The sequence below is a fragment of the Juglans microcarpa x Juglans regia genome, chromosome 1D (assembly GCF_004785595.1).
Source record: "Juglans microcarpa x Juglans regia isolate MS1-56 chromosome 1D, Jm3101_v1.0, whole genome shotgun sequence".
In the NCBI taxonomy this organism is placed as follows: Eukaryota; Viridiplantae; Streptophyta; class Magnoliopsida; order Fagales; family Juglandaceae; genus Juglans; species Juglans microcarpa x Juglans regia.
This window is the reverse complement of record NC_054594.1, coordinates 22,578,869-22,639,816: the sequence shown is the minus strand read 5'-3', so window position 1 is coordinate 22,639,816 and position 60,948 is coordinate 22,578,869. Positions and strand designations below refer to the sequence as shown.

The 60,948-nt window shown below is 35.8% G+C and overlaps 4 protein-coding genes across 7 annotated transcripts; 3 read left to right on the top strand and 1 right to left on the bottom strand.

Annotated features, from left to right (window-relative positions):
- Window positions 1-215: 215 nt before the first annotated feature.
- On the top strand, window positions 216-12,342 carry LOC121250874 (protein transport protein SEC23-like). Its single transcript, XM_041150111.1, has 12 exons — window positions 216-1,309; window positions 1,403-1,576; window positions 2,420-2,581; window positions 3,459-3,601; window positions 4,808-4,883; window positions 5,011-5,183; window positions 5,315-5,396; window positions 7,524-7,601; window positions 8,328-8,489; window positions 8,641-8,904; window positions 9,570-9,674; window positions 11,740-12,342. The coding sequence occupies exons 1-12, from the start codon at window positions 557-559 to the stop codon at window positions 11,884-11,886; spliced, it is 2,319 nt and encodes a 772-aa protein (XP_041006045.1). The 5' UTR covers window positions 216-556; the 3' UTR covers window positions 11,887-12,342.
- Window positions 12,343-13,969: 1,627 nt separating this feature from the next.
- Window positions 13,970-21,659, top strand: LOC121242883 (protein PUTATIVE RECOMBINATION INITIATION DEFECT 1). 3 transcript variants are annotated; one of them, XM_041140886.1, is made up of 9 exons: window positions 13,970-14,500; window positions 15,796-15,905; window positions 16,022-16,197; window positions 17,480-17,791; window positions 18,157-19,120; window positions 19,215-19,929; window positions 20,009-20,289; window positions 20,360-21,029; window positions 21,267-21,659. In XM_041140886.1, the coding sequence occupies exons 1-9, from the start codon at window positions 14,042-14,044 to the stop codon at window positions 21,501-21,503; spliced, it is 3,924 nt and encodes a 1,307-aa protein (XP_040996820.1). In that variant the 5' UTR covers window positions 13,970-14,041; the 3' UTR covers window positions 21,504-21,659. The 3 variants fall into 3 exon arrangements, with proteins under 3 accessions (XP_040996820.1, XP_040996827.1, XP_040996835.1); XM_041140893.1 differs by having other exon boundaries at window positions 14,370-14,500; window positions 15,791-15,905; XM_041140901.1 differs by lacking the exons at window positions 15,796-15,905; window positions 16,022-16,197 and having other exon boundaries at window positions 14,370-14,500.
- Window positions 21,660-30,461: 8,802 nt separating this feature from the next.
- Window positions 30,462-37,378, top strand: LOC121239516. Its single transcript, XM_041136777.1, has 6 exons — window positions 30,462-30,636; window positions 30,729-30,779; window positions 35,584-35,667; window positions 35,834-35,878; window positions 36,342-36,439; window positions 36,735-37,378. The coding sequence occupies exons 3-6, from the start codon at window positions 35,614-35,616 to the stop codon at window positions 36,811-36,813; spliced, it is 276 nt and encodes a 91-aa protein (XP_040992711.1). The 5' UTR covers window positions 30,462-30,636; window positions 30,729-30,779; window positions 35,584-35,613; the 3' UTR covers window positions 36,814-37,378.
- Window positions 37,379-39,119: 1,741 nt separating this feature from the next.
- LOC121242494 lies at window positions 39,120-46,609 on the bottom strand. 2 transcript variants are annotated; one of them, XM_041140340.1, is made up of 13 exons: window positions 46,362-46,609; window positions 46,043-46,229; window positions 45,756-45,828; window positions 45,025-45,172; window positions 44,828-44,937; window positions 43,985-44,125; window positions 43,770-43,911; window positions 43,556-43,699; window positions 42,744-42,904; window positions 42,573-42,647; window positions 42,271-42,409; window positions 40,405-40,668; window positions 39,120-39,539 (listed from the first exon to the last, which is right to left on the bottom strand). In XM_041140340.1, exons 1-13 carry the CDS (start codon window positions 46,599-46,601, stop codon window positions 39,381-39,383), a joined length of 1,983 nt encoding a protein of 660 aa, XP_040996274.1. In that variant the 5' UTR covers window positions 46,602-46,609; the 3' UTR covers window positions 39,120-39,380. The 2 variants fall into 2 exon arrangements, with proteins under 2 accessions (XP_040996274.1, XP_040996282.1); XM_041140348.1 differs by having other exon boundaries at window positions 39,378-39,539; window positions 40,405-40,496.
- Between the last annotated feature and the right edge of the window lie 14,339 nt (window positions 46,610-60,948).

Below are 60,948 nucleotides of genomic sequence, written 5' to 3'. Positions count from 1 at the left end.
CTCTTCCCTCTACAGACATGGTGTCCGAGGGATTAGGCTCTAAGCTCACCAAGGAACCAGAGAGAAAATAACCTCACCCTATGAGGGAAGGACGTCACCCATATTCTAATTTTATACAATTAATCCTAATTTTCTTTTAATTATATTAGAGCTTAAATAAATAAAATCAGTTAACCCTCCAAGAATTTTTAAATATATAGGAAAAATAAGAGCCCCCACCCACCTACGACATTGGCTCTGTTGGCGTTACAGTACAAGAAGAAAGGTAGTAGCTGCTCATCTCTACACGAATGGAAAATCCCATATGCCATCGTCACAACCTCAATTTAGCATTTCCCCGCACAGACTCATAGAATCACAATTTCTCGTTCAAACCCGAGAATTCCCTCTACGCCCCCCTCTCGATCGGTCGACTCTCCGTCGTGATCCCTTTATCTCTCATCTCTCGAGGGGTTGCCTCTCTCCCTAGAGAACACAAAAATCTCGAATCAATCTCGAATCCTATTTCCAATTTCCTCTAGATTCCGCAGAGTTCGAATCCTTTAGAGAAAGAGAGATGTCGGAGATGGCCAACACAGATCCGGAGGGTCTCGATGGAGTGCGGATGAGTTGGAACGTCTGGCCTCGCACCAAGGTGGAGGCAAGCAAGTGCGTGATCCCACTCGCGGCCTCCTTCTCCCCGATCCGCCCGCACCCCGACATCATCACGCTCCCTTACGCGCCCCTCAGATGCAAGACCTGCTCCTCCGTCCTCAATCCCTTTTCGCGCGTGGATTTTGCCGCCAAGATCTGGATCTGCCCCTTCTGCTACCAGCGGAATCACTTCCCTCCTCATTACTCCATGATCTCTGAGACCAACCTCCCTGGCGAGCTCTATGCCCAGTACACCACCGTCCAATACTCCCTCTTTCAAAACCCCAACCCTAACCCTAATCTCACTCCTACCCTCCCGCCCGTGTTTTTGTTCATGCTTGATACGTGCATGATCGAGGAGGAGATGGGGTTCGTGAAATCGGCGCTAAAGCGCGCCATCGGGTTGTTGCCGGAGAACGCTCTGGTTGGGTTCGTTTCGTTTGGGACCCAGGTTCAGGTCCATGAATTGGGGTTCTCTGACATGTCCAAAGTTTACGTGTTTAGGGGGAACAAGGAGATTTCCAAGGAGCAGGTTTTGGAGCAATTGGGGCTCGGCATTTCGGCCAGGCGAACTGGTGGACCGGGGTACCAGAAGGGCTTGCCGAATGGGTTTCCTAATTCAGGTGTCACGAGGTTTTTATTACCCGCTGGGGATTGCGAGTACACTCTTAACGCGGTGGGTTTTTGGACCGTTTGGTGCGATTTGGTTATGTAGGGATGGTCTTTGATTTTGTTTTTTGAGTTCACCTGAGTTTTTTGTGCGTTTCAGCTGTTGGATGAACTGCAAACGGATCAATGGCCTGTTCCGCCTGGGAGTCGGGCATCGCGGTGCACAGGAGTGGCTTTAAGTGTTGCCACGGGATTGCTTGGAGCTTGTTCCACCGGCACTGGTGCTAGAATTATAGCTCTGGTTGGTGGTCCTTGCACGGAAGGGCCCGGCACGGTAAAGAGGAAAAAAAAAAAGAAGCTATTTTGGACTCCTGTTTATTTTGCTATCACTGCTTGTAACTTGTGTTTGATGTTATCTTAGACTTGAATTGATCTACAGTTTTTTGGCTCTTATAGTTTTTCGTCCTTACCTTATTCTGTCAAAGTTAGGTTGTTCATATATTTTTGTGTAGCACTAGGAATGCATCATATTATGAAACCAAGTCTTTGGTAGCTAGTGGTAACTGGTAAGGACCTGTACATTATTTTGCATATGGCTGAATTCAGCTGATATTATTAGGGTTTTATCTAGGTGATGCCTCACACCATGAGAATGGGACCAAATAGTTCAGGCAAAATAAATATGCGACTTTCTTGCTTGATTGCTAAGTCGTCAGATGAAGTGTTGTTTGTTGGGTCTCGCATTATAATTAATTGTGTTCTTATTTCCAGTCCCATTTTCAATTGTGTTGGTCGCATGTTGACTTTATTTTCTAAATCATATATTGACATATATTTTTCCAGATTTTCAGTGACCATTGATCTATTTATTGAAACCTAATACCATGCCAAACCTAGACCCATGCATTTATGTTTGGGTTTGTAATTTTCTGTTGCCTTTGTGTTTTTTCTCCACATGTCACCACAATCCACGCATCACCACAATCTGCACGAAATCACAATTCAAGTTCACTACCTCTGTGAATGGTGCATAGTCACCTATGCAGCATGATTAATATTAGGGAAAAAAGTTGGGGGTAAGAAGCTCCTTATTTCTCTTAAACTGATAAATTTCTAAGGCGTTATCTTCTGTTTAGTTCACAATGGTAAAGATATTGATTTGAATAAAGTCTTGCAGATTGTATCAAAAGATCTCTCAGATCCAGTACGATCACATAAAGATCTAGACAAGGATGCAGCACCTTATTTTAAGAAAGCAGTTAAATTCTATGAAAATCTCGCAAATCAGCTGGTCAGCCAGGGTCATGTTTTAGACCTTTTTGCTTCTGCACTTGATCAGGTCTGTGTCATTTGGATATTTGATTTCTGTTACAACTTATGAGAAGTTTTTATGTGTGCTTTCAAACAAATCAGTGATTGTTTATTTAGTTTTTGTCTTTTACAGTTTCTTTTTATTTTTTTCATTTAGTCAAGTAATCTAAAAAACCCTCCCTTTTTAAGTTCTTGTTATAAGGTCAAAATTTTGGTCCTTGCTCCTTTTCATTAGGGTAACGCTGTATTAATAGCTTGCATGTGGAATTATTGGTATTGTATGCAGAGTTAATTTTACAATCAAACTCACACAGGAAAGAGAGAAAGGGGGGGGGGGGGGGTTGGGGTTGGGGTTCCTGTTTAAACATTGTAATAGGCCTGTTCTGGCTTCAAAGAAGTCATTTTATGCTTCTAGGAAAAAAATATTTATTATTAATTTGAAATAATTGACGTCTTATGAAAACCTAATTCTAGTACTAATAAAAAAATGAAAGTCTAATGCTAGAGATTTTTATAGTTCATTTTTCAGGTGCAAAGACAAAAACCTAATGTTTGAAGTAAAACCTAATGCATTGTATGAGAATTCCATGTGTTCGTGTTGCCTTTGATTCTTTTGTTGGGTGTTATTGGGGTTTGTATGGCATATTTATGGCCTCTATCAAGAATGCTTATGGTGACAACCAACTAGTACATTAGAGTCATGAATATTTACTTGATAAATGACAATTTCTTTCTTTCGTTTTTTGCTTGATTGGCACCGAGAAGAAAGTCCCGACTAATTCCAGGAGTGCACAGGCCCTTGGCAAATTGACAATTTCTTTCTTTGATACATAAATCACAAATCACAATTTCCATGCACTGTAGATTGTACTTATGCTTTGACTCTTGGCATTTTAAATATATAGGTTGGGGTTGCAGAAATGAAAGTTGCAGTTGAAAAAACTGGCGGCCTTGTTGTTCTAGCTGAAAGTTTTGGTCATTCTGTGTTTAAAGATTCTTTCAAGCGTGTCTTTGAAGAAGGGGAGCAGTCTCTCGGCCTTTGTTTTAAGTGAGTTCATCATTGTGGAACACTTGAGGTTTCCTCTTCTTCTACAATGTCTTGTGGCCTAATTATTTTCTTAAATTTGTGCTTTGAATATCCTTTTATTTAAAAGTGAAATTGTTCCCGCATTTTTGAATTTCTGTTTTCTTGTAAATTGTTTCTTTCTCTAGTACCACTCGAGCCTAGTTACAAATACATTCCATACTGTTGATGTTGCAGCACCAGGAACATGGTCCTTCGAATTTTTTTTTATCAGTAAATAAGAGTTTTATTAAAAATACGCATAGCCAAGTACATGGGACATACAAGAGCAACACCTATGCATGAATGTCTAAAGATACAATATGGTTCTTTGATTTTGACTTCACTGGCTGTAGATGTAGTTGTTTTCTTGCATAGGCCTCTTGTACTTGGGCTTTGCCTTTTTCATTTTTAAAGTAAAATCTTTAATTACTTATTGGAAAAAAATGGAGCCATTTTCTGGCTTGGAACTAGTGGCTTTTTTTTTTTTTTTCTAATAGGAAACTGTTAAGATAACTAAACGAGGAAAAACTCAATTGGAAGAATGAAGCATCTCTTAAGGGAAAACTTAAAAAAGGAGTTGCAGAACATGAGAGAAGGTACTTCTATGCAACAGAGAAAGGAATGCAAAGAAAGCATTTGTGCCAAAGCTTGTAATTGTGCATTTAAAATAAAAAAAGAAGCTTCTCATCATTTGTTGCCTCATGGAGAAATGGCTATTAACTGCTAGAAAAGGAGCAAACTCTTTCGTTTTCTTATTTGAGGATACAAGTATCCTCTTTCTTTAAGAGCAGGAAGGTGTATGATCTATTAAGGAAAATGGTGCATTTTTTCTTGAATGCATGTGTATATCTTTAGTGCCTCCAGACAAGGGCTTCACACTGGGGATGAGTGGGAGAAGAAATAAATACTTTTGAGGCACATTTCTCTAGAAAGAAGGAGAATAATAAAGGAGGAGAATAATAAGAGGGAAGAAGGAGGAATGGAAGGGAAGATGAAGCGGGTTGGGGTGGGGGGGAAGAGGATTTTGCAAGTTCTAGCATTTGTGCTTTGCTCAATTGGTTCACTGTTGCAGACCCTTTTAAAATGTTTATTCTTTTACTTTGGCCTTATGCTGCTGTTTGCACCATTCATGGTCTATATTTTTGCTGTAATTAATTGTCAAGCTCATTTGTGATTACTTTGTTTCAGTGGTACACTTGAGATCAATTGTTCAAAGGACATCAAAATCCAGGGGATAGTTGGACCTTGCACATCATTGGAAAAGGTTGGACCATTTAGTACTAAAAGCCAGATTTTATTCAGAGGCCTCATATATGGGGTTTGTTTAAGATCCATTGAAATAAGACTGAACCAAACTTTTAAATGGTGGTCTTGGCACCGGTATCTTGCAGAAAGGACCTGCTGTTGCTGATACGGTCATTGGGGAAGGGGGTACAACAGCATGGAAAATGTGTGGTCTTGATAAAAGTACTTGCTTAACAGTGTTTTTTGATCTTTCCTCAAGTGATCGGTCAAATGCTCCGGGAGCTGTAAATCCAATGTTGTACTTGCAGTTTCTCACAAGGTACGTCTGTGGATTGCATCAATGTGGGACTACCATGTGTATGTTCATGTGTTTTCATGCACTTACAGGCCTTTTTTTTTCCCTTCATATGGAATATAATCGAATTTTGATGGTCTTATATGTAATTGCAGTTATCAAAACCCTGAAGGTCAATTAATGCTTCGAGTGACAACTATTAGTAGAGCATGGATAGATAGTGCAGTTAGCTCAGAGGTTTGCAACTTCAATTTCCGTGTCTTCTTTTTTATTATGTGAAGGTCATATGTCTGCTACTGTTCAAAAGATGACCTAACCCTTCATCCCCTTTTTACACTTGCATGTTTTATTTGTTTATTTTAAGTCCTTATTCTTCTAAAACTATAAATTTACGTGGGATTCAATGGGTTCAGTTTACTGGCTAAGATAACCACCAATGTCAATTTATGTGAGATTCACTGTGTCAAAATTGAATGCTGGGTATGTCTTTCAGTTAAATGATTGCTGGCACGCCTCCCCCCTTGTTCTGGTTGTTGTATTATAGTTTATTTAATTGTGGCTGGAGGATGCATTTTTTGATATCTCATGTGGACTCTGATAAAACAAACTAATTTTTGGGAACTCTTGAGGTCAATTCCACTGTTATTTGTCATTGTATTTGATATGGCTTGGGAAAATATTTGGTAAGGAAGATTGGTTGACGGTGGAGTTCCTTCTGGATATCTATTAGGCATGTGTATACAGATAAGCATGGTGTAAAGCTTGTAACAAAGTGTGTCTGTTGTTGCATAACTTTTTTTTTTTTTTTTTTCTTTTTGTCTCAAGTAGAGCATAACTTAAGCACTTATAAAAAAAAAAAAAAAAAAAAAAAGTAGAGCGTAACTTAAAAGAAAGTCTTGTAGTTGGAATGAAACTATGAACAAGCTTTATACCTGTTATGGCATTTTTGTTTTTGTCTTAATAGGGTGAGTTAAGGTTTTATTTGTGGCTGTGTTTGCCACTTTGGACACACCTCCTGTGCATGGGTGTGCACACACACTAGCACGTACACATGCATTTTGTACACGTGTGGACATGTATGTGCAATGTTATAATTACTTTTAACCGTTGTTTTAAATAAAATGGGAGGGAATGTGCATTGCCCTAGCCAGGATGAATGTTTCTAAAGCATGCGCATATTAGATGTGTTTGACATGTGTGTTCCATGGTGCCGCCATTTTGGTTGGAATTTTGAAGCCTTTAGTTTTCAATATCAATGTGGAAGCTTGAGCATAATGGATGCTTCTAAACACGGCTATGTCTTATTAGATTTCGGGTTGCACATTAAGTTTAGATTCATGGCTGTCATGTGCTTGGTATGAGCTAGTGACATATTGGGATTTTTTAGAAGAATAAGAAATTAATATGAAGTGAAAAGTATGTTAGGGGCTACTGTAAACATTTTATAGACTTGTATAATGGAGTAGGGTTCAATATCTCATCGTTTGTTTACAGATGATACTTCAATATTTTGTGAGGCAATTGAAGATCACCTCCGTTATTTGAGCTGCTTATAAGCCTTCTCTGGTTTAAAAGTGAATTTGGCTAAGTTGGAATTGCTTACAGTTAGTAGGGTTAAAAACATACTTAATGATGCAATTCAAGTATCTCAAATTATGTATAGAAAAGTTTGAAATATGAATTTATTGACCACCTTCAATAAGAATGTAATATGAATCTAAAATAGTTTCGATAGGCCTGCAATTCATGTATTTGACCTCAAATGTTCTCATTTATTTTATAAGTAAAATTTTCTCATTTTTTTTTTTTTTTTGCCTCGAATATTCTCGTCTATGAAAAAGATAAATACTCTCAAGTTATAAAGTCATGACAATGGTGGTGTTTTGTGCAGAGTCACAGTTTTTTTTTTTTTATAAGTAACAGTCACAAATTTAATACAAAATACTCATGGCTCTCTTATTTTTTTCCATTCAACTGAATAAAGTAAAGAACTCTTTTGTTTATCTTTCAACTTTTGTATTCTTCTTACAAAGCGCAAAGATGAAAAAGTCAATATATGATTAGATTTATCATATTTTGAGAAAAGAAAAAAAGGACTCTTTTATCTAACAACCCAAAAAAGAAACATAATTTTGGATAAGTTGGAATCGACTCAAATTGGTTAGAATCCGTTTGATGGGCTCTGATTGAATTGGTTCTGTGAACTATTAAAAAAATGCACTGAAATCACTATGTTTTCAAGAAAAAAAAGGACTCTCTTTCGAGCCATGTTCGAGGTTATTTATCCATTATTACTGTATAATTAAAGAATATGTTTGAAATCCATGAAGTGGATGTTAATGTTGACGATTATTGCCTTTATAGGAACTGGTACAAGGATTCGATCAGGAGACTGCTGCTGTTGTAATGGCAAGGTTGACTTCCTTGAAAATGGAGACGGAGGTATTTTACAGGATTTGTCATCAGCTGTTGATTTTTCATGTGTTCTTTTTGTAACAACCAAAGGAAAAGCTAAAGCTACATTTGAATATATACTTCCAAATAACTAGTCAATGTACTAATTGGAACCCATTAGAATCATTATAAACCACAAAGACTCCTCCCAAGCAATGAGATCCCCCCATTCACTGATCTCTTACAAAACTTGGGGTACAATGGATTAAATACGAGAGGGTTGTGAATGAGATCTCATATTGCATGGTAGAGAAAAGTTATTGCAGTATATAATGATTTCATGTGGTTTGTAACATTGACTAGTTATAAATATAGAAGTGGTTTGGGCTTTCCTTCGGTTGTTACACTTATTAGTCAAGTATATTTTGCTATCTGTTGTATGCCTAATTTTTTGCTGGTGTTTATTTCAAGGTTCGTATATTTCATTTGACACACAGTTCTATTCTTGTTGGAATAGATGATAGTGGGGAGTTTAATGAGAAAAGAGAGAACAACAGATATTTGAAACTTGATTTTTCATTGTAGAATAATGCTGCATCCAAGCATTTAGTTCATAGGAGTTATAATGATCTAATTCCATTTTAATCAATTCATTTTCTTATTAGCTTTTACAAGATGTTGGGCCTGAAGTTTTTGGGTAAAAAAACTCATTAGGATTTCTAAATTCTTGTCTCTTAAAGTATCGCTCCTGATGATGGATTTTGTTTTAATCAGGAAGGGTTTGAGGCTACACGGTGGTTGGATCGGTCTCTTATTCGTCTTTGTTCTAAATTCGGTGACTACCGGAAGGATGATCCAGCATCTTTTACATTAAATCCTTCCTTTTCATTGTTCCCCCAGTTTATGTTTAATCTGCGACGATCACAATTTGTACAGGTTCTATCTCTCTCTCTCTCTCTTGATACACATGCATGCGCGCGCGCGCACACACACATGTATATTGTTCTGAGTGATCTCCCTGATATGGTAATTGATGTGTACATTTGCATCTAACATACTTTTTGGGGTTTTGGTGGGGATGTGGCAGGTTTTTAACAACAGTCCAGATGAGACTGCCTATTTCCGCATGTTGTTAAACCGGGAAAATATCACAAATGCTGCTGTTATGATTCAACCGTCTTTGATATCATATTCATTCAATTCGCTGCCTGCTCCAGCATTGTTGGATGTGGCTTCCATCGCAGCTGATCGTATTCTCTTGCTGGATTCCTATTTCAGTGTTGTAATTTTCCATGGAATGCAAATAGCTCAGTGGCGTAATGCAGGATACCATAACCAGCCAGAACATCGGGTATCTATGCATAATTTGTCTAGGAACTGTTGCAATTTTAGAAGTTGGCTTGGAATTTATTGTCATAAGTATATGTTCTGCAGATATTTGTGTTACCGAGCTTCTTAAAATGTTCTGAGCATTTCTTTTGGATTGTTTGATCAAATCCATTATGGAAGTCTTTACCAGTTGTAAGCTTAATTTCCTTCTTTGCGAGGGTGGGATTAGCATGGGTGATGCCTAGAAAGTTTACTTCCTAGCAAATTGGAGGGGCCTACATGGCAATCCACAAATTGCAGCAATATGGAAGGTTGCCTGATTTGCCTTTTGTGGTGCCTTTGGAGGGAAAGGATCAATAGACAATAGATGAGCTTTGAGTCTTTTTCTTTAATACTTTATTTCAATGGTCAATTGCAATAGATTTTAATGGACTAATTGTCCATAATATTCTTGTATTGGTTGTCGATAATGCTTAGGCTGTCTCTTATATATATATATATATATATGTATGTATGTATGTATGTATATCCTGTGTACGTGGGCTATGCCTATTGTTCTCCTTAATAAAATCATTATTACTTATAAAAAAGTTGTAAGCTTAATTTCAGCAATTACTTACCTGCATTTGTGAAATAAGCTGTCTCCATCTAACTGAATATTTGTATATATGTGCGTTTATCTTTCAGGCATTTGCACTGCTATTGCAAGCTCCTAATGATGATGTCCAGATGATCATTCGGGAACGTTTCCCTGTCCCTAGATTGGTGGTATGTGATCAGCATGGCTCCCAGGTTAGTACATTTATTCAAATCTCAGTTTTTTGAAGTTCCCCTGTTACTTTGTAATTCTTATCCAGAATGAATTCCATCTAACAATCGCTGATGCTCAACATTCCTAAATCGTCTCTAGTCAATGAATGTTACTAGAAGCTAGATTTGCAATTGTTTACATGATTGAAAACTGATTCTGTAGTCTGTAGAAGCTAGATATGCAATTTTTTTTTTTACTTATCAAAAACATTTATTCTCTTCATAACATCAATATGTGTAATAGAATGAATTTAGCTAGAGGATGTTTTCATAGGGGATATAAAATGCTGCAACTGCCTTTGTACCTTTGGTATTAAAAAGGGCCACGGCAAGGTTTCATGTCTCGACCCCAATATAACAAATGTAGCTAGAGGAGCTTCTCACAGGGAGATGAAATGCTGGAATTGTCCTTTTACTTGGCCATGAAAAAGGGCCAAGGCAAGGCTTCATGTCTTGCACTTGCATAGTGACAAATCTTTGAATGTAATGGTGAATTATGTTGCATTTGGTTTGATCAAATTACAATTTAAATGGAAATGATAGCTAACCATTGACTTCTGCCACTCTCTTCCTGAAAAGCAGGTGATTTCATTGCAGTTAATTCTGCTCCACAGTAGATTTAGGAACTCATTATTACATGTAACATATGTTGGGTCCCTGGTTATTCAGTTGACGATTAACTTTTATCTTCTACAATTTTAATAACGAAGATCTTTACCTTATTTTTTCCATGATATTACAATTTGGGATAGTTGAGGTTTTTTTTTTTTTTTTTTTTGGGGGGGGGGGGGGGGTGGGGGTGTTAATTACTGGTCTATCTCGAATATTCAGTTCTAGTAATTGCTCTATTGTCGTAACTTTGTTTATGCCTACTTTCTGGCACATTTGACGTTACCCTTTTAAAGGAGTCTCATGCTGTTTATGCCTTTTGGCTTGGCCAAGTAAAGCTTCTATCCTTGGCCTCTGTTTTACATTCTACATTGTAGTTGTTTTGTCCTCTAATTACACTCAACAAATTGAACCTTGATTTAGTAATTGTAATTGAGGAATCAAATGATCTATAATATGCACGTTATGTTGGGGCTTGAATCTTGTCCATCTGTTAATAAGATTTAGTTGACTAAGATGAAATACTCCCTCCTAGCCATAATTTGTGAGTTCTATCTTGGGGTACCCAACAAATACACGGGGCTTTTAAACAATGAGTATTTATACATTTAACTTCTTATATTGTCCCTAAACTCGAACCTTATTCCTACATGACCTGATTGATTCAATCAGGCACACGCTATATGTTTTCATTTATGCTCTTCTGGTGGATGCTTGTCAAAACAAGACTCTGACATTGGTTTTGGCAGTACAAGAAAGCCCCTTCAGACTTGACAAACATGCAGAAACAATTGCTCTCATGCCCTTTCTCAATTCATACCAATAATAATGCATTGTTTTTTTCATTCCTCTTTCTTCTAAAATAAATTCCTTTTTTTGAACTTCAAACTCAAAAAAAAAAAAAAAAAGGAAGCTAATTTGGGGCCTGTTCTTTTCACTACGCAAGTCTTCCATCTTCCACGACTTAAACTGTCTCTTGCAATGTCCATGGGACTTTCATCATGAAATTAATTACAGTTATGAGTGTAAGCATACATACTGTTCATATCATTCAACTCATTTTCTAGATGCACTCACTGTTGTTACCTGGACCATTTTGCTTTACTATGGGGTACATGTGCGCTAAAAAAAACCAGTAATTTTAGCATATCACTTGAAGTAGCCTGGTCTTGGCTTAGGTGGTAAAGGGGATTGAGGTTGGGGTAGGACTAGGTCTTATGTTCAGATCTCGCAGAAAGTAAATATCAGTTTCTGATGTATGCATATAACTACAATCTTCAAATCCACGGCATGTCCAATACGCTCAACTGGTCTTGTTGATGGCTGATCTTGGTCCCCAAAATTTTTCATGTGTTAGTTGAAGCAGTGTGGTTGATATGATGCCTTAGCTTTTGTCTTATGTGAAGCATGATATGGTTTGTTATCCCATGATGAACAGGCTAGATTCTTATTGGCAAAATTGAATCCATCAGCCACATACAATAATGCTCATGAGATGGCTGCTGGGTCAGATGTGATCTTCACAGATGATGTGAGCCTTCAAGTCTTCTTCGAGCATCTTCAAAGGCTGGCTGTGCAATCTTGACAGCAGAAAAAAAGGGTTGAGAGTTGTACACTTGCTCTATGGGTTTTGTTTTGAGGAGATTCCCATTCCTATATCCTTCTGTTCATTCGGTTTTTCCCCTTTCTTTCCATTGTTTTTTTAAAGATGAGAGATCAGACCCCGGATTATTTGAAAAATAAAGAAATCATGTGTTATTCTTTGGGGGGGTTTATGGGGGAGGTGCTGCTTCCTTGGAAGAATAAGGGAAGGGAGGCTGATGTCGGTTGAGTTTTGAGTTATAGGGAAAGAAAGGTATGATGGTAGTGTAATTTAGGGGCTTTCAATAGCGGAGCCAATGAGGAAGATATATTGTCTAAAGATTTTATTTTCCATCTTCACCTTTTTGTATTAAACCAAGATCAGAGAAAGTATGCCATGTGTATCTGAATTTTTTAAGTTATATACTTAGAGATGCGATTGATGCTCTTAGTTTGGAAAGTTTGGAAACTCTGGTCACTTTTTGTTCATTTTCATCTCTCTCTCTGCAGCAGCACCTTAACGGATTGTGGCAACTCAATAATTTTATCTTCTCTTTGTATGCTTTGGAGGGGGACTTAATTGACACATTAATATCTGATGTGGGGATTTGTAAGTGATTCCGTGTTGTCAATTAGAGACTTGGCCTTGCTTGTTTTTGCAAATGAGATGAGATAAGATGAAAGTTGAATAAAATATTATTGGAATATATTTTTTTAATATTATTTTTGTTTTAAAATTTGAAAATGTTGAATTTTTTATTTTATTTTGTGTGAGAATTTGAAACAATTATAATGAATAGATGAGATGAGTTGAGAATGATTGTGAAAACAAACGAGACCTGAGTTATTTTTTTCTTATAGAGCTGCAATCCTAGCAGCAGAACCCTTTTTCAAAACCATCGTGTTCCCTGTAATGGTATCTTCCTTGGCATCATTTTGAGTAAAATCGTGTCCGCGGAGGTTGGAATAATGACTTCTTTACGAGACATTTTGATGTCTCTTGGGATTCCAGTTCACTACCATTTTAATGGAGTTGAGCATCTATTTTTACCCGATCCAAAAACATTAAAAAAAAAAAAAAAAAAAGAAGTCTCGTATAGTAAATATGATTTGATATCTTATTTAAATAAATATAATATTGTTGAGCTTTATAAATATATACATATAATTAGTAGTTATATATTAATATGTGCGATTTATAATATGTTTAATACATATAAATGGTGATGCCATCGAAAGTCATTCTATCTCTTTAGACACATTAAATTCAAGTTGTACAAACTTACAGATATAATATTTTATATTAATATTACCTGAGTAACATCTAAAAGCCATTTTTTTGCATCCCCAAACTTTTGGTCTGTATTATGAAAGTTGGAGAAAATTCTACAACAAACTGCAAGTCTTAAATCATAGGATGAAGTAGTACTCCAATAATAAATGTTTTGATTTGCTCGGTAGATTGTATTGACCTATGTACTCTTAAATCGATCATTTTATAAATTTATTCTGACCTTTCAAGTTTGATCAAATAGTCTCAGCTTGGTCCTGTTTGGATTCTGAGATAAGATGAGATGTGTTAAAATGTTTTATGAATAGTAGTGAAATTTATAAGTTAAAATTTATGAATGGTAATAAATAGTAATGAAATGAAGATCATTTTAACTTATCTCCCAATCCAAACCGGCTCTTAAACTTGTTAGAAGATCATTTATATGAGCCATGTCCTTCCATAGACAGCATATGCGTCCTGTATTACGAAATTTAAAAAAAAAAATCAAAAATTCATTTGAAAAACTAATAGGTGTGTGGGAAAAAACATTTAAAAAAAAAGGCAAAAAAAAAAAAATCAGCTTCTCTTTCATATTTTATTTTCCATTTACTAAATTTTTTTATTGTTGCATTATTTTTGTTTTTTGAATTAATCAATTGAATTATTCTATTCTCAAGCTAATATATAGAGTATACTATTCACATTATTTAAATAATTAGATTTGATTTATGAGATTTAATTTTTAAATCAAATTATGTTAGGATAAAGAGTTGGCGAACCACGTGACATCAGTCACCAATCCCCCTCGCGCCAAAACTTCAAAACCGAAGGCCCCCTTCTCTCTCTACGTGAGAAGTTGAGAACTGACAAGTGAGCTCCGGGGACAATGTTCGTCAACGATTCACAGGAACCGGACCTCGATCTCGAAGAAGAAGCAGAATCCTACTTTGATCCATCACAATCATGCCCCCAAGGCCATCGATCTACACTTATCCTCCGAACCCAGCAGGGCGGCTCCATCTGCCTCCTCTGCTTCTCCAACCTTGTTTCCAACCCTCTCTCTCCTACTCTCCATGTCTCCTATGCCCTCTCCCAGCTCTCTCATGCCCTCTCTCAGCCCCAATTTCTCCACTCCATTCGCTCCTTCCACTCTCACCTCTTCGTCTCCCCTCTCGTCAAAGCTCTCTCCTCCTTCGACGACGAGCCCATTGCCCGACAGGTCATTGATCTCATCGTCAATATCTGTGATTCAGATGATGGATCGGTATGCTGTGAGTTTGTGGCCCGGGTTTCGGATTCTCTCGCTTCCGGCGCGTTGGCGTGGAGTCGGCGCCAGGTTTTTATGGTAATGCGATCTCTCTCTCTCTCTCTCTCTCTCTTTTTTGCCTAATTGTTAGGTTTCTGTCTTTATTTTGGTTTTGATTAGAAGTTATTGTGATAGTGGATGATATTTTTCCTGCTTGTCTGTCTTGTCGCTGGGAGATTGAAAGAAAAAGAAAAGATAAGCGAATTTGCAATTAATAAATAATAACCGTTGCAAAGACCGCCGTGTCCGGTGAACATCATTTTTATTTGACATTAGCGACAGCCTTGGTCTTATATGGCGTTACCGAACCCAGTTGTTTTGGGACACGCTTACCTCTTACGGTTAAGCTGTGATCGGACTCAGCCTGCACGAGCTTGATAACACATTAAATATCGGTCGATCTTGTGATAGTGGCTCAAAGATGTATCTACCTTTGTTTTTGTTCTATGCAGAACCAGACTCGGTGACTGAGATTGGAAGTTAGTCTGCATGTTTGAACCGATGTGGTTGCATTTGGATTTTCCTTCTCCGAGCCATTTCATTTTTGTTAAAATTGAAGCGCATTTTGATTTTGGTTTTCTTTGCTCACTTCTTAGCGAGTGGGATAAAAATAGTTCAAAGAAGTAGGTTCCTTAGACATTTGCAAAATAAATTTAAGTCATTATTTGATGGCTTATAGTAAAAAATTGGGCGAAATTTCATAGTTGTATTTATAGTTATAACTCAGTCAAATCAAACAGAGAGGGATTTACCTTCCATCAGGTGGCAGCATATAAAACTAGATAATGATCATAATAGTGATGATTCAAGGAATGAGATCGGGTTGGCCAAAATGATCACCTAAAAAGTTCTTCTCGTATCTTTTGGATTAGTAAGTTCTCCGCCCCACGCAAACTCCCAGTGGACTTTCCAAAAGTTTGAGTTAGCCTGAGATAGCTGGTAGCCGGCCTTTACTACTGAAGTTAGCCTATGTAATCGAGGAATCTGAGTCACCAGCCTACATGGGGTTGATTTCGAATTCACTGCTGTAAGGCAAACAGTGTATAGCCTACAGGTTAGATGACCTGAAATCTTAGTTCCATACTGGGGTCTCCCAAATAAATACATTTTAAACGACCTCATCCTTCAATCAGTTATTCTTTTGTACAGACACCTGCTCATTTGATTGATTTATTTTCCTTTCACCATTATAAAATATTTTGCATGATGTACTGGAAACAAAGTAGACAGAAATTAAACAAAATTGACACATCAACCAGACCATGAGGGTCTTTGCATTTAATGGAAGGGTTAAAACATCTGACTGACCTTCATTTTTGAATTCTTAAGTGCAGCTTCATTGCTTAGGGGTTCTCTTAAACTGTCAGACAAATAACCTCTATGCACACATCAAGGACAAATATAGCCTTGTGTCCAACCTTGTTGTGGGTCTTCAATTGCCCAGGTAACAAGCAAAGTAACCTGGGTTTGTTTTTCGTCTCTACACATATCTGTCACATTATACTGCATCACCAAAAAATTAATGGTATTATTTTTATGTCCTCAATTCCTTTGACCCAGTGAGGAGATCCGAGGAGAGATCATGTTTGTTCTGTACAAAGTATCTATTCTCCAGTATACATCAGAGGATGGTGATGGATCTGATGTTTTATTGGCCTTTGGTCCTAGGATCTTGCATCTGGTAGTGGATGCCCTCATGAAGACCCAGATTGATGATGTCCGCTTGAATTGCCTAGGTTTGTCATCCAGTCATTTATTTCTCATTCCTTGGAAAGTCAAGTATGGTGTCTAGTCATTTCCTTTGGGAAGTCTAGTTGGAGATGCCAGACGATGTGACCAACATCTTGGTCAGATGCCAAAAGCATTTTCCCTTCTAGGCTCCACTTTTTAATCTTTTAATCCGTATGTACAAATGAATTTCCAAAACAATTTGAGAAGGAACCACACAAACTAAGGGCTTGTTTGGACACTAGGATATTCTAGAAAATCCTCATAATTTATTTCCCAAACATCACTCAAACACAAAACACTTTTCAATTTCAAATCTTTAACTTTTTCATGTAATCATTACCTATTTATTATCCAAACATGAAACACAATACAACTTTCTCAAACTTTCAAACAAAACATAAAAAAAAAGTACAACTTTTTTAAATTTCAAAACAAAAAAAATATTAAAAAACTATATTCAAACTATTTTTTAACTTTATAATATTTTATTCAACTTTTTCTCTCTCATTTTCCAAAATTCAATAAAACATCTTAACTCAAATTATTTTACTACTATTCACAGAATTCTGAGATATTCTAAGTGTCCAAATGAGCCCTAAATCATCATTTACAGAACACCTTAGCACACATACCGAGATATTGTCTGGGGAGGTAAAGCCCCTTGTTATTAACATCAATATTTAAAGCAGTTATGAAGCAATTTGAGTCGACTGACTCATGAGCAAGTATTGAGGTTCATCACTGAGATCACTTAATTGAGATCACAATAAGGGAGTAATTCTAAAAATGTTCCTTTTATAATACCAAAAGATATTGTACTAGCTCTAAAAAACTATTGTGAATTAGAAACCTATTGTCTGTATCATGGACTTAACTAACTTCAAATAATGTATGGCTATATGTAGCAGGGATCATGGTACTGGGCATAACAAATGACTACCCATTTGACTGAATTTGCCAATTTTTTTTTTCATTTTCTTTTTAAAATTTCGATTTTTTTCAGAAGTAAAGTTAGTATAGATGTATTTTTATATTTTCAATAAATTTCAAAAATTGGAAAAAGAAAATGAAAAAAAAAAATCAAAATTAACTGACTTTACTTCTGAAAAAATGTTATGAATTGTTATGCTAACTAGCATTTTTCATGTAGCTGTCACTCTGACACAGCATGGAAAACTCATTCATCTAGATCACATGATCATTGTTGAGTCATCGTCTTCATCATCATCTTCATCAGTATCGCTTTCCTTTTCTATCAACTAACAATTTTCAATTATACTTGCCTAGCACTTTTGATGGTGTTGACTCAGAGAGGGTTTTTTGCTAGTGTGAATGCAAATGACACAAGCAGCATGAATTTGTATGAAGCAGATAGCTTCATTCAAGCAGCCGAAGATAAGAGAGATGGGCCTCGTTTGAATATCAGTTTTGCTGAGGCCATCAAAGGCCCATTGCTTTCATCAGACAGCCAAGTCCAACTGAGCACATTAGATTTACTATTTCATTATATGTCTTGTGATGGTGCTTCAGGAAAGCAGATCCAAGTCCTGGTCGAAGAAAATGTTGCAGATTATGTGTTTGAAGTACTTCGATTGTCAGGTGAACAAACTTGCTCAGTGTAATTAATCGAAGAAAAAAGGTACACTCTGCATTAGTCAACATGAACATTAGAGTAGCCTCTGGAATCAGAACCTATGATGTAAGGTCCACAATCCTTTCGAATAAATTCAATGGAGTCCATTCTAGTTTGCCTCAATTCTTGTCATCATAAAGTTATTCTTGGAAAGTTTGATATAGATTGTGTTATTTGCTGAAGGTCTTGCAGATAAAGGCCTTGTGCATGTAGGCCTTAACACCACTATATGCATTAAGTGTTCATATATCTTTTTTGAACTTTGAAAAATAAAGTTTTTGTATTGCAAACTCTAGTTTTGTGCTAATGAATTTTGTCTATTGGTGAACAGAATGCAAGGATCAGGTTGTTAGCTCTTGCATTCGGGTACTTGATCTTTTATCAACAGCTGAGCAAGCCTTCAAACAAAGGCTAGCCATTGGGTTTGGAACTCTGATTTCAGTAGTACGTTACGTATCTGAAGTTCCCTTTCATCCTGCCCAAAGTCAGACACTAAAGCTCATATGGAATTATATTTCTGATTGCCCCGGGATGCTATCCACTTCTCAAATAGAGGAGTTAGTTCTTATTCTCACAAGGATGCTTAAAATGCATACTGAGGCGGAGATGGGCATGCTTCCTGAGGCATTTATAACAGTTTGCTCAGTCTTTGTAGCTCTTCTGAAGTATTCATCTTCTCATGGGACTTTAAATCTGGCAACATCGGTTCAAGAAGCATCAAAACATGCCATTTTAGCCTGTCTAGATCTCTCCGAAAAACATCCTGGACAAATTTTGCATTCGTTGTACCTACTTAAAGAGACATATCTTTATGGTAATGGAGAAAACTTCAATGAATCCATTAACATTGAACTACGAAGTTATGTGGTGGAAGTATGCATAAAACAATTATTACCTTGGATTGTAACAGCCATCAATGAACTGAAGGAGGAAGTTGTCCTTGGGGTATTGGAAACTTTTCATTCATTACTGCTTCAGGATTGTGATATCCAAGCCATGAGACTTGCAAAGACCTTGGTTTCATCATCTTGGTTTTGTTTCTCGTTTGGATGTCTAGGCTTATATCCTACAGAAAAAATGAAATGCAGAGTATATCTGATGCTTAGTTCACTTGTGGATGTTCTTTTGGGAAATGGCTCTGGGCAACCCATTAGAGATGCTGCTCTATATCTGCCAGCTGATCCTGTGGATTTGTTGTTTTTACTTGGGCAAAAGAGCTCTCATAATTTGGAATTGTCTTCTTGTCAATCTGCCATTTTGCTGGTATTATACACCAGCTCTTTGTATGATGAAAGGTAATTGACTCATCATTCTTCATCTCCCTCCTATTATTCTGTTGGTAGTATGCATGTCACGTTCCGTTCCTTACATCTTTAGTATCTTCTCAAGACTTGCAGATGAGAAGTTGGTTTTAGCTTCTTTGGATCAGTATCTCCTAGTCAATGGTAGAGATTTACAATATGGGGCTGCTGATTCCCTTGCAGTGATGCGACTAGTGAACCTTTATGCTCTTTTTAGGGGTCTTGCCAAAATGAACTACCAAATCCCCTACAGTTCAAAAGCAGAGAGCATACTTTTTCAGCTGATGACTGAAAATGAATGGGATTTGTCTTCTGCAGGAATTCACTCGGTGTCATTAAAATGGTTATTTCAACAAGAGAAAATCAGCAAGCTATTGTCTTATCAGATTCTCAAATTCAGCAGAAGCACTAGTTCAAATGGGACTGACATCATAGTCCAGGGAAGAAATGATCGAGTTTTAAGCAAAGAAGCAATTGCGAAGTTAGTAGCAGCAGGAGATAACTATGGAGCAACAATTTTTGTATGCTTGTTGACAGATCTTGCCAAGGATATTGGCCAAGAGCATGACATAATCTCAGTGGTTACTCTCATGGAAACTATTATTACCATCTTTCCAGCTGCTTCAAACCAATTATGTTTGTGTGGCATAGGGAAGGTGATCTACACTCTTTGTTATGACACAAGCCACACATTTTCCCCACAGATATTGAAGGCCATCTCAGTTTTGATTTTTAAGATTTTAAGGTTGGTGCAGCCTGAAATTCTTTCTAGTGATGAAAATTGGCTCGCAGTGACTATGAAGGTGATTTGTTCAACTTTAGCCTACTCTAATTTGCTTGATGTTGTAGGAATTTAATCGAACAGTTTATTTTCTTTTGTAGTTGATGGAGAATTTAGACACCTCGGAGGCTGCAGATAGGTGGAATCAGGAAAGTCTTGTTGTAATTGGGGTTCTTTCCCTGGTTTTGCACCACTCCACCAATGAAGTACTGTTAGAAGCTTCAAAAGCTATTCTTTTTAATACTTCTCTTGTATCTACAATCAACAGCATAATCGACGCTGCCCACTTAAAGGGGCCTGCTTTGGTCGACCATGATGAGGGGACCGGCATTGGAGAAAGTTTGATATTTGTGCTTTTACTAAATTATTTCTCTTTAAGAAGGTCAGTGCCTCTCATTAAAAACTAGTATGATCTCAAGTTGTTGGCGCTGACTTTTCTTTTGTTGCTTCAGTTTGCCTGCTGTCCTACCTGAGTTTGTGGATTGGAAAAATTTCTTTGATCTACCAAATAGGATGCAGCCGTTGTCCTTCATTGGAATTCATTGTCATGACCTATGCAGACTCATGCATTTTGGGTCCTCTCTGGTGAAGCTTGTTGCTTCCTACAGTCTGTTACAGTTGCTAACCAGATTATCGGACCAGAGAGATAAAAATCACTTTGAACTGAAATGCACCGTGGGGTATCTTATGTCTGTAATTGATATATTAGAAGGCTTGATTTTTTACAGCGATCTCAGAGTGGCTATGAACTGTGGCCTCTGTCTATCCATAATTTTGGGGTGGGAAATGCTGGACATGCAAAAGACAACGTTGATTGAAAAGAACAGTTGGTGTAGGTTGATTGTAGAAGAGCTAGCAATGTCTTTGGCGGCTCCTTGTTTAGCGACAAAATCTTTCATTAATCATCACAAGCCTGCAATTCATGTAGCTGTGGCACTTCTAAAACTCCAGAAGGTTCCTGGGTGGATGAGATCTGTGTTCAATGATACATGCATATCTTGCATAATTGAAAACCTTTCAGCGACTAATGTGAATACGGAAATGGTGTTTTTGTTTCGAGAGCTATTAAATTCCGAGTATCTGAAGACTGCACATATTGCTAACCTGAATCGGGTGCTCCAGGTGACAATTCCCTGTTCTATATTATCATGTTTTTTTCTATTTCTTTGCTGTCTTTGCATGCACAACAATGGTTTCATTATATCATCATTTCGTGCGTTTTCGTGCGTTTTAATGCCATTATTTTCTCACCGGTATCCATTTTTAACTTCATTGTAAGGCTTGTAACCAAAGGCAGTGTAATAAGACAAAAGATAACAAACAAGTATTAAATTCCCCATTTATGGTTTGCCACTGCAGGCTTGCAGACAACATTTGTATGCTGACATTGCTCAAGATGATGAATCAGATGAGCATGTGAAGAAGACGGCTACCACCCCAAACGATGTGGAAGAAGTTTGTGAGTTTCTCATTTACTTGATGTCATCCGAGTCATCTCCAGATATGGATTCTAGGGGATCACATATTGGGATTGGGAATAAGCAACTGTTAGAAGAGATAGAGTTGTTTTCTAGGACCTTGACAGTGGAAAGATGACAGCTAATGGAATCAATCCATTTAGTGGCAATACCACCCGTTGTGTAACTAAGGTAGTAGTTGTCTTTATCAAAGTAAATAACAAAAAACATAACATATTGTCCGTATGGACAGAGATACACACTAATAACGACATACAAAGTTGAAAAGTGGATATTCGATACACATAAACGAATATAGTCAATATACATATATATGTGTGTGTGTACATACATCAACACATACACATCCATATATACACATACGCTTGTATATGATGGAACATTTGAAGAAAAAAAATGATACATAGAACATTTGAAATGACGTCATAATTTAGTAGGTAAGGAGCACTGCTTCATATGATCCCGGAAAATGCTTAGAACGCTAAAAAAAAAAAAAAAAAAAAAAAAACCACCTGATGAATACACTTTTGGATGCCAATTATCTGTGCATATAGCACTGTCCTATGATCCTTGATGTTTTCATTAGAATCCACTTTATGGTGCAGAATCCTCTGTGGCACATGGTATTTATTAGGTTAGTACTAATACATTTATTACGTCTTGATAGGCCCCTTTTAAAATTTACGTTCGGATAGTAAAGTATTATTAGATATTTTATAAATAACAGTGAAAAAATAATAATAGAATATTAAATAATAATGAATAGTAATTAAATAATAGTGAATAATAAGTGAAAAATAATAAATAAGAGTGACGTATTATGAGAATACTTTAAATATTCTCGATATCCAAAATGGTAAAAAAGAAAAAATATTTTTAAATGACTCGACTCCGACTTTTCCTTCTCTGACTCCAAATTTACATTTAATTTCAACTCTAATATACATATGTTATAAAAAGAAATATATATTTTATATATTAATCATATATATTTTATATAACTATATCTTATTTAGTTAGTTAAATTCAATAATATATTAATATAAATGTTAGAGAACTTAGCGGAATATCTCAAGTACAGCTTATTGAGTTGTTCTACAAGTTTATCCTGTCTGAACAAATAATCCAAAAAGCCTCAAGCGTCTCCTCTTGATGGTGAAGTATACTACGTAGAATGAAATAGAGTAATACTCAACAAATCTACAGCCTAAATACTTTGGAAAGAGAGAACAAAAAGAGAGAGATTTGGTATTTTTTTTTTTGGAATAATCTGATAACTATTTGAGGGGGCTATATATAGCCCTCCCTGTGCATTTCATATAGGTTAGCCTTAAAAGCCAACTTTTAAACCAATAAAGTGGTCGTTTGCCACTTTAACTCTTAAGCATATAACGCATGACATTTGTTACATGCCATTACAGCACAGGAGAAGGGGTTTGCCCATGTGGGTGCCCCTCCAACTTACATCTCTCATTTGCACACAGTCGGCAGAACCCCAGGCCTATATCTCTCTAATGTTCTCAATCTTATTCATACAAGCAAATAGATTGTGTAACCACCAAGCACACCTGCAAAAAGAAAGGTGAGAGCACTATACCAAATCTCTTCCAGAGAAGACCAGAATAGCAACATCCCTAAAGTGTCTTGTCATGTCCTAGACTCATTCGATTGCATCAGATCAAACATTTTTGAACCCTCTTGAGTTAAAAGAAACACAGAACAATGCTTAACTACCTTCAAATCATTTTAATGTGTTCACAACCTTAGTTGTTACTAATGTGTAGCGTCTCGACGTTGGCAAACGCTATCGAATATATGATGTTGAATAGTCTTCCCTTGCCCTCATGTCATTCAACTTTGGTCGAAGCGCTTTCTCAGCAATGTCTCTTTAAACCATATCAATCATGGTCATAGACAACATGCCAAAGTAGCAGACGCCACAACCTACATCTTATGACATAGTCAAAGGTAAATAAAGGATACTTGATAAAATATGAGACTCACACAGTAACAAAGAAGGGAACCATTTACTCATTTGGTCGAATAAGCACATATATTATAAAATACATGCTACAGTGGATTTCTCTTCCTCAAAGAGCATATGTCTATATTAAAACCGTACAGATATTAGTCTAGCCGCTCCTTAAGCGTCTAACACGAATTCCTCCATTTGCTCACCTCCAAGGGGTCAAAGAGGACCTCGCATCTGGCTAACCACAATCTACATGAATTGTGAGGTTACCCATGCATGGTCCTTTCAATACAATAGATCTCATCTTAGCTCTCACTAAGACAACATATATTTGTGTCAACCAACTTATCCCATTGGACAAGTACCTAGGGACACAATATCTCATCTCCACTCGCTACTCAAGTGCTAAAGGCGATATTTCGTGTGAGTGAGTCGATCTAAGCATATTGAAATAACTTGTGTGTGTATCAGGAAAATAATACGATAAAAATAAGAACTTAATAAAATCATATTGCATTAATATCCCAAAAGAAAGTTTACATCTCAATGTCAACTGAAACACAAATTCCATTCATATTCTACGAAATCCTAGATTCCTAACATGAGCCACAAAAATATTTCTTGCTATAAGCTTTGTCAGGGGATCAGCAACCATGCGACTCATAGAAAGGTGTTTTAGGATCACTTCCTTTTGCGCTATCATATCTTTGATGTAGTGGTATCTGATATCTATGTATTTAGTTCTTCCATAATACTTTGAGTTCTTAGCATATGCAAGAATTGTCATGCTATCACAGAATATTGTCACCGGATCTGAAGTATCTGTGCCAATGTCTAAATGCTTGAGGAACCTTCGTAACCAGACACTTCTTGAACTGCTGCTGAAGAAGCTATGTATTCTGCCTCCATAGTAGATAAGGCTATACAAGGTTGTTTCTTACTGCTCCATGTAATGACATCATTGTTGAGTCGAAAGACATACCTAGTGGTTGATTTGTGCTCATCTAGGTCACTTCCCCAATCAGCATCATTGTAACTTCTCAGCTACAAATCAAAACCTTGATAGCATAACACATAGTCCGCAGTTCTCTTGAGATATATCAGAATTCTCTAAACTGTTTTTCAGTGAGCTAGTCTGGGATTAGATTGAAATCTACTCACCAACCCAACTGCATAGCATATGCCTGGCTGAGTATACATCATTGCGTATATCAGGTTGCCCACATCATTAGTATGAGGGACACAAGCCATATTTTCCATTTCTCTTTGAGTCTTAGGACACAAATATTTGGACAAGCTCTTGCTTCTAGCAATAGGGGTGTCAATGGGTTTACATTCACTCATTTGGAAGCGCTCGAGAAATTTCTTGATGTAAGTCTATTGAGACAAATACAAAAGTTTCTTTGATTGATCTGTATAGATTTTAACTCCCAAAATGAATTATGTCTCAACCATATCCTTCATCTCAAAATTGAAGGATAACCAGTCTTTTGTGGCGACTATCAACTTTTGTCATTTCCAGCTAGTAGTATGTCATTAACATATAATGACAATATAATGACACTCTTTTTGGACCTTTTGACATAGACATAATGGTCCTCCGTGATCATCGTAAACTCATTTGAGAGAATGGCTTGATGAAATTTGAGATATCATTGTCTAGATGATTGTTTTAGGCCATATATAGATCGTTTGAGCTTGCACATTTTGCGCTCTTGACCTTTGGTCACAAAGCACGTGGGTTGATCCATATAGATCTCTTCATCTAGTTCTCCATTGAGAAATGTTGTCTTAACGTCCATCTGATAGAGTTCCAAATCCATATACGCTACTATGGCTAGAATCAGGCGAATTGAGACAAACCTCATCCGTGGTGAAAAAGTTTTCTCATAGTCTATACCCTCCTGTTGGGTATATCATTTCGCCACTAATGGAGATTTGTACATTTCTATTAATCCATCCGACTTGCCATTCACCTTTAGAACCCATTTGCTCCCAATAGCCTTGCGCCCTGATGGTAGATCTACCAGATCCCAGACTCGGTTAGTTCTCATAGACTCTATCTCATCATTTAGTACTTTCATCCATTCATCTTTAGTAAAAGACGATAGAGGCTCATGAATTTTCTTAGGCTCATCATCATCTTGCGGAGTTACCATGAAAGTTTCCCCTTCAATCTCAAAGCGAAGACGATGAACACTTTCCCTCGTGCTTCTATGCGGCTAAGGTTGTTGTGGTTGATTTATATAAGTGGTGTACTTCTACTTGGAGACAAGTCACTCACACAATTTTTAGGAGTTTGAGGAATTTCTTCCTCATTCTCAACTAAATCTCTTGCAACGCCTTCTTCTTGACCCATAATCTCATGGAGTTCCAAACTCCTATCAACCTCACCTCTACTTGAAAACTCATCCTCTATGAAATTCACATCTCGTGACTCAATCTCAGTAATAGTTTCATCAGATTGTTCACCTATTAGCACATACCCTTTAAAGTTTTCTGAGTACCTTGTAAAGATACAATTCTTTCCTCTATGGCTCAACTTTCCATATTTATGATAAACATCGTGAACTAAAATCGTTGAACCCTATGGCCGCAAGTTACTCAAATTGGATTTCTCGCCGGTCCATAGCTCATATAGAGTGGAAGATATTGATTTAAAAGGCACTCGATTAAGACTATAGGCAGCAGTCAAAAGTGTATCCCCAAAATGAAATTGGTAGGTTTGCTTGCGCTATCATTATTTAACCATCTCAAGCAGTGTTCGATTTCTCTTTTCTGTCACGCCATTTTGCTGTGGCGTACTTGGCATCGTTAACTGTCTTTTAATTCCTATAAAACAATGTCTTTTAATTCATTTTTCATCACAAAATCTTTTAAATTGCTCAGAGAGATATTCACGTTCTCGATCAGTCTTCAAAGTTTTTAAGCTTTTGTCTAACTAATTCTCAACCATTCTAAGATATCGCCTAAAACACCCCAATGCTTCAGACTTATGAGAGATTAAGTATACATGACCATACGTGAAAAATCATCTATAAATGTGATGAAGTAGACACCTCTGTGCCTTGCCCTCACACTCATTGGACCATAGATGTCTGAGTGAACTAATTGCAATGGAAAAGATGCCCTAGTGACTTTTTCAAACACTTTTCTCTTAGCTTTTTTCATAAGATAATGTTCACATGTAGGCAACGTAACCTTAATGAGATTGTCTATTAGGCATTCTCTAACTAACGTAGTCATTCTTTCTTACCCTATATGGTTAAGCCTAGCATGCTATTTATATAATCAAATTATCAGATGTAGAAAGAAAATCAATAGATTCGTTCATACTTGAATAATCCAAATCCATTATCATAAAATCGTCTGATAGAAAAGTACAATCATAAAAAAATTACCCAAATATAAGGAAACATCATTATTTTCAAATACAATCCAAAAACCAAATCTTAATAAAGTAACTACAGAAAGTAAGTTCTGTCGAATCTCGGGAGCGTATAAAACATCGTGGAGAAATAGAGTGCGGCCACCCCATAAGTCCAACTTGTAGGTACCAAGTCTCAGCACCTCCATGCTAGCTCCATTTCCCACCTTGATATCATGTCTCTCAACTAGAATCCGGCGATACTCCACAAAATTGACCCGATCTCTCGCTATGTGCTTGGTCTCTTCTGAATCAACAATCTACATAGGATATGAATGAGCAACCATTACATGGCTAATTACAAAAACAATGCTAGAATAGTCAGCGTGTACCTTCTTCAACTCAGTGCAATCATGAGCGAAGTGACCTTTTTTTTTTTCCGCAGTTGAAACACTCTATCTTTGACTTGTTCTTCCCGAGCTTGCCTTTCTTGCTACACTGAGAAGTTCCTGACACTTTCTTCACTTGTCTAGAAGTTACTCCTATCTTGGACTTTTTGCGCTTAGGCCTAGATGCCTTGCACGAACTAGACTCAGCCATATAGGCCGAATGTTTGGACTTAGCAGCCTCTAGGCGCTCAGCCTCAAGCTCCAAGTAACATGGGACATCATCAAAGTCCTTAATGTTCTAATTGTGCATCAGATTCTGGCTCATTGTCTCCCAAGAATTTGTTAGCGAGCATATCATTGCTTGGACTTGTTGCTCATCAGTCAAGTTATTTCCTATCATCTTGAGTTCGCGAATCATAATTGACATTACCTTAAGATACTGCTTCATCATGTGGTCAGAGCGCATCTTATAGGAGTCAAACTTCATAGTCAATCCGTGCAATCTCATGGCTGAAGTTCCCCCAAACTTCATCTTCAGTGCTTGCCACATACTCTGGGTATTATGTTTCGAACTCACACATGAGATCATTGTGCATGCTGCTGAACATGATAATGCGTGCACAATGGTTCTTCTTAGCCCATTCAATATAGGTTTCATGATCTCTCTGGTGTTGGTCCGAGTCCCTTTACTCGAGCTCATTAAGAGAGTGAGTTAAGACCTGCAAGACCTCCTGCTCATCTAAGACATATTGAATCTTACGATGTCAAATGTCATAATTCTCCCAATCCAATTTCTCCCTCTTGTTTAAATCAGCAATTATATTCTTAGATGCTATTTCACTACAAAATGCTAAAAAAAAAGGATATTACACACACACACCTAAAAAATTTGCCGCATCCATCCAAGCTAGAAGAAAAAATAATACAAATACGTCATAAGATCGAAAATTTGCTAGGCTTCATAATAATCTCTTGCGTCACAATGTTTAATTATTTATTTCTAACCCAATTCTCGCGTAAATTTAAAAAATTATATAGGAGATCAAATCCTCCTGAATTTCAATCATACTCTTACTATCTTAAGTAGTCATCTAGCCCTAGTCACATGTAAATACAAAACCTACTATAACCGCAGTAACCTTTTGAGTTAGTCTGCAAACATGGCTCTTTTAAGACCATTACAGTCCATTTTTCTTGTTCCATTAGTGCATTTACAGTTCTTATTGGAGTTACCGTAGTTTTTTGGCTGTATAGTGAATTTACAGTTCTTACTGGTGTCACTGCAATTCTTTCAGCTTATTATTCACACTGACAATACTAACTAAGACTACGTAACGGGAATTTTCTATTTTATCACTAAAAAAAATGAAAGCTAATGTCTAAATATTCAAACCTAACATACATAGGTGATAAAATAATCATATATTCACATGTTCATGTAATCACATTTAATCTAAAATATTAAATAAAAGATCACATGTAAAATAACATTATGGAATAATATAAAAAACAATATGTATCTAAGCATATATCCATATGTTCAATTCACACATATATGTAATCACATTTAATCTAAAATATTAAATAAAAGATCACATCTAATATAACATTATGGAAAAAAAAAATGTATCTAAGCATATAAATCATGCAATTTCTTTTTTATTATCATTATTTATAAAAAAAATGTATATGAATACATTTATAATCCCCAATTAAACAAAAAGAAACTCGAAACCTAGTGGTGCGCCCAGTTCCTTGGTTTTATTAAGTGGTTCTGAGTTCAAAATCCAAGTGTGCCATTTTGATGTCTTATTTTGCGTTAAAAAAATATGGGCTTCTTTAGTGCTGGCCATGAAAATAGCCCAGCCTACCCTTTTTTTTTAAACAGAATGGACCGAATGGCCTAAGTCGAGATGAGTTTTTTAAAATATAAAAAATAAAATGGGCTGAATGGCCTAAGCCCAGATGGCTGAGTCATCTTCTTTCTTCAGCTAGGGCACTGTTCATGTGAACAATGCCTCTTCGCAGCAAGGCAGCTGCCGCCGCCACAAGTAGCCGTAGCCTCAGCCACAGCAGCATCCACACCCTCAGCTGCCGAGACACGACTCTATCTAGAAACAAGATGGCACCGCAACACCTCTTTGGCGCACGCACGCCCTCCACGGTGTGCTACACCTGGGTGCACGTAGTAGCGGTTTAGCCTTCAAAAAATAAAAATAAAACAAAACAAATAGCACCATCGCAGATTCAAAAAAAAAATGCAAAAAAAAAAAAAAAAAGTTTTTGGTAAACTGGGAACAATTAAAAAATATTTTCTGATACCAATGTTAAAGAACTCAATGGAATACCTTAAGCACAATTTATTGAATTGTTCCACAAGTTTATCAAGCCTGAATAAATAATCCAGCAAGCCTCAAGCGTCTCTTTTTTATGGTGAAATATATTGCATAGAATGAACTAGAGTAATACGCAACAAATCCACAACATAGATACTTTAACAAGAGAGAACAAAAAAAGTGAGATTCTGTACTCTTTTTTTTTTTGAATAATCTAAAAACCATTTGAGGGGTGCTATATACAGCCCTCCCTGTGCATTTCATATGACTTGGCCTTGAAAGCTAGCTTTTAAACCAATAAGGTGGCCGTTTGCCACTTTAACTCTCAAGCATGTAAGCATGGCATTTAAGCCATGCATTACATGCCGTTACAACATAGTGTAGGGGTTTGCCCAAGTGAGCGCCCTTCCAACTTATAATAAATAAACTAAATTAGCTAATAATAGTTTAGTATATGTAAACATTATATTATTACTACCATGTAACACTAATGTATAATAATATATAATATTAATGTATAAACACTAATGTATAATAACTAAAGTATAATAACATGTAATAGTAATGTATAATAACCAATATATAATAATATGTAATACTAATGTATAATAACTAATATATAATAACACTAGTATAATAACATATAATATTAAATCTATTATATACTTATGTTAGAAATAAGTTAAAAACTATATAATAACATGTAATACTTTAGTATAATAACATGTAATTAAACATTATGGTACAAGTCTATAATAAGAATAAGTTAGACATTACTATAAAATATTATAATGAGTTAATAACATGTAATACTATAGTATAATAACATGTATTTAGATACTAGTTAAATAGTGATTATTAATAATAAATATTAACAATTAAATTTAGTGATAAAAAATTATACAAATTATAAATAAAAACTTATAGCTAAATCAAAGGTTAAAATTGATTTAGGGTTAAGTTTAAGGTTTAGACAAAAAAAAGTCCAAACAAGCCCAGCCCAAAAGGGTCTAAACGGCAGCCCAGCCCGCACTACACGTAAATCGGCGTCGTTTTTAGTAAAACGGCGCCGTTTTACGTGTTTTTGACTTTTTAAGGGTTTCGGCCTCCCACTCCGGGTGTCGCCTCTCTCGGAATCCCGTTCCCTTCTGTCTTTTCTAACCCTAGCCGCACGGCCTCCCCCTCCGGTAACCCTCTCTCTCTCTCTCTTCTCCCGTCGTCTTCTCTCTGTCTATCTCTCTTTTCTTTTGATTTTTTATTTTCTCTGAAATTTTTCCAGGGCCTCGAGGCTAACGAAGCAAAAATCCGTTAGCCACATCACGGAATTAGAGTGAGTTTTTTTTTTTTAACTTTTGCATTTTTTTTTTGCTGATTTGATTTCGAAGTGCGTATGGAAAATGGATTGATATATTGTAGAGATAGGTTAATGGAAACTGTTTTCTTATTGTAGATCTGTATAACTGGTTGTGAATCTGTGTGCATATGGTCGTGAATCTGTGTAATGGTTGTGAATATGTGAATCTGTGTAATTCTGTGTAATCTCCCTATGCGTGCATATGGTTGTGAATCTGTGCAATTCTGGTAGATGCCTTTCATATGGTTGTGAATCTGTTTAATTCTGGGTAGATGCCTTTCATATAATTTGAAGTTCTATGTAATCTGGTTCTGAATCAAAATTATACTTTTGGGATATATCTCGATCAACATTATAAAGTTTCAAAATCAATAAATTCACAATCCTCAGACTTCTTCCCAGCAAAATATACAACCCCCACCACCCCCCCGCCCCCCTACAAAACAAAAAAAACAAAGCAAAAAATGTCAACAACATGAAAGGCAACCTATTCATGATTAGTGCCTGGCAGCAGCTTATCCACATGTGGAAACTAGTTCGCTCTTCTCTTCCTCATGAAACAAGATTCAGTTCAGCTTTCTTTAAAAACAACTCAAGCACCATATCTATGCACAACGTATCTCAAAATACTAAGTACCATTATCACAATCAACAAGGGGAAAGTTATGAACGACATACGTTACCGGCATCTCTAACAACAAGGAAACTGCTTAAGAGTTTCTCATTAAAGCATCCGATACGCAATCTAAAATTTCCATGGACTAGCAAACACCTCAATATCTAACTAGCAAAATCTTTAGTCAGATCCTAACAATTCTTGACTTGCGTTAACTACTTCATAAAACACCCGGGCCCAGAAATGAATTGACTTAACCCTTCCACATACATTATGCAGCAGTAACAGTCAATTTTCCTGGATTTTGGAGAAATCCTAAAGTCAAACCCGATTTCTCATTTTTCAAAACCATAAATTCTATATATTTAGTCTCAATTTCAGTTCAGTCCAAGTATAGACTCAGTTACCGCAAAGAATTCCACCATTTGGTCCATCTAATAAACATTTTAGAAACTCTGAATTTTTTAAGAATGAATCACACAATGATAGCTTGATTGGTCCTCTAAGAGAAAGACAAAACAGCTGAAGAAAAATGGGGGATTGCCTTCCACAAAGCCAGTGGACAATGGAAATGCCGCTTACCTTGGCATCTGACACTGAAATGCGACTAAAAGACTCTTGATTTGCCGCAGAAGTTGGACCAAGGAGATCGGATTTGGGACATGGTTGTCTTAACGCAACACATTTATGAGAAAATTGGTCACTGATTAGAAAGAAAGGCAGGTCCTTCACCAGAAACCCCCACGAGAGAGTCGTTTGCTTGGTTCAAACTTCAATCCATGAAATTAGGGGACAAATACCTCTATAATGTGACTGCTAATGTGTATTTTCAGGACCAAGTGAGAATATTTATGGTTTTATGTTTTTAGGTAGGAGCTAGAGAGGTATTCGTAACCTGATATCTACGAATACTACTTATTGAGTATTTAACTCATTTTTTTCTATTTGCTTTAACCACCCAATGCGAGAATATTTAGGAGGATGGAGCTACATGTAGGGGTGTAACCGGTCTGGTTCGGTTCGATTTTGGACTTTTTTTAGAACCGAGTTGGCATATACCAGTTTTGAAAATTTAAGAACGATACCGGTCTGATTCACCACCGAAACTGGTTTTCCTGGTTTCGGTCCAGTCCGGTTCAGTTTTTCCTGTTTTACGAATAAAAAAATTTATCTCCAATAAAGTTTTAGCAAGTGATTGACCCAAAGTAAGTTTATATTAATAACTTAATATTAATGTTCATGTTTAAGATTAAAATTTTATGTTATAAAATTAAAAATTTATATGTTATCTCAAAATTCAAATGTTATATTAAAAATTGTAAAATTAATTTATGTTATATCATAACCAAATTTTATATTTATTTTATGTTATAAGATTAATAGACATGAGTAATAAGATTTTAAAATTCTATGTTATCTTTTTTTTTTTTTATCAGTAAAATTCTATGTTATCTTAATTAGCAATTTAGCATATAACATATATAATATAATGGACAATGCTAGGATGCACACCAAATGTGCTCCCCAAATATGCACACTAGTGCAAATGAGTTTTTTTGTTTTTATTTTTTTTTTCTTTAAGTATTTTTTAAACATCTTTAACCATTAAGAAAAAATAAAAAAAAATATAAATTCACTTATAGTCACTTCCTTAACTACTAAGAAAAAAAAAAATATGAGTGGGCATATTTGGTGGCCATATTTGGATGTTATACTATCATTTTCCTAATATAATATAAAAAAATATATAATATAAATAAATCATATAAAAAATATTTTATATATAATATAAAAAATAAAAAATAATAATATATATATGTACCGGTCCGGTTCGGTTCAAACCGGTGTTCTAAAATTCAAAACCAGAACTGGACCGGTTTTCAACTTGTTTTGCTAAATAGAAACCGGTACCAGACCGGATGGGTATGGAACCGGACTGAACACACTGGTGCCAATAAAAATAAATAAAAATGGGGGCGATTGAATTTTTTTCCTTTCCACACTAATAATGCATCATGTTTAGTTAGAATTGTTGGGTACGACCAACATGGGCTGTTGTTGGGCATGGCTCAACACTTGTTTGTGATATTCTCTAAGTAAAGACAAGACCGTTTTGGAAACATTAAAAACAAGTGCATAAGACAAGACCAACCCAACCCAGAAAAGTACAACAAACAAAACTCTGAAATGTTAAAAGAAAAAAATAATAATATGGGACCATTTTGACATTTGGAGTGAAGATGAAATCAACTTTGGACAATTTAAGGCATTGATTTGGCCCTGTTTGAGACAAAACTATACTGTTTGAGACAAAACTATATTTTCTGTAACCTAATATATGAAAACCAACAATATTTTACTTTGCAGATATTCATTTTGAACTCTACTGCTAGTGTATCATCCAGCATATTCAAGCCTAACTTAATAGATTTGGAAAGGAAAATGCTAGTATGACTCCCAAATGTGCCCACTCATATATTTTATTTTATTTTTTATTTTTTTCTTAATGATTAAGAATGTTTAAAAAATCCTTAAAAGAAAAAGGAAAAAAAGAAGAAAAAAACCATTCGTACTGGTGAGTGATGTGCATATTTGGGGTGCACATTTGGTGTGCATCCTAGCATTGTCCATTTGGAAAACTTCGTGTTTTATCTCTTGTCTCCTCTCTTTTCCAGGCAACCAAACAGACCCAAATCAAAATAAAATGCAAAGAACAAAACAAGATAGAATAAAAAAAGACAGAACATCTACCAATTTGATAGACTCTTCGAACACAAGCTAAGATAGATACAAGAATCCATCAGTTATAGAAGTTCCAACACACAGAGAGAGAGTGAAACAGAGAAACTAACCTTGGGTTCTTGACATTGACGATGGAGAAGCTGTCCTTACGACTGGCGGAGCGCCATAGAGTGATGAAGACGAGGGCCACGAGTCAACGAAGCTTCGATTGGCAGAGGAAGAATGGCTAGGAGCCTAGGGTTTTGGCTCAGAGAGGGAGGGAGAGAGATCTTCCGCGGGGCCCGGGGGGGGGGGGGGGGGGGGGGGCGTTAAGTGATTTTAACATAGACTGAAACGACGTCATTTTGGTCAGCTCGTTTGGATATAGAAACCATCTCAACATTACAACTTTCTTAAATTTCCACACAAAATATAATAAACAATTCAACTTTTTCAAATCTCAAAACAATAATAATATTAAAAAATAATATTTTAACAATATTTTATTCAACTTATCTAAAACCATCTTATCTCATCTCACTATCCAAACGAGCCCTAAAAAGCCGTCGTTTAGTACTCAAATGAATTTTTAAATAGAAACTGGGACCGGGTATCAGGTTAAAATTTTAAAATTTAAAATATCTTATATATCAGCTATTAAAATAGTAAAACTTTTAAAAGCAGAAATTTGAAATTAATTAAAAAAACACTGATACAATGGGGCTACCATTCAATATATATAAAATTGTACGTACATGTAGCATTACTCTTTCAAAAATGGCAAAAACCTACGTGAAACCCTTTTTTTAAAAGGAAAAAAAAGACGTCAACAATCAAAAATTTGAAATTAATTAAAAAAACACTGATACAAGGGGCTACCATTCAATATATATAAAATTGTACGTACATGTAGCATTACTCTTTCAAAAATGGCAAAAACCTACGTGAAACCCTTTTTTTAAAAGGAAAAAAAAGACGTCAACAATCAAAAATAAATTTATGAATTTTCACAGTTATTGGTGTATATAATTATTGTGGTGAATCTGTTACTCCATGTGTGTTTATTGCCGCTATCGCCAACACTTGAGCTGCAACTCCATACATCTCCATTGGTTGTCTCTGATCAGTTCACCACACTCTGTGCCTCTTCTTCTACTTTCACTAGGCAAGTTTGTTCCCTTTCATTCTAAGTGGTTAATCTACTGGTTTGAATCAAAATTTATGTTTTTGCCTGCAAACTGTTCGATAATTAGTATCTGTGAAATTTGGGTGCATTGTAGGTTTGTAACAAAACTTATCCATTTGTTTTCCCTTGATTTGATATATCTTATTGATTGGTAACGATAAAATAGAAAGCATATTGTAAAAGATTTTTGAAAACATTGGTCCCAGTTTTATGTGGTTTGAAGCCAATGGTGACGGCTGTGATTGCCTTTGTTTCAGTTATAGCAATTCAAAATAAATTGGGAAAACATGCCGTCTCTTCAAACTGCGCTGCCTCCTGAACTTGCCAACAATGTGATTAGAGTTAGTATCAAGTTCTTCTTTGTATCTATTTGTTTTGCCATTTCTCTTTGTGTACTTTAACAATTTTGATTGGAATTTGTTGCGCCTGTCTAACAATTACAATGTACACATTATACTATTATAGAATCTGTTGCGCATGTTTCCTAATTGATGCTTCTTGTTGTAGCTTTACCGTGAATGCCTTCGAAGAGCTAAATATATTGGTCATCGGGTATGCAAAGTTCTTCTCTCGTTGTCAGATTATGCATGTGCAAGTGGTTAAGCCTCACGTTGATTCATAATGATAGTTTTGGTTTCCATGGATGCCCTACATGTTATAATATATTATATTTTTTATTGTCTCCCTGATGCAGTCTATACCTCTCAAAAAAGGTGCCCAATATTAGATACGTTTCATTTCAGATTAAATATTATGTATATCTGCCAATTCAGTTCTCTATCAGCTAGAATTTTTGCAACCACTGAATTGGTTCTTTTATCAGTACAACCACTGAGTCGTTGGAATATTAAGTGCAATATACATGCTTCTGGCATGTCTAACCTAGTAGGTTTTTGGGGAATGAGTGTTCACTATGTTAATGTTTCTTTTTGATTGACAAACTTTTTCCGATGGTATGGAGAACATACAAGAAACTCACCTTGGGCGATTGTAATTTGTCTCTTCTACTACGCAGCAACATAATACAGAGCTCCTTGTTGGTATGGTGAGGCAGCAGTTCAAAAGAAACATGCAAGAGACAGATCCAGAAAGGATTCAAAAGTTGAAGGACGAGTGAGTTTCTTGAATGTATTTGTGCTTCTTTTACAGTTATGTGGGGAATATGGTGGCAATGATGTCTATGGCCATCTTATATATCCACAGTGCATTATACTAGTCTTTCTTGATCCTCCAATGCATACATCTTCATTGTTTGTTTTTTCTGCTCAATTTTGTGGGTTTAATCCGAAGAGTTGGATTTGGCCTTGAATGTTTCAAATAGTTGCACAGACGCATTTCTTATTCTGCTTCTTTTATTTGTTCAAGTGTTAGCGAAGTTTTATAATCTTTGTTTCTTTTGTTTTGCCAGTGCGGCAAGGGGACTTATAAATCACATACTATATGAGTCTGAGAAGATGTCTGGTCGTAAATTCAGCAAGAGCTTTTGATGTTGTTTAGAAGATCACTTTTATGCTTCTTGAAGCTGTGAAAACTGCTAATGCAGACCTTTCAAGTTTAGAAACCTGGAGAACAGTGTTTTACATGCCTGGGTTGCTCTGCATCTTCAGTTCTTTGGTGTTTTACTGTTTTCAACAGGGGAGAGAATTTTTGATTGAGTTTTCTTTGTTTCTTGTAAAGGTCAGATCTGGCCGTCGAGATCCATTTTATAAATGTCTGCTGATGAGCCTTGTGATATGCTTGTTTAGCATGCCATTCTATGCAAGGAGGTTATATGATGCAGCAGCCAACGAAAGAATTTAAAGGGTAGCTTAGCTGTAGGATAGATACGTATTGATCAATATATTCTTTGATGTGCGACTGCAAAGAATCTGCAACTCAGGGGGTTGCTATATTCAATCATGACGCCATAATCGAACAGGTTCTCATCTGGCTCATGAAGCAATGTATCTTTGTGATAAGTTAAGGTGTAACTGACTGATTGCATAAGAAAATAAAAGGCTCCAGCAATAGAGCTGCTGACCTGCACAACTGGATAATGAGGATTTGTTGCTTGTATGGTTCGCAGATGATTTTATGTTACTAATTTCTATTGCCTACAAGCATATCATTGTACAGCATGTTGAACAGTGTATACATGTTGCCGACCACTCAGAACTAGAAACTTTAGACTTTAGTTGTGGCCTTGGAAACTTTTCCTCTCATCGTCGCCCTGTTCACCGACAAAGATATAGGCATGTAAAGACTAGAACCAAAACTTGTAAACCTTAGTTTCAACTACAACAGCACAAAACATGTCCAACATAGACTTCATCAAGCCATCTATTTTCCCCTCAGAGACCAATGAATTAGCACTGGCATTATCCGCATTATCCTCAATCATTTCTGTGCTGAATTCACTTTCATTCTCAATTATCATCTCAAATTCTGGCCACAGAGTGTTGCTTTCAACTGTTTGCAAAAGCATAACTTTTCAGATGTGAGCTTATTTAGACATTTGACTATACCTCTAATAATAGTGCATTTTAGTACTTGTAAACTTGTACCATAGTGTTTAATTACATGTTATTAGTTTTCTAGCTTATTTCTAACTTAATTATATACCAGATTTAGTATTATATGATATCACACTAGTGTTATTATATATTAGTATACATGTTATTATACATTAGTATTACATATTATTATATATTGGTTATTATACATTACTATTACATGTTATTATAAGTGTTTATACATTAGTATCACATGTTATTATACATTAGTATAACATGTTATTACACATTAGTGTTACATGGTAGGGATAGCATGATGTTTACATATACTAAACTATTATTAGTCAATTTATATTATAGTATAAATATATTATTTTATAATAATTAGCTCATACTAGTACATTATTGAATTTAACTAATTATATATGTTATATAAAATATATAGAATAATACATATATTTTTATAACATATGTACAATATCGAAGTTGGATGTAGAATTGGAGTTAGAGTCAAACAATTGGAGTTGAATCTGAGTGGAGTCAGAGTCGGTTCGATGTTACCTTCGATTCTGACTCCAACTTGTTGAAGCTAAATCGGAATTAGAGTCGAGTTTTTAAATTTTTGCACAGTCCTAGTCAGAACGCCAGGTGGCTCTAGATTCCCCTATCAAGGGGGATTTCCCCCCCGCCACGTGTACTACATACTATGTATCATATTGTATGAATGCATTATATATAGAAAAAAAATACTATTTTGTCCACTCAACTTGCCCACTCATTTTGATACCTTATGTATTTTAATTTTTTTCTTTATTTAATAGTTAAGGAAGACTTTATTAGTGTACTAATATTTTTTTTATATTTTTTAAAAATGTTTTAAAATGACAAAAAAAATCTGAATAAAAAATTAAAAAAAAAATAAAAAAAAATTTGTTTTTAACCTAATAGTAAGCTTGAGCGGTGATACTAATGCACCGCTCTATATAGAAAGGAAAATACTAATTTGTCCCATAGGTTTGTTTTCTGGTTTGATTGCTTATGCATTTTTTTTTTTAACTTTTTAAAAATGTTTAAAAAGGTTACTATAATGAATTTGTATATTTTTTTTAAAGAATGTTTAATAAAAAAAGGGCAAAATACCTAACGGCTACGCCCAGCCGTTTAATGAATGGTTTTACATTCATAAAGGGCCATTTTTCGAAATCATTTTTTTTTTCTAATCTTTAATTATTTAATAATTTCAAAGTAGAACATCTTATATGTACATGCAAAGGACAAGTTTATAAATAAAAATGGATGCATTCCGTTTATCAACTTGCTCTCTAAAACAGAGTATTTTGCTTTTTGGAGTTACAACTTTTGATTTTGAAGCTTCAGATTAAGCTTGCATCATGATCCAGCTTGTTACAAAGAAACGTTGCATCTCGTACATAACCTTTGCGCTCCACACATCAATAAGGCCATCACCATATCTCCATCAAGACAGAGTTCCAGTCCACCTTCTCAGGTGAAGTTGGTTAGTAACTTAAGTCAAAACATCCATTTTTGAATAAGACATATCGTTATTCACACTTAAATGCACGAGTTATCTCCCATGACACACCATCATTTTCAAGGATACGACAACCATCACCAATTGCATAACCCTGCCTCTTGCAATTTACTAGTGCAACTACAAACCTCTCATTCTCTAGCGAAGAAGGATACATCACTTGTTCTTCCTGGAAAATAGATTGGAATTGGGAGAAAAAAAATGAGCACTCATCTACTCTAGAAAAATCAGTTTCTTTAACATTGCAAATATTATCTGCCCGAAAGGAGATGCCCATAATCAGAGCAATACGAAGCTATGCTATTCACGCTTTGTAGATCACAACATCGTTTACACAGTACAAATATCATATATTTTATGTGAAGTTATGTATTGTAGCAGCATTCATTAACTCGGAAAGATATTGTCAGTCTAAAGACAATACTTTGGTTAGTGATGCAAAATAATTAAGAATAAGCTAACACTGGACAGAATGTTAGTAGCATATACATACATACATACATACATATATATATAGCATGCATGCATGTATTATTATATTATCAGAGATGTGAAGTACCATTATTCAAAAAATAATTTAAATATATCATTAAATTCAGCATCTTTCATAACCAGAACATTAATCGCTTCTGTCACTCCCTGTCAGCTCAATTCAATACAAATAATTCTTAAATCAATTAATGGGGTAGGCCGCAAGAACTCTTGATTTATGAAAAAGAAATAAAAAAAAAAAAATCATAGAAAATGGAATGCAAACATGATTTAGTACTCTAGTAGAGCATGTATATTTTCCAAGTGTATTCCCCAGGATTCTTTCAGATAATTTATGATGAGCAGGCAAAAAGGAAATGATGTACATGGTTTCCGTCCTTGTGCACCTTAAATTAGGATGCTATTGTTATTATATTCGTTACTTTTTGAAGCAACCTATCACTCTTCTAAAAGAATTTCACAATTACCAATTTGGGTTATTATGTAGCTGGTGATACTAGAACGTAGGACCTAAAAAAACATATCATGAGTTCATATATTACCTCAGGCAGTTCATGGAATTCATCAGCTGAAATTTGAAGCAACTCTGCAGCCGTTTGACCAGTACACCATGCAAAAACTTTTGCACTCTCATCTGCAAGAGTGATTTTCAGATGGAAAGTGCGCATAACTTCGGTATCACAACTGTAACGACATAAGTTGCATTCCAAAATCCCACTAGGGGTCTTGGTAACAAAATGACCACAAAGAGAATGTGACATTTTAACATGACAATGAGCGATTTGGTCAAGCCACACTCGACATATCTGTCCACATGTTTGGGAAGAAAATAAACAATAATTAGGTAACAAAAAAATACCACATTTTGAGAAACAGTGCAAGAACATGAAATTACATACAATGGTGAACATGAATTCAATGCCATACTGTATAAATGAAAGTGAAAAATCAAAATTATAAGAATAAAACATGGCAAGAAAGTGGCGGGAAGATGATGTTCATATGTGGTATACACCTGACTAAGATAAGATTCTTAATTCTCTCTTTTTTTAGGTTTCTTGTGGGATTGAGTAACTCGAGTAGGGATCCATAACCATAATGTATATGTATGAAAAGTCAGAAATTGAAATATGATCGTCTGCATGTCCAACAAGGTTGGCCCCAGGAGCTATGGGTTCACAAAAAGACCTTAAAAGACGAAGCAGAAGAACATACAAACTTAAAAGTTCATTATCCAATAAAATTGACTTAGGCCCCATTTGGATAATGAGATGAGATGATATAGTTTTAGATGAAAGTTAAAAGTTGAATAAAATAGTTAGAATATTATTTTTTAATATTATTATTGTTTTGGGATTTAAAAAAATTGAATTGTTTATTATATTTTGTGTGAGAATTTGAGAAAGTTTTAATGATGTGATGAAACACTTCTTGTATCCAAACAGGACCTTAGAGCTTCTTTATACAGTACACACGCACTCACATACTTGCACCTGTGTATATAGATCTTTGGGCTACTTGATCTCTAGGAATTCTGTCTAAACAAACTTAATCTTTAGCCACTTGGATTCACTTTATATGTGTATTCTGATATATGTGTATTCTGATTATAGAAACACCAAATATAATGCTAGTGCCTAGCTGCTCAAAGACTTGTGCAGGAAGGTTATTTTCTAATACTCTCCTATCAAACTGCAGCTGTAGGATCTTTCTTTATTATAAAATCAAGCATCCAGATGAAACTTTGTCCAAATTATGATCAACCAACCCGAAAGACTGATCCAATTTTATGTATACAGGATTTCTAATAAAAGTCTAAAGAAGTCAATCTATAAATCTTAAAAACCATTCCTAATATCTAGGTTGCCTAAAACTAAAATGAACTGGCCATAATTTTACACAAACTCTCTGTAAGATAATTGTGAAGTACAATCTGAGTAAAGCCCTAGGGGTTAGCTCAAGTGGTAAAAGGCCTTGGTCTTGGTGGTATGCTCCCTCCAGGTCTAAGATTCAAATCCTCTTGGGTGCAAACAATTTTTAGGGGTTATTGGATTGTGGGAACTTCCCCTTGAATTACCCGAGGTGCATTTGTGGGAAACTCCTTGCCGAGAGCCTATGCACCCCCGGGATTAGTCGGGACTTTGGTCTCGGACACCCAGTGCCAATAAAAAAAAAAATCTGAGTAGGGCACAACCCATGCCTGTGATCTGTTCTATCATTATAATTAATATTTTTGAAGCACAAGATTATGCATGGCATCTAATCATTCTCCCTAGTTGTCCTGGAGAGAAGAAAAACATATTATATCAACTACCTAACATTGGCACAGGATACAATAAGCATATTGAAACAACATTCAATTATGAATGAATTACAAAACAAAACCAAAACTCATGAGAAACCCATACTTGTGTGCTGTTAGTCTGGCTAGATAGATCACAAAGGTTTGAGACTTTATGAAGGCAAGAAGAGTTTATCAATGCGGGCAAGCAACTAAGGATGAAGAAAGAAGATCTAATATCATTCTCAAACCATAATGCTTCCAGACTGTCAAGAAAATTAAATAAACACATGATTAGAAGTTTTCATAGCACTCCATTAGAAGTTCAACAAGTTCTAAACCAAACTAGAAAACCGCAAGAATTGAGAAAATAATTGCATAATGTATAAACGGTAACCTACAAACGATGAATACCAAGGTTGGACTCACCGGTTTTGCTTTGTCATAGAGCATGTTAAACCAGAAATATAAACTGTATGACCAAAGTTTAATCGGCCCAATGACCTAAAAAACCATAATTTGAGTGAAACAAATATATGAAAGTTTAATATCTATAATCTCATTAAATTAATGGATGTTAGTTAAAAAAAACTAATCTACCAAAATTTGGCAAAATGTAGCATCACCCAAATGGCTCCAGTAGTATCTTCAATTCTCAGAGAGAAGAGAGCTTCTGCTGCATGTTTCTCTTTGATAATATCTGTAACAACACCATAGAGGCTGATGCCTGTCATCTTGTCATGAAGGTCTATTACAAATGACTGCAAAGCTTTGCACAGGTGAGAATGTTAATTATAAATAACAAAAAGTGTAAAGTCAAGTTAGTGAGCAAAAGATTCAAACTCGAACTAGGATACAAGGGTGAAAATGCAGATAGAAAATACCATAGTATTATCGCTTAACAAGTATGTACAATTAGGAATGGGTCCATATGATTGCATAAAGCACATCCATGGTGATTTATCTCAATGGCATGTAACTTTGGCAGACCCAGAGACGCACTGTTATTTAAATTAGGTTAAGTCTTTATGGAAGAATGAAAAATGAAAGTAAATCCAACAATCCAACAGATGTTGAGTTGATGACTATCATGAAGCCTTTAACACATTAGAAAAAGACTCTATAGATAAAACTAGATGGGTGATTTTAGATAGAGTTAGCAAAGTTTATATAATTTCTATGATCACTGAGGTATAAAGATGACAATAGCTTGATGACATTTTCAAAGTTGTATAAAAAGCTAAAGTATAAGCTGATATTCTGGTTGCATTATTGTTTAAAAATGTAACCATATTCAATCCTTCAAATAATACAACATTTTAAGAGCAGATGCCAGTGCCATCAAAGAGAAAGAACAGGAAACGGAACGACATCTAAATAGTGTCTAGGAGAGCAAGTAACAGTAAACTCACTCGAAAAGGATAACTACTGAAGTCAATCGAACCCCGTGAATCACAGGGTAGGGAAACTTGTGAAACTTTAGGATCCTGACTAGGATCCAATGTATTCAGTAGCCTTGGTCCTTGATATTGATTTTGTGTCAATGCTACACATACCTGAGTAACACACAAATTAATTGAATATCCTAAAGGGTAACAACTTGTCACACTATAGTCGATAACTTACTTGCTCCTCATGTTGAATGGAAGGAACCAAATATAATTGTGTCGCACTACCGTATTCAAGGCAAAAATCATCACTTGTTTCAACTGTACTCTCTATGGAATTTGAAATAAAAGGTCTATCCAGCGCAAGCATACTTGAGACACTGAAAAGGAAACAAGTTATAAATTCATGGGACAAGGATAGGAAGAAAGGCTCAATCCTGAACTAGAGTTTACCTGAAAAGGTTAGCAAGGAGAACCTGTTCACCCCACAAGACAAACTTTAACTTGACACCATCATTATCAACAAGTGTAATTTGTTTCCTCTGTAGGCTACCAAACCTTCCCTGAAATTCCAATGACCCAATAGACTCAATCCTGCAGATAAAAAACGAAGGTATGAAATTTCTGAATAGAGAAAACTGACCTTCACCAGGAAGTAAACACATGAAAGCATGGTACAAACTGCCTCGTTTGTTTTTTGAGATGAGATGAGTGAGATGAAATGAAATGAGTTGAAATTAAAGTTAAAAAGTTGAATAAAATATTGTTAGAATATATTTTTTAATATTATTTTTGTTTTGGGATTTGAAAAAATTGAATTGTTTATTTTATTTTGTGTGGGAATTTGAGAAAGTTGTAATGATAAAATGAGATTAGATGAGAGGTTTTCAAAGTTTTGGGTTTTCTTCCTGAAAGCAAACAATCTTGGTTTTGGTATTTTTTAATTGATGCACAGCCATTTAAATTTTAACGTTTTGACCATTACCTCCATTTAACATAATTATGGCTTACTAGTTCACTTTTTTTTTTTTTTTTTAGCAAGGCTGTAAGAAATATAATAATTTGGGCAACCGGGGGGGGGGGGGGGGGGGGGGGGGGGGGGGGGGGGGGGGGGGGGGGGGAGGGGGTGGCGCAGACTCAGAGCGATCCTGCCAGTGAATCGACCAGTCCCCAAACTGACACAGATGAACATATCTAATACAAGAGATCATATAAGGGAACTTTAACTGGAACAATTAGAATAAGATTGACCCAGTAAGAAGCAAAAAGGCATGGTTGTAACTAATCATATTTTACCTAGCAAGCAATGAAAAGGAAACCCCTTTTTTTACCGCATCAGGAGAAATGGAAGAGAAAGTATCTGAACAAAACTGAGCTCCTAGCAGCATTGCATCGTCATCTTCCTCCTGTAGTAAAGGATATTGAAGATGAAATAACAGCTGCAGGAAGGATCCTGAAGGTGAAAAGATAGTTAATAGAAACGTGTCGGTTACCTCATCTAACAATATCACCAAATACTCTGTAGGCAAAAGTCTTGGACACCCAGATCCTTCGGCAGCTGTACGAAGATAACATCCAGTGAGTAAAATCTCCCTCCCTTTCTTCAGAATTCCATTCTGAGGATCCACCAAATCATAGTATCTGCTACAGACAAACTCTATTTTAAGTTTCATAGGAACGTTTAAGTCCAAACAACCTAAATGGATGCAAATAAACATAAAAGAAGCAAAGGCACACGTAATACTTCATAAAACAAGAGAAAACAAGATCCAATACATGTTTTTCCTTGCCTAAGCACGCTGGGCATTAAGTAAAGAAAGTAAAATATTATGGCAAGGAGAATGTTCTTCCAATTCATGGATACTCCACCTGTGCCTAGCCAAACTAATTTAACTATAAATTACCAAGTAGGAGGGAACTGAACAACAACTTCAAAATCAAAAGCTCAAAATGCTAATGGTTTAACTGCAATACCAGCAAGTACATGTGGAATAAGCAAGAGGACAGGAAAACAACAATAGAGAAACGTAGTTCTTGTGGCCTGAAGTTCAGAGTCAAGGGTATCAAAACAGATACTTATTTTAAATCTCAAAATACTAAAAACTCATGGTATTGCCTTGCGAGCATTACTTTTCTGATAGAAAATCAAATGGTGTCCTCTTTTATTAGTAAAGATGTATAATTGCAAGACCAATAGTAGATTGCTTTTGTGTCCGTGGCTTACCTGCGGTGGAGATAAAGGTCTATGGTGTTGGAGCTTCGAAAATCCCCCAAAGTAAGCATGTAGATGTTTGTACCTGAAGCAAAGTCCATAATAACAAAAACATTAGTCAACAGAAGAAAAAAGGACATCATAGCTCAAGTTTCATAACTGTATCACAAAGAAGAAAATTGATTGAACACTTGAAACGAAACATGAAGAGGGTGCATGAAATTTTGAAATTGTAGCAACCGCCCCATAATAATCCACATGGACAATGCTAATTATATTAACTCGTAAATATAGGTTACCTGGGAGAGAAAAGGCATCGACAATAACAGCTTCCAAGACGCTACTCAAGGAAAGGAAGTTTCTGTCATATATAGTGTCAATCGAAACCGTGTTTGGAAGCTTTGTTCTCCTATGGTTCTTTTTCAATTGATTTATACATTCCGGCCTTTTCTTTGGGGCTCCAGCCCTACATTGCTCGTTCCAAGCCTTCAAAATGGGATAAAAACGCAACAAAGATGAAATTCAATACTTCTGACTTGATTTTCTTGTCCCCCGTATAAATGCATATGTTTTTTATAATTTTTCGGCGGCAGAGGAAAAGATTGCAAATAGCGATACCTGAGAGAGATCAGAGAGCAGAATCGCAGCGGTGACACCGCTCGAGTAGGCAACGCAAGTCTTGAGAATCCGAGAAGCGATCCAGCTCCACCCGGGGCCACTGCAGTTTCCATTAGGATCCGAATCATCGTCTGCGGGAGAGAGCACAGACCTCGCATAATCGATGAACGCGAGAAACGGATCAACGTCCATAGCTGAGACACCGCCAGTGCCATTAGCATAGTTTCCAAGAGAAATCATTTTATGACCCATTGGAGAGGGAAACTGATAGAGACGTTTGGCGCTATTTTTTAAAAGCGGGAAAGCCCTAGGTCCGGCTACGCCTGTTTGGATAAAGAGATCTTTCATCTCATCTCATCTCATTATTATAATTTTATTAAATTTTTACACAAAATATAATAAATAATTCAACTTTTTTAAATTTCAAAACAATAATAAAATTAAAAAATAATATTCTAACAATATTTTATTTAACTCATCTAAATCATCTAATCTGATTTCATATTTTATTTAACTCATTTAAACTATCACTATCTCACCTTATTTCATATAATCATTATAATTTTTTAAAATTCTTATACAAAATATAATAAATAATTTAATTTTTTCAAATATCAAACCAAAAATTATATTAAAAAATTATATTATAATAATATTTTATTCAACTTTCAACAAAACATCTTATCTGAACTGCATAACCAAACGAGGCCTAAAAAACTTCTCCAAAATTGTTATTAAATGGAAAATAGTAACTTTTGTTCAAAATTTTATTTATAACATTGAGAAATCAAGTTCCCATGTTTTTTAGCCATTTTATTTTGGACTAATAAATATCAAAATAATTCATGTGCTTGTTTAATATTTAGGTTGGTCGCTGAGCTGTGAAATTTAAACTTTTTTTAATAGTTTTTTTTGGATAAAAAAATAGAAGGCATTTCATTTTTAGTTAAATCACAATAACTCGATCGGGATTTAATCCCATAGAGCTGAAAAATATTTCAGCTGTAAACTCAATATTCAATGGGATGAATTACATATAGATGACAAATTGGAGCAATATCATGAATAAGGTAGCTTTCCTATCTAGAGATCATGACCATAATAACATCCTACTGGCTGAGAACTAAACATGAGGGGCTTAGATTTGGGTAAAAGATCATAAATATTTTGGATAATTCTCAACCCAAACGTAGGTGAGATGGGTGTTTGTATTTTAGAAATGTTTACAGGTGTTGTAGATATATTCAAAAGATGATAAATTAACATGAATACATTTGAAACTATTTCAAAACTCAAGCTAAGTTTTTTGTTGCAGATGACTTTTATCTTGAGAGGTGCTTGGTTGAGAGATATCTGGAACAACTATAGAGTTTGAACTGGTCTCTTGTGAGGATGCGTCAATACACCCCTACAAACTCAATGGCATGGCAACGATAGTGATGCTGAACCGTAGCAAGACAAAATGAGGAGAAGGTAAAGGTTTTGTAAGGGCATTTGCAAGTAGGTCTTTCGTAGACAAGTACTTCACAAGCAATTGTTTGGAAGCAACTCTATCACAGACGAAGTGAAAATCAATCTCAATAAGCTTCGTTCGGGTGTGAAATGCAAGCCTTGTGGCAGTCAATAATGCCATCTGACTTCCTCTTAAGTTTGAACACCATTTTGCATCCCACAATGTTCATAGTAGGTTCTGGAGGAACGAGGTCCCAAGTCTCATTCCAAAGGAGAGCATCGAATTCATTGCACATAGCCTGACACGAGGTGGGGCTCTTAGAAGCTTGAGAAAAACAAGCCGACTCAATGTCAGAAGGTGATAAGCTCGCTCCAAGGGCCTTTAGCAGGGGAAACCAAATTGAGCCATTAGTGAATTGCTTTAGTTTTGAGATATGTTCTATTAACGAGCTTCCATACAGTGAGTATGAGGAGCAGGAGGTGATTCTTGAGATAATGGACAGGATGTAGCTGAGGCCAAAGAATGGGAGACACGACTTGTGAAGGTGACATAGAAGCAGGGGTAGACACCTGTGAAGAAGAAGGCATAGGCGGAGAAGTACTGCAAGGTGAGGCAGGAGGAGAGTTTCTTGGGAGGAATGATGGAGGATCAACAATAAGTGGAAGCTTGAGATTAGAGGATATTAAATGAGTAGTATGGGAGGCCGAAACTGAGGAGTTGAAGGTGGCAAAATTGGATGACTTTAGAGGAAACATGGATCCAAGCACTTGTAGCCAACATTCATGGAAGTAGGGCTGAAAACCAAAACTATCGATGCGATTTAGGTTTTGGACCGAAACTGCACCGATAGTTTTTCAAAGGGGTGGTGCCAACCGAAAGCAATTGATAGGGATAGTGAGAACCGGCCAGAATCTTACGGTCGGTACCGATTAATTCCACGGTCAATCCGTCAGTTGCTAACCCATCCCCAAATTTACATCACAAGTTCAAAAAAAATCAACCAAAATTCACAAAAAAATAAAAAAAATCACAACAAAAACTCAGGAGGAGATGTGAACAGGAGAGATGAAAGGAGAACGAGAGAGGTGAGGGACATTTCAGAGAGCTTGGCATGAAGTTGAACGACAGAGAGCTCAGCCTCGAAGAGACTTTTCAGAGAGGTGAGGGACAGGCCAAGGATGCGAGATCTCGAAAAGATGAGAGACAAACCAAGCTTCAAGCGGTGTGAAGGAGAAGAGGAGGGGAGGGTTGCGGCACGGCACTGTGTTGTGGGGTGAGAGGGGAGAGAGAAGAAAAAAAGAAATCCATTAGGATGAAGAAGAGAGAGAGGGGAGGGGTTATTAAACCCTAGAACTAAACGACGTCATTTGGTGTATTAAACCAAACGGTATCGTTTCACTTATATATTTTTTCTATACCTTTGGTATAAAACAATGCCGCTTAAATCACTTACGTGAAATAACACGATGAAGAATTCCTTGAAAGAGAAAAACCTTATGTAAAGAGAGAAACTCTCCTCGCTAATCACTCTGGACAGATTTAATTTTGGCATCAAGATATCGTTATACTGGTTTTTGGAAAAAAAGAAACATGTGAGATATATCAAATTTAGCTTACAATAGATAAAACCAAGTATGTCTACTAAAAGCATCCACAAAGGAAACATAATACATGTTGCCATTACTAGAAAAAATAGGGAAAGGTCTCCAAAAATCAGCAAAAACTAATTCAAGAGGAGAGTGCACGTTGGAGGAAGCTGCTGGAAAATGAAGACAATGACTTTTAACTTGTTCACACGATGTACAAACTGAATAAGCTTTATTGGAAAGTACTGAAAGTTGAAAACGACAAAGGACTTGTCGAACAATTCGAAGTTCTAGGTGACCAAGATGATCATGCCAACGACCAATGGTGGCCCATTCACTAAGGAGCGTAGTGAGTTTAGGTTGAGAAATTGGAGAAGGCCATGGCTAAAAACCACCTTTACTCGGATCTTTGAGGAGGACAGTCCCTACGAGGTAGTTAGAATACCTCATAAAAAAAAAATAAACTGGGCAAACTCAAATATCATTGATTAGTATATATAACAACGTACATCATTTTAGATCTGTAAAAGTAGTTAGAATACACATAAAAAATTAATATACGATATGATCTACAGACATTGTGACGGTGCTAAAATTGGAATGTTGTAAGATGTGCAGTGCTCCCATTAAATTCTACTAGGACGGGCATGTTGAAGGTAAATGAGTATGATAATAAAAGTTGGCGTGCATTGACTGTTCTTTTTTCCTAAGCAAATATATTATTCAGATAACCACAGTGTAAAAGAGAAAAAAAAAAAACAAAATTTTAGACCAAAAATTTTATCCCCGTCCATACCTTATAAAGAGGACGTCGTCTTAAATGACGGTTTTTTAGCTGTGCGAACTATGAAGCCACCGTTGGAGGCGGTGGAAGCTGAAGGTGTATTGTAGTTTTTTGTCTTGAGATGTTTTCTGAAGAGACTCATATTCCCTTCCTCAAGATCATTGGTTAGGGAAAGCGGAAACATTGTAGGAAGACCGGTGTCGAATGGGCTAGACTGCGGTGAGTCGAGTTTCTTCACACAAGCCTATGGTGGCGCGTGAGATGTGGTGGGGCAAATCTAGAAAATCTTGTGGAGAATCTACCATTACGGCACGTGTAGTCGACTAACGCATTATGGTGCGACGAGGCGTGATGGCCACGCACGAAACAAGCTGCACACGAGTGTCACACGTCGAGATTTTTGTCATGATTCCGCTATGTCTCGGTAGATCAACGGCTAGGAAGTTGAGTGGTGGGGCTTGTGTAGGCAATCGATCACCAGAGTGCATTAGATTTGACCAAAATCGAGCCGGTAGAAATGAGAGATTAGAAACACTAGCAGAAAAATATATACACAGACAGGTACTGGAAAAGGAACGGAGAGGAGGATAGGCTCCTCTCTGGTGGAAACACTAGGAATGGATGAGTAGTTTTTCTAAAGAGAAGCAGTGAGAGTCTCTCTTTCTAGAAATGGATGGAGAGAGAGAGAGAGAGCTTCTGTAACCTATTATGAGTATGTTAAATTGACTGTTAATTAGTCTGCATTGATATTTTGTTAACTCTTTATGAATATTAATATAACTTATAAATTAGATATATTATTTTTCATTTGAAAACTCTTAACTTAATTAAACATATTATTTAATTTTCTTTTAATTGCGTAATGAAGGAGTGCTGGATGATATTGGCTCAATAAAATTAATTAGGTTCTTACTTTCAAAACTATAAATTTTTCATTTAATATCATTATAGATGAGTAGATGATGTGACTGAATGCTAACATAGGCAACTAAGTACTAAAAAAAAATGGGTCGAATGCTAATTAAGAAGGAAAGCACAAAGCAGTAAACAATCCAAATAAAAAAGGTTTTCTACCACATGCATGCTCATGATCAACGTATGTAAGTACCAAAACTACTCAATCTATCAGCTAGTTTCTTAACATAGTTGCCGGCAACCTTAAGTACCGGACGCTAGCTAATCATGTTCATGATCCTCACATCCTAGCTAGCTAGTACTTAAATGTTACAAGCTCTTGTGACGGAACGTGTGACTGGTGGGTCAAGTGGGAAACGGATCGTGTGCGTTACTTATGTTGATAAATTGTAAGAGATGAATGTGAGTTTTTTAGGAGGAACCCGCTTCTATAAACAATAGTTTGTAAATAATTCTCTAATGGCTTTATTGATAGCATCATTACATACTTAAAGTTATAGTCAACTTACTTGTTTCATACAAGAAAACATGTAAAATAAATGGTGAAATAAATGCTAATTGATTGTCCGAAATAAGACAAGTATGCCTCTTCACACAATTATTCTCTAGTAAAAAATACCCATAGTTGCCAAATAGGATCTTTCCAAGTTGGACGCTAGACTTCCGTATCATTAAATCGATGAGAAAAGAATTAGTCCCATTTGGTTACAAGACTCAGTTGAGATAAACTTAGTTCAGTCTAATTTTAAGCTGAGTCTAACATTCAAATATCCAACTTTCATATTACTAAATTCATCTCAACTCAAAACCTCCATACACATGAGATACACAACCTTTTATAACTCAACACATCTTTAAATGTGAAATCTACAATCTTTTCCAATTTCTCATAAATAATATTAAATTCTTCTTAACATCCTAACATATCTAAACTTATTTTAGATAGGCTCCACATAACTCACTCCACATACTTAATTCACTACTATTCATAAAGAGCTCAATTCAGCTCAACATCCCAATGCAAAAAAGAAAAGGCTCAAGTCTCGTGCTAATTATTACCAAGCAGGGGAGTATTCTGAAACATATCTTTGCAACTGTAATTCCCATTCCTTTGGCTTTTTTCTTTTGTGGCTTCTAATTACTGATATGGTACTGGCAGACGAGCAACATGCTAACCGTCCCCAGGATGTTGATCTGATCTTCTTTCTCTCACACCTCTTCGAGTTTGCAGCTTTCAGTAAGCTTTTGAGATCAACCTCATCCAGAATTCCTCCCAAAGGATTTGGTTGCCTCTTACGCAAGCTGCTAAACTTGCCAAAAATACCATCAATAACCTTTCTCCATTGTGGCTTGTTAACTACGTTGTTGCTCCTGTCTTTGACTTGAAATAAAGGTGTACAAGTTCTACGCTCATAATCATCCAAAATGTCCTCATGATATTGTTCAACTGCAGCATTTGGATTCTTCAAGGTTGTGCATTTTTTTTGGGAGGAGAGACCTGTTCAATAAATAAAGAACAAGCTTCATGCATAGTTAATACTCATGAACATTCCAACAGACAACATATTTAGTTGTAAATCATGTATTAAACAGACAATTGCCTCTGACTATAATAAAAAAAAAGGGGAAGATAGTTGTCTTTCGGACTATGGATGTGGCGATGTGTAAATAGCAATTTTCTGTTTAAAGAGATTATTCTCACCTTCATATCCTGAAGACTCGTAACTATTGCCGCAAGGATCCCATGAATCGAAGTCTCTCGTATTCATGACCACTGCAGTATTTTGAGCTGAAGATTCATCTTCCGCTGCAAATCGCAAAAGCTCTTCCAAAGTCGGTTTTGGTGAGAGATTTTGTGATAACTCAACATCACCACTACGGCTTAATTTAGCCACCACACCGCTTTCATCAGCACATGAGCACTCTTCCTGTATCTCACAGTTGTCGAATTCAACTTCTTTTCTTCCTTCCTGAAAATTTTTGTTCTGGGGAAGGTTTTTAGTAGAATTAGTTCCTCCCATATTTTCCAAAGGTTTTGATCTAATCTTTGCAGGTTGTGTAACACCCCGGTCCTGCATGGGGTCGTTGAGTTACTTCTTATCACTTATCTGAAAAATATTATGGAAATAAGAGGTGAGTCATCAACAACTCAGTAAGTAAAGAACATATACTATTATATAAACATGAGCATTTACAGAGTTCGGAATGCAAAACAAAACATTTAAGAATGCAGAATTAGAATATTTGCTTTCAGAATGCAGAAACAAAACTTGTTATAAAAAATCAGAGCAAAATTTTTAGAAAACATTCTTATTAAAAAAAAAAACTTTTGTCATATCAAAATCTAGGACCTCATCTTCATCATATCAGAGCATCACATCAGGACAGATACCATGTTTAACCCCCGTGGTAAGATAATAAACCATAATTATAACTTGTGAAAGGGTCGTATACCACTATTATCACCCGTGGTTAGGTCATATACCATGTTTAACCCCATGGTAGAATTATAAACCACAATTCTAACACGTGGAAGGATTGTATCCACTATTATAACTCGTGGTTGAGCCGTATCTACTATTATAACTCGTAGTTGGATCGTATGCCACTGTTATCACCCGTGGTTGAGCCAAACGGAAACCGAAGAGAACATCAAAATTAGACTTAATCAGAATACAGATTCAGAATCTCATGCCAAGGTTTTCAGATGCCACAACATATCCAAATGGAGTACTAAACAAATTCAGATCTTTTCATATATTCAAAAATAGTTTCAGAACATTTTCGCATCACATGCAAAAATTTTCATAAATTTCATATTCGTTCTTTTTGTATAATTCATAAACAAAATGCACAAAATTAGCTCATGTCTACACCAATCATGATATAAAATATTTTCTTTTATACAACTTTCATGCTTATGCAGAAAACATATCTGAAGTTGTTTTCAGATTTCTTTTCAAAACAAACATGCATATTTTTAAAATCAACCTCGTTTCATTTTCTTTTTTATGCAATGTCTAGGATAGAAACCCTGCTTACCTATACTTCTTAGCTTTTCAGAAATTTTTCTCACAATGTCAAACAATATTAATCGTCACCTATAAAATAGTTACGTAATTTCCATTCAAACGACGTCTTTCGATATTTAAACCTGAAATGCTAAAATTAACCTAATTTAATTCCTCAAAACCTAAAATTCTCAAAATCCAAAAATCTCGTCACTTTCTAGAATTCATCGATATCCACTTAGTTTCTCCAACTAAAATATTAAATTCTAACTTATTTACTAGTGAAGTCTAACTATAAAATATAATACTAGATAATATAATTATATCAAAATCTATTAAAGTAAACCACAAATATTTAATGAAAATAAACTAGATTAGGTTTAAGCGTTCAAAATAAAATTACACAGTTACCATTTATTTATGAAATTAAATTGTAAAGATCTATACTTGATAATAGGGGTGTAATTTTAAACCGGAAAACCGGTCCGGACCGGACCGGACCGGGTTTACCGGTTTTGAACCGGTCCGGTCCGGGACCGGTTCCAAAAATCCTAAAACCGGCCGGTTCCGGTCCGGTTCCGGTTTTAGAATTTTTGGGACCGGACCGGACCGGTTCATAAAAAAATATACAAAAAAAAAAAAATATTTTTATATATAAGTTATTAAGTTTTATACAATATATTATATATATATATTCATATATGAAATAATTTCATATTATAATTTATAAATTATTACATTAAATGTTAATACTAATATATAAGTTTATAAATAATACTAACAGTTTTTTTCCAGTTTTTTTCAGATTTTTTTCCAGGTTTTTAGTAAAACAATTTTTTGGAGTGAATCAGATTTTTTGTAGTGAATCAGATTTTTTGTAGTAAAACAGATTTTTTATAGTAAAACAGATTTTTTGTAGTAAAACAGATTTTTTATTGAAGTAATTTTTAGTAAAGCAGATTTTTTTATTTAAAGTTAAAACAGATTTTTTGTAATAACAGTTTGTAAAACTGATTTTTTTAAATCAGTTTTTTTATTTGATAAACAAATTTTTAATGACAAACTATGAAATTTACATTTTAAAAAAAACTAAAAAACCGAAAAACCGGACCGGACCGGACCGGAAACCGGTAAAACCGGAAGTACCTGTTTAAGAGGGTAACCGGTGCGTAATCGGTTTTGAAAAATACAAAACCGGTACATACCGGTTCGGTCTTAGATTTTGTCCAAAACCGAACCGGACCGGACCGGTTACACCCCTACTTGATAATATAATTTAAATCACTTAATTATTTTAGGTAAAAACTAGGATTTGGACAACCATATTTATTTAATTAAAAACCAAACCCACGTAAAACATAATATAATGGTTTTTCTGAAAACTTAATAGCTCAAGGTAAAATACATATCTAACTTCATATTTACTAACTTAATATTAAAGACAACGTCCAGCCCAACGACAAAAGCCCTTGTAAAACACAAGCTCAACTTAGAACCAAGCCCAACCTAAAAACAAGGCCCATTCAAAAACCAATTGAAACATTCATTCAAATCTTACTCGGCTTAAGGGCAAAATAGTAATCTCAGAAATCTATAATCTCCCCCACTCTCTAACTTTACGTAACTGAGGAAGCACCCATCTATTTGAAGGGAAAGCCGAAACTCACCAAAGAGGGAAGACGTGCGACGGAGGCCTTGCTCACCAGAGGGAAGCTCGCGACAGCGGATCGGGGTGGTTCTGGGTGGATTTCTATTTCTACAGCGGCGCAGCTGGGAGTGGCGGCAAGGCACTGTAAAAAGGAAGGGATGCGATGAGAGAGAGCGGTAACGGAGAGGAGACCGTGCCACTTCGTGAGCTTAGCCACAGAGAGAGGAGCGGCGGCTTGGGGTGGCGTGAGGTGACCGACGGGGCTGTCTGTGCAGGTGGCGACGTCGGGGTGGGGCTGGCGACGTGGCTTACGGTGGGGAGAAAAAAAATTCCTCTGTTTCCGGTGGTGCAAAACAAAGCAACCGTCCAAAGCTTTTCGGTGGCTGGGAAAGGAGGTGTAGGGCAGAGTTTTGGCGGCTGTTGACGTCGCACGGTGGCTGATTAGAGGGAGTAGGCTGCGACGTGGTGGCTGGAAGCTGTTGGCCGTTCGTGGAGAGTGATTGGTTCACGGGAACCGTGGGAGGAGAAGATATGGTTTGAGGTGGTTCGCGGTGGGGAGAGGGTGGTTACGCGAGATGGAGGCTGGCAGTTTTGGGAAGGAAACGAAGACAATGTGGTGGTTGCAGTTCCTTCGTGGGGCTGGGCAGTGGACTACCCTTCGGTGATGGTGGTGCAACGTTGAACGTGTAGTGAACCGTGGCTTTGCTACCTTTTGTGTCGGTCCGTCCAGATGCAGCGGCGGAAGGCTTTGGGTCACGGCAACGTGGGTCTGTGGTTTACGGCAGTGGTGGTTTCTCAAGTGCATGGGAGGAATACCTGCATATTTATAGGTGATTAAAAAAAAAAAAAAAAAAAAAAACCTAATTGAGAAACATGAGAGGGAGAACGTGCATGCACTACAAGAAAAGTAGACTTTTGTGATCATTTAATTACGGTAAAAAGATCATTTGTGATCAAAACAGACTCATTTTGACTGTAAATAATCATTTCGTTAGAATTAACTGATCACAAATAAACAATTTTCTTGTAATGATGACGTGGGTTCCTTCCGGCTTGGCTTTTTGGAACCATTTAAAAATATTTAGCCCACAACGAACGTAAATTGGGCCGGTTAGAGCGGTTAAAAAAATCTTGGACTTGTCCGTAATCCTTTGCATGGGTCGAGTATATTATAAATATTATTAGACCTCGACTCACATTTTAAACTAGTCTAACTCATTCCATAATTTATCAGGCCAAATGTCAAATAAAATAAATTCTATTTAATCTATAAAATATTAACTGAATTTAATCTAATTATCACGTCTAATAAAAATTTATATTTCATCAATACAAATTTTAAACCCATAACCTATTTCTAAAATTACTCGTTAAAATCTAAATAGATTTTTCATCCATATTAAAATAAATTCGGATGCGAATTTCGTGCTATGCTGGACCGGGTGTTACAGGCTGGATCGTCTATTATATGTTCCATCCTCCACAGCAATCTAAATTTCAGCAGCAGAACTTTGGTACTGGTTTGGCTCAATTTGTCCCAATTTCCTTGGAGATTCATTCATTCCATGATCCTTTATTGAACACGTTGGTGTTGTATTTGAAACTTATCGATTGTATTACAAGAGAGATGCCTATTTATACACGTACAGCTAATTGTTTACATAAAAGGAATGAGCAATTAAATTGCTTACTGTACAGAATATTACAAGAGATTGAATTGAGGAAGTAAACAAAATTAACTCCATGCATTATGCTCGAGAAGTCTTTTTTTCTTTGGGTTTTCTTTCCTTTTTTTTTTTTTTACAATAACTATGATTTCTAATTTTCGGAGTTAATGGATTGAGTGATTTATTGATGAATATGCAGTACATATATTTTAATTCTCATGCACCGCACTTTGATCCTTGGACTGCCCAAAACGCTAGCTGGATCAAAATTCTTGTCATTCATAATTACGTACGTCCATAATAGATAATGATGATCAGAACATACACACGATCGACTTCTCTATTTTAAAAAAGAAAAATTCTTCTCATCAGTTATTATTTATCATTCTATATTTCACATCTTATAAAAAACACCCCAACATCCTATAAAATATATCCTCACATCCTATGAAAAAGCTATAAGTGTAGGGTGTAAGAGTGAATAGTAACTAATGTATAACATTTCTGATCTTTAGAAAAATCACAAACTTTTGACGCCAATAAAATAGTATTAATTATATATGGGCGGTGATATAATATATATATATATAGTCCCAAGTTAATACTCACTTTTGAAATCTCAAATACGTAATTTCTTTCCTATAATATTGTAAGTTAATATAATAACCTTTAAACTCTTAGAGGAAGCATCAATTAATGTCCTTTAAAAATAAATAAATAAATGTCCCTACTTTATGTGTATTCTAACTTAATTAACATAAATATTAAAAAATATCCTCGCTAGAATCTGATCATCACTAGCAATATCATGACTCTCTCTCTCTCTTTCTATATTTTGGAAAAAAATTAGCTCTATTTAGATTCAAAAATGAGTTGAGATGAGTTGTGAATAGTAATAAAATTGTTGAGATGAGTTGAGGTGAGATGGTTTTTAAAAATATTGTGTGTTTGGATTGGGAGTGAGTTAAGATGGTTTTAACTTTTTGGATATAAAATAGATGTGGTTCCCACAAATTAAAAAATTATGTTTTTAATAAATTTGTTTTATTTATAAATTTATTTATTCCTTAAGTAATAATAATTTATAAATTACCTACCCAATTTTTATTTTTTTTATATATTTTATAATAATATTTTCTGGATTACAATTTTTTTTCTAACAGATTTTTTTTGTAAAATATCAAATAAAAATTGATTAATAAAAAATTTTTTAAAAATGATTTTTAAATTGTTTCCAAAATCGTTAAATAATACTAATATATATAAAATGATTTTTTAGAAATAATTGTGCTTAAAATAATTTTCCATATTCAAGTACTAATGGTCATTTTGCCTAGCTCTTGTTAGTTTGGATGATGGTCAATGATAATAAATTAAAAAAATAACATCGTTAAATTATAAAATCATTTTATTTTATAATTTTAGTATTATAAAAATTACATATCGACCAATCATTTATTAAACTAAATTTAGATATAGACCTCATAAAATTAGCAACCATATTTTCTAAAGAAATTTGCTACAAACTTCCTCATGTATGTAAATAAGTAATCTATTGCCACACCAAAATAAAATTTGTAATACATTTGAATCTCTAACTACAACCTTATAATCCCAATATTTATTATATACATATCAATGACCACCCAAGGCTTCCCACATAGGAATGACAATGTCATCCCTAATTGTAGCCATAGCTCGGGCTGATTTGACGGTCATGTCAGGATGACGTTCTGAAGCTACGGCGTCACTATACGCATGACCGCTTGGACTGAGCTCCCTATTTATCCAGTCCTCGAACAACTAGTCATTCGGTGTCGTCATTCTAATAAAATTGTGCAATGTATAACATGCAATGATCAGATCCCCTTGCCGGAATACTTTATATGCAGGCATGAGTCTTAAAATTCTAAATCGTGATTTCAAGACCCCAAATGTACGTTCTATTACATTACGAATGCATGAATGACGATGATTAAAATAATCCTTATGCCCCTAAATCTCTGCTGACCCTGACTGTCACTTCTATGATCTCTCTCTGGGATAGGGGGCATAAATCCCCGAGTACATGGGAACGCCGAATCGACTAGATAATAATGACTTGTTACCCATTAACAGGAAAAAAATCAGGCCCTTACCAACCATTCCCAAAGATGTAACAAAATACATCTAAAGAGAAATAATTTGAAGACAAAAATAATTAAATAATATTAAATATTTACCATCGAGAGGCATTGGAAATTGGTTGTGGCCCTGACTCAATGCATTGATGAATACGCATGCATCATGCGAACTTCCCTCCCAACCAGTGTACAGGAATGTGAGCTTCATGTCCAAGTCACATACACATAAGACGTTTTGGGCAACTCGGCCATGGCGGTTGCGATATGCCTCGCGCACCTCTTCAAGTACAATGACGTCGATCATGGTCCCATCAATTGCACCAATGCATCCCTGCAAATGAAGAACCCATCTTATTATGGTTGTGTACGTTCAAATTATTTATTAAACAAAAACCCAACATAATCAGAATTATAATTTATTATGTACCATAAACAACTTACCGAAAACCAAGGAAAATTTCTCGGATTGCCTGCGATTGTTGGGTGCACCCCGGATGTGTGAGTTGGGTAAATAAGATGTGTCTCAAGCCTACGCAGGGCATTCATAACTTTCCTTACGTGGGAGTTAATAGTTTCCGTTGAATGTTGAAATAGCTGCCCCACAATCCGTTGCTCGTCTCCAATCGCCAATACCGATATGAACATGCCTAATTGTTCCTCGATGGTCAGTCCTTTTCTAGTATCCTTTAAAAATTTATTTGAACGTAACAAGCTGCATAATGTGCGGAAGGCATCAACCTCCATTCGAAATAACTCGCGACAATTCCTCGAATTCCCATTCAAAACTTCCAAAATATATTGATGTCCCCGCAGGCCGACATTATGTTGTCTAAGATTCTGTTGCGCTTGTCTACCGGCCCTATCAAGAAATGCAAGTGTTTCAAGATAGTTGCAAGTTCATCTCCACTACTATTAGTCGAACCCCCATCAGGGAACATGTCATATGCATCAACGTTCACATCCATCGAGGAGCTTCCTGCTGACCAATTCACATCATCCATTGTTCTCAGCCTTTTTCTACTATGTTGTCTGACCATAATAGTTATGTATTAGACTTTCATATATTAACAAGGAAATAGTTTAATATATAAACTGATACCCTATTATTTTTCGGCTATAAAAAACGTACCTGAGTCGATCGGCTGCACACTAGATACCGTCAATGGGAATGTGTTGGATAAGACCTAACAAGAAATAGATGAGAACTACATTTTTACAAGAATTTATGTATGACTTGTCTATTTAAAACTTGTAAAAATCATTTCTCCTTGTTGTAATTGTTTGGATAAAAATCAAGAAGTACCATGCAACAAACACCTCCCTTTCTTTTTTTCTTTTTCTTATTTTTCGTTCCTTGAAAAGGTTTTTTGTGAATCAAGAAGTATGAAGGATTTACCCTG

What these genes read in the sequence shown, in the direction of transcription:
- LOC121250874 (XM_041150111.1), top strand. Translation starts at nt 557, where the DNA reads ATGTCGGAGATGGCCAACACAGATCCGGAGGGTCTCGATGGAGTGCGG. An exon ending in GACGATCACAATTTGTACAG is followed by an intron (nt 8,490 to 8,640) that starts GTTCTATCTCTC and finishes GGGATGTGGCAG; the next exon opens with GTTTTTAACAACAGTCCAGA. An exon ending in ATAACCAGCCAGAACATCGG is followed by an intron (nt 8,905 to 9,569) that starts GTATCTATGCAT and finishes TTTATCTTTCAG; the next exon opens with GCATTTGCACTGCTATTGCA.
- LOC121242883 (XM_041140886.1), top strand. Translation starts at nt 14,042, where the DNA reads ATGTTCGTCAACGATTCACAGGAACCGGACCTCGATCTCGAAGAAGAA. An exon ending in TGAAGTACTTCGATTGTCAG is followed by an intron (nt 17,792 to 18,156) that starts GTGAACAAACTT and finishes ATTGGTGAACAG; the next exon opens with AATGCAAGGATCAGGTTGTT. An exon ending in AATTATTTCTCTTTAAGAAG is followed by an intron (nt 20,290 to 20,359) that starts GTCAGTGCCTCT and finishes TTGTTGCTTCAG; the next exon opens with TTTGCCTGCTGTCCTACCTG.
- LOC121239516 (XM_041136777.1), top strand. Translation starts at nt 35,614, where the DNA reads ATGCCGTCTCTTCAAACTGCGCTGCCTCCTGAACTTGCCAACAATGTG. An exon ending in TTGCCAACAATGTGATTAGA is followed by an intron (nt 35,668 to 35,833) that starts GTTAGTATCAAG and finishes TTCTTGTTGTAG; the next exon opens with CTTTACCGTGAATGCCTTCG. An exon ending in CTAAATATATTGGTCATCGG is followed by an intron (nt 35,879 to 36,341) that starts GTATGCAAAGTT and finishes TCTACTACGCAG; the next exon opens with CAACATAATACAGAGCTCCT.
- LOC121242494 (XM_041140340.1), bottom strand. Translation starts at nt 46,601, where the DNA reads ATGATTTCTCTTGGAAACTATGCTAATGGCACTGGCGGTGTCTCAGCT. An exon ending in GACCTTTATCTCCACCGCAG is followed by an intron (nt 45,173 to 45,755) that starts GTAAGCCACGGA and finishes TGTCTGTAGCAG; the next exon opens with ATACTATGATTTGGTGGATC. An exon ending in CTCCTTGCTAACCTTTTCAG is followed by an intron (nt 43,912 to 43,984) that starts GTAAACTCTAGT and finishes TTTCCTTTTCAG; the next exon opens with TGTCTCAAGTATGCTTGCGC.